This window comes from Pan troglodytes, chromosome 16 (genome assembly GCF_028858775.2).
Source record: "Pan troglodytes isolate AG18354 chromosome 16, NHGRI_mPanTro3-v2.0_pri, whole genome shotgun sequence".
Taxonomy (NCBI): domain Eukaryota; kingdom Metazoa; phylum Chordata; class Mammalia; order Primates; family Hominidae; genus Pan; species Pan troglodytes.
This window is the reverse complement of record NC_072414.2, coordinates 37,610,200-37,682,122: the sequence shown is the minus strand read 5'-3', so window position 1 is coordinate 37,682,122 and position 71,923 is coordinate 37,610,200. Positions and strand designations below refer to the sequence as shown.

Here is a 71,923-nt window from a genome sequence, read left to right as displayed (position 1 = left end):
AGAACAGAAATTTATTTTCTTGCAATTCTGGAGCTTGAAAGTCCAAGATAAGGTGCCAGCATGATTGAATTCTGGTGAGGGCCCTCTTCTTAGTTTGTAGACAGCAACCTTCTTACTGTATTCTTACATGGCAGAGAGAGAGAGCTCTCTGGTTCCTCTCGTTATAAGGACACTATTTCTTTTGGATCAGAGCCCTACCCTCGTGGACTCATTTAACCTTAATTACTCCTGTAAATGCTCTATCTCAAAATACAGCCACATTGGGGTTGAGGGCTTCAACATATGAATTTGAGAGAAATACAAACGTTCAGTCTAGAGCAATTACCATATTGTTTTTACCATTATTGATGTTTAAGCACCGGCAGTATTGTATTTGCACATAAAAATAATTGGAAGGCATTCCTCATTTAGAAGACAATCATTAACTAGTAGGATGTAACATGGATTAGTAGGCTGTAAGGATGGATTTGTGAGCTGGATTACTACCAAATTGGGGGAAGTAGAGCTAATAAAACCAACTTTGCTGAAGTGAAAAGTCACACAACTGAGGTCCTTGAGTCTCTGCCCAAAGAAAGATATAGGATGGGGAAGAGTTTTCTGCCAGATCTTGCTAAATTTCACAGCACAGTCCCCAGTCAACAGTAGGGAGCATGCTCTGGAGGAAGGTGAAGCTCTGACTGACAATAAGCCAGGTGGAGGCGGAGGCCTGGGCTGGTCAGCACCTGCAGTCCTAGCACCCTTTCCCCCTATCCTCCATTGCTCCCTGCTCCATGGGCATTAGGTGACCTCTCACCTCTGTAATGAGGCTCCTCCCCAGGGTTTCCTTGCTCTCCTCTCCACCCCTTTGCGTCTCACCTCCTCTCCCTCCAATCTACTCTCCTCACTTGGTTACTTTGCTTCAGGCCTCTCTGGCATTCACAAGACCATGCATGCCAACAGGGCGCCAGGCCAAAGAAATTGCCAATGCTTTCCAGTTCCTGGAAGGTCTCCTTGAAACCTACCAAAGGAAGATGTATAGCTGTGTTAGCTTGTGAGCTAGATATCCATCAGCCATGGCAAAATCTGTTCATCCCGGGCTCAGAATACCAATGTTTTATGTCAAAAGTACTTAATGGTTTTACTCCATGAATCAATGTAAGTACAGCCCCACTGGGACAGGTGGCTGTGACTCAACTCCACAGTTGGCAGGGGGTTGGGAATCTAACCTCCCAATAGGGCCTCCCCTCCTGTCCAGAATCTTCTTCTTTTCTTCTTCTCATCCTCTCTGTGGGTATCACCACAATTCATCACTGTCACCAAAGCCTGGGAGTCCTCCCAGACTCCAAATCCCTACCCTCTCTAGTCATCCCAAAGCCCCGGGCTTCCCTATCCCTGCCCCTTCTATGATCACCAGTGTATCAAGAGGAAAAGCTGGAAATGTACATCAGTTTCACTTAGTGCCAGCCAATGAGGGGCACTCGTGACAGATGGGAAGGCAGATGAGGAGAAGCCCTTCCTCCTCTGGTGTTGGTGGACATCTGCATCTGCAGACATGAGGCCAGCATAGGTTTCTAAGCGGTCTCCTGCAATCACATATTTTGATGTGGCTGATCCACAGCCAAGATCACTGGGGCCAGTATTCCTGCAGTTTATTCAGCCCCCGATATGAAAACCAACAGTAGTTTTCCATGATTCTTGCTTGTTCCCCTAGAGTTCTGTAAACGTTGCCGTCCCAATATTCCAGGAGTCAGCAAGCTCTTTCTGTAAAGGGCCAGAGAGTAAACATTTTAGGCTTTGCAGATCATATATGGTCTCTGTTACAACTGCTCAACTCTGCCTTTGTAGCGGAAAAGCACCCCAAACATCACATAAACAAGCATGACCATGTTCCAATAAAACTTTATTTATAAAAACAGGCCACTGGTTGCACTCGGCTCAAAGGTCATAGTTTGCCACCCTCTACAATATTTAATTCCTTTCTCCTTAAGCTATTTATAGCTTAACGGGACCCAAATCTAAACAGATTTCTGTTTTCCTAACTGACAGGATATCTTAAATATCTATGGATTTTTTCCTGCCCTTAGTACCACTGCCTTAGTTCAAGCCCTCAGCATTTTAAAGTGAGTTGGCCCTGGCATTGGTCACTCTGTCTGGGGTCTCCTCTCTTGTCTATACCTCACTCATGTGGCTACAATCTCCTATCATTCCTCCATAAACTCTCGCAATAGCTCTGCATCATTTTTAGGTTACCTTGTGTCCCCCGGGGTCCCAACAGGAAGCAGATGACACAGTCAAATTAAGATAATTCAAAATGGGCTGGTTTACAAATGAGGGGCCTAGGTTTAGGGGAACCACAGGCAAAGAGTAGTCGCTCGGGTTGATAGCAGTGGAGCTCTTTCCCCTCCAGGCCCAGCAGGACAAAGGCAGGGAGCAATTTCCAGAACCCAAAAGAGTGATGGAGAGTCAAGCTTCTCTAATGATCTGTGCTGAAGGACCAGGTTTGGGTTTCTACCCTCTTTGTGTTTGATTTTTTTTTTAATCCTATTCTCCTCAGACTAGTGCTTTGGTAACTTACAATAAAAAAACTATTAGGAAACAATGAGATGAGAAAACCCACAGAGAGTACAAGCCCTAATGTTTTTAATTACAAATTAAGTATCCCTTAATCTGAAATGCTTGGGACCAGAAGTGTTTTGGATTTCAGATTTTTTCAGATTTTGGAATATTTGCATCTACTGTGCATAATAAGATATGCTGGGGATGGGACCTAAATCTAACATGAAATTCATTGTATTAGGTGTACCATTACCCATAGCCTGAAGATAATTTTGTACAACATTTTTAATAATTTTGCTTATGAAATAAAGTTTTGATGGCAACCTATCACATGAGGTCAGGTATGGAGTTTTCCATTTGTGGCATCATGTCGGCCCTCAAAAAGTTTCAGATTTTGGAGCATTTAAGATTTCAGATTTTCAGATTAGTGATCCTCAACCCATATTAGATTCAAAAGATAAAATTCTCTATCAAATTGCTATAAGGATTTATAAATGTATATTCTTTTTTTCTTTTTCTCTTTTTTTTTTTTTTTGAAACTCAGTCTTGCTTTGTCTCTCAGGCTGGAGTGTAGCGGTGCGATCTTGGCTCATGGCAACCTCTACCTCCTGGGTTCAAGTGATTCTCCTGCTTCAGCCTCCCGAGTAGCTGGGATTACAGGCACCCACCACCACACCCAGCTAATTTTTTGTATTTTTAGTAGAGACGGGATTTTGTTCTGTTGGCCAGACTGTTCTTGAACTCCTGACCTCAAGTGATCCACCTGCCTCAGCTTCCCAAAGTGCTGGGATTACAGACACGAGCTGCTGTGCCCAGCCATAAACGTATATTCTTAACTTCCATTCTTCCCTCATCATGGGACCAAGACAGCCCTGCAGGGAGGGAGCCAGAGTAATAAATAAAAAGGCCAGTCTTACTCTCCTCCCTCTCTCCCATCTCCTACCAACACCCTCCATTGGCCAAACCCAACCAGAAACCAGATAATCAGGAGAGGACATTGATGCCATACCTGTTAGCCTCCCGGGGCACAGGGCAATGTGCAGAAGGTGAAGGGCAGGGCTGAAGGAACAAAAGCAACAGAAGAAAATGCAGCCCAAGGGCCTTCAAAAGACCGCTTCCCAGCCTGTCTTCATGTGGTCCAGTAGTCCACCCCTACCAAACTAACTCTAGGTCCTCCATCCCCTCACCTCTACCCCTTTACATATACTATTCCCTGTGCCTGGGAAGTTTCCACTCCTCTTTGGCCAAGTCTTGCTCTTGGTTCAGGACCATAGAGATAATAATGGTCTGGCATTGCTCAGAACATCTTTCTTCCAATGTCCTTCTTTGGGTAGCAAACCACTCCCCTAGATATGAAGTGGGCAATGACAAAAATTTAGCTAATTCGTTCAGTTATTCGACAAATATTTACTGAGTACTTACTGTGTGCCATATATACTATTCTAGGTCCTACTAATACAGCACTGAACAAAAGATGACAAATCCCTGTACTCATTCTGATAAGGAAAACACATTTATTTATCAGGTGATAATGATAATCCTCACTAAAATTGATCTATGAACACTTAGAAAGCAAAGTTTGTTGCTTTCCTCCAAAGAGACCAATCAGAGAGGTCGTGAACATAGCCCTCTTCCCTGGCCACACTGAGAAAATGTGTCTATAGTAGAAGAGTGACTCAGAGATGGCCAGGGGTGGTGGCTCACACCTGTAATCCCAACACTTTGGGAGGCCAGAGGTGGGTGGATCACTTGAAGTCAGGAGTTCAAGACCAGCCTGACCAACATGGCGAAACCCCATCTCTACTAAAAATACAAAAATTACCCACGCATGGTGGTGCAGGCCTGTAACGCCAGCTACTCCAGAGGCTGAGGCACGAGAATCACTTGAACCTGGGAGGCGGTTGCAATGAGTCGAGATGGCACCACCACCTTCAGCCTGGGTGACAGAGTGAGACTCTGTCTCAAAAAAAAAAAAAAAAAAAAAAAAAAAAGACTCAGAGGGAAAAAGAATTGGGAGATGAAAAGAGAGAGCGCTGTAACTATATTATTTGACTCCTGGATCTAGCCACGCCTGAAGTCTACCCTTAGCTTTCCCAGTTACATGAGCCAACAAATTCCCTTTTTTGCATAGGCTTATTTGGGTTGGATTTCTGTCACTTACAACCAAATGAGCTCTGACTAGTTTGGGAATTCAGCTCAAACTTCCTCTTTTTTTCCCCAAATGTTGGATATAAGCCTATGGGATATTCTAAAATATGCTATCAGAACATACAGATGGGACATCTATCTTGGCAATTCACATGATGGACACATAAGTAACCAAACAGATCTCATTGAGGGCAAAGGCTTTCCTCTATAAATCCCCATAGCCCTACCTATATTAGATGCACAAGAAGTTAAATGTTCATGGGAGTGACTAATAAGACATTTTTTTATTCATTGATCCTCTATAACAAATAGCATTTCTAATAGTATGTCTCTATGGTATGTATGTTTTCTGAGGGTTTTTTTTGAGACAGTCTCATTCTGTCGCCCAGGCTGGAGTGCAGTAGCACAATCTCAGCTCAGTGCAACCTCCGCCTCCCAGGTTCAAGTGATTCCGCCTCCCAGGTTCAAGTGATTCTCCTACCTCAGCCTTCCAAGCAGCTGGGACTACAGGCGTGCACCAGGACGCCCAGCTATTTTTTTGTATTTTTAGTAGAGACGGAGTTTTGCCATGTTGGCCAGGTTGGTCTCAAACTCCTGACCTCAAGTGATCCGCCCTCCTCAGTGTCCCAAAGTGCTGGGATTACAGGCATGAAGCCACTGCACCCGGCCTCTATGGTATATAGTTATATACCCCGGAAAGAGGAATTGATTTGCGATAAAGAGAGGTTGAATACAAAGGGCCTTCCATAAGCTAAACCTGTCAGAGTCCACGCACCTTGGGTCAGATGGATTTCGCTCCAGGAAAGGAGCCCATCTGTTTCTATGGGATATCTCATTACAAGTCACGAGGAAGCAGCCAGTCAATTTTGATTGACCTGAGGCAATTAATAATAGCTTAGAACTAGAACAGTACTTGGTATTTGATTAGCATTATGTAAGAAGTATTTGACATATTTAATCTCCATAATAACTCAGCAAGGTAGATGCTATTTTAGTCCCCAATTTATAGATAAGAAAACTATCATGCCTGTAATCCCAGCACTTTGGGGGGCCAAGGTGGGGGAATTGCTTGAGCCTAGGAGTTTGAGACCAGCCTGGGCAATATAGATCTTGTCTCTACAAAAAGTAAAATTATCCAGGCATGGTGGTGTGCACTTGTGTTCCCAGCTACATGGGAGGCTGAGCCTGGAGGATCACTTGAGCCCCAGGAGACGGAGGTTGCAGTGAGTCAAAATCACACTACTGCACTTCAGTCTACACAACAGTGAGACCCTGTCTTGAAAAAGGAAGAAAGAAGAAAAACAAAGAAAGGAAGAAGGAGAAGAAAGGGAAGAAGGGAAGGAAGAGAAGAATGGAAGAAGTGAAGAAGGAAAGGAAATGAAAAAGAAAGAGAAAGAAATAAGAAAGAAAGAGGAAAGAAAGAAAGAAAGAAGAAACAAAGAGACAGGAAGGAAGGAAGGGAGGGAGGGAAGGAGAAGGAGAAGAAGAAGAAGAGAAGGAGGAGGAGGAAAGGAAGGAGGGAAGGGAGGGAGGGAGGAAGGGAGGGACGAAAGGAAGGAAAAAGAGAGAGAAAGAAGGGAAGGAGAGAAAGAGAGAGAGCAAGCAAGAAAGAAAAAGAGTGAGAAAGAAAGGAAGCAGATCACTTGAGGTGAGGAGTTCAAGACCAGCCTGGCCAACATGGTGAAACCTCATCTCTACTAAAAATACAAAAATTAGCCAGGCATGGCTATGGGGGCCTGTAGTCCCAGCTACTCCAGAGGCTGAGGCAGAAGGATCGCTTGAACCTGAGAGGCAGAGGTTGCAGGGAGCCGAGGTCTCACCATTGCACTCCAACCTGGGCTACAGAGCAAAAAAAAAAAAAAAAAAAAAGGAAAGAAGGAAGGAAGGCAGGCAGGCAAGAAGGCAGGCAGGCAGGCAGGAAGGCAAGAAGGCAGGCAGGAAGGCAGGCAGGAAAAAAAAATTAGCCAGGTGTAGTGGTCCGTGCCTGTAGTCCCTGCTACTGGCAAGGCTGAGGCAGGAGGATCAATTGAACCTGGAGGGCAGAGGTTGCAGTGACCCGAGATGGCGCCCCTGCACACCAGCCTGGGCAACAGAGTGAGACCCCATTTCCAAAAAAAAAAGAAAGAAAACTGGGACCTAGAGAGTTGAAATGGCTTCCCCTAGACCATATACTCAATGAGAAGCAGATCTAGGATTCAAACCCAGAGGCCGGGTCCACACCTGCACTTTTACCCACTACCTGACATTGGCGAATCTGTAACACTGGGAATTTCCCAGTGCTGAAAGTCTGAAATGAGGCAGAGAGATGTAAGGGTGGCAAGTAACAGAATCTGCATGCCCTTTGACTAGTGCAAGGATGCTGGAAACCCCTGTCATGATCCCATTTCTGCAGGACTGATAGAAATTTCTAGTTTCAGGGGGAATTATATTTGTGAATGCTTTGTTGGACTCCTAGAGTTAACAACAGTAGCTACCGTCTAGCTGTCAAACTGCTCAGAGCTTTCCCTTGATTTACTTAATCCTCATATGAACTCAGTGGAAACGGTATTATTACCCATCCTACAGGTGAGGAAATGCTGACTAATATGCTTGAGCTGGACACTCTCAGGCAGTAGTCGGTGGGAGAGCCAGAATCCAAATCCAGGTCTGGGGCTCCTAGTCCTCTGTTCTGTCGGCTGCTCTTCAAGAAAACCCGACACAGCTGGTACCTAGTATACACCAGAGGACCTGCCCTTCTGCAGCCTCTATTCTACTGTAGGCCTGGGAGTGGCCCCAAATTGTACCTGAGGGATGCAATCACAGGAGTTTTACTTCATGCAAATATGGAAAGTTATGACCTAATTTAGAATTGTTCATAGCATGCTATACTCCAGGGATATTACTTTTAAAAAATCCATATTGAGGGAGAAAACTGCCTGGTATTTCACCATCCGTCTTCTTCTCAATTGCTTCTTGTGACCTTTCTACCTATTGCCGAATGTTAACCTTGACTTCTTCCAGCATATAGACATGCAATTTTCTTAGCTACTTGACAGTTAACCTAACCGGAGAAATATAGTTTTCCTTAATCCACTCAAAAGCCTTCATCTTATCCAAAGCATTTCTTCCCTCCCTGAGATGATCACAGGGGGCCCATCCTGAACAAAAGCTCTGTGGTCTTAGGATGTGAAGGGGGAACTTTGTTTTAATGTCGGAACAGTTAACCACTGCATTTAAAACCAAAACATCCAGAGGAGCTACTTTTATACATTGCATTACAAAAGCCACCTTTCTCAAAAGGAATAATATTCCATGTCTTTTGAGAAAGGTGTCTTTGATAATTTCTCCTGCAAGGTTGTTGTAAGAATGACATGAGAAAAAGACCAGGCGCGGTGGCTCACGCCTGTAATCCCAGCACTTTGGGAGGCCGAGGAGGGTGGATCATTTGAGGTCAGGAGTTTGAGACCATTTGGGCCAGCATGGTGAAACTCCATCTGTACTAAAAATACAAAAAAAAAAAAAATTACCTGGGTGTGGCAGCACAGACCTGTAATCCCAGCTACTCAGGAGGCTGAGCCTGGGAGGTGGAGGTTGCAGTGAGCAGAGATTACGCCACTGCACTCCAGTCTGGGCAACAGAGTGAGACTCTGTCTCAAAAAAAAGAAGAAGAATTGCATGAGAAAAATACCTAATGCTGATTATGTACCAATACCCTACTTAGCACATGACATATATATGTTACATTAATTGGTTAATGAGCAGTTTTCTCAGCAGGCACAAACGCCCTATGCTCCTTGAGAGATTGCCCCGATTACCTCCTCTCCACAACCAACCACTGGGTCTTCAGTGTCTATTAAGCATAAGACGCTAGGCCACAGAACACTACTTACAATGTCATCCTGTTTCAGTTTTCAGAAACTTGATATGTAATCATATTAGGTCAATTGAGAGACATCAACATGTTACTAGTTATTATAACTGGGTGGCAAATGTGGAAGTGAGTTTTAGTCCTCTTCTTTACACCTGTTCTCTAAATTCTTTACAAAATTTAGACAAGGAAAAAAAGCATTTAAAATGTTAATATCAACTAGGCACGGTGGCTCACGCCTGTAGTCCCAGCACTTTGGGAGGCCAAGGCAGGCCAATCACCTGAGGTCAAGAGTTCAAGACCAGCCTGGCCAACATGGAGAAACCCCATCTTTACTAAAAATACAAAAATTAGCCCAGTATGGTGGCATGCACCTGTAGTCTCAGATACTTAGGAGTCTGAGGCAGTAGAATCACTTGAACCTGGGAGGCAGAGGTTGCAGTGAGCCGAAATCGAGCCACTGCACTCCAGCTTGGATGACAGAGCAAGACTCCCTCTCAAAAAAAAAAAAAAAGTTAATACCCAAAAAAAATCATATTGAATCTCAAACTCTGTGATCCCCAAGTCAACTTAAGCCTAGCCTACTTCCCTGTACCCCAGTGGCCCCTAAACTACAACCTCAGCTCTGTTATTACACCCACAGCTCATCCAGGGCTAACACCAAAGCAGGAATTGAGAAGGAAGCAGCTCTGGAGAAAAGGGGTGGAGGGTTTAAAGAGATTCCCCAAGTCGGCAGTCTCAGCACCACGTCACTTATGGACCCTGAAGGCCTAAGTTTGGAGCCCTCTGTAGGATGCGACCTACAACCTCCTCCCCACGCCAAGGTAATACCCTTGGAAAAATCACTACCCTTATCCCTACCCTGGTCTTACCTCCTCTTCCTACTGCCCACTCCTAATTATGGCGGCAGTGCTAAGGGAAGCCCTCTCCCTTGGCACCCCACATTTGTGGATAAGGTTTCAAAGGCTAAGCTTTTCTGGAATTCAGCACATTTTGTCTTTCCCAGCTCAGGGGAAAGAAAACTGTCCAGTCATGGTCACTGCTGTCTCCAGCTTTGGCAATACATCCTACCCAGCATAATGTGAACCTGGAATCAATTCCCTGATGCTTGAAGGTTTTGTTCAGAATGCATCACCATAAACAGACCCAGGAGGCTCAAGGTAACTCCACAAGGGATTTCAAAGTTACTCCACCTGGAGCCTCAGCCATTCCCAGGAATCACAGCCCCATTCTCTGAAAATGCAGAAACTTACCTTGCCAGCACTTTTGTCTACATCCAGGGAGAGAGTCCCAACTGGATTATCCCCAAGCCTTCCTAGACCCTGCAGGGAAGAACCATTAGAGGTGAACAGCCTCCGGCTCTCTCTGACCTCCATGCCTGAGAGAGTGAGCAGCCCACCAGGAGCCAGGCGGCAGCGGTCTCGGGCAGGAACTCCATAAAGGGATGGAGTTTCTTTGCCAGGACTCAGAGAACAAGGCAGACTAATCCTACTCCTGCTTGTCTCATGAGCACCATGGAAAAGCCAATGAGGTGACAAGTCCTGTATTAGCACCATTCGTAGCACTACTCTCCCATTCTGGGACTTGGGGGTGGAGGGTGATCCCCAGAGTGCTCGTAAATCTATTGTCTAAACTGCAACATCTTGGAGAGCTTAAAGGGGACACTATTTAGTTATGCCAGGACAATAGGTGTTAAACAGGACTATCCCAGGCAAACCAGGATGTGTGGACACCCTAGAGAACATCTTCTACCCCTGTTGCCAGGTTAGGAGCCTGCTGCTAGAGCCGTTAGTGCCCTGCCCTCCCCGAGAATGTATGCCACTGAAGACAGTCTACTTCCCTAATCAAGCCAGGACCTCACTCAACAAGCTCCCTTGGCATCCCAAGAAAAGAAGAGGAAACTATCACAGGCGCCACAAAAATGTGGACAGGGCCCTTATTCGTCTGGTTCAACACAGTATACCCTGGGCCAAGAATAGTACTTAGCAGGTAGTATATGCTTAATAAATATTTGTTGAATGAGTGAGTGAACGCCCAAAGTTTCTAACATCATCGAGAGAACTCTAGGAAAACAGACTTGGCAATCTAGTAACACATAAAAGGGTTTGAACTCTAAACTTATAGAAATCTAAGGCATTGTGGTGGGGTACGGTGGTTCACGCCTGTAATCCCAGCACTTTGGGAGGCTGAGGTGGGTGGATCATGAGGTCAGGAGATTAAGACCATCCTGGCTAACACGGTGAAACCCTGTCTCTACTAAAAATACAAAAAATTAGCTGGGCGTGGTGGCGGGCGCCTGTAGTCCCAGCTACTTGGGAGGCTGAGGCAGGAGAACGGTGTGAACCCAGGAGGCAGAGCTTGCAGTAAGCTGAGATTGCGCCACTGCACTCCAGCCTGGGCGACAGAGCGAGACTACATCTAAAAAAAAAAACAAAAATCTAAGGCATTGTATAAACTGCTATGCCTTTCCCTTTGGGGGAGTTTATAAATATGAAATGTTCACAGCTTTAAAATGCCAGATTGAACTGAACCTGTGAACTTCTACAATAAAGTAATGGAAAACAAATTATTTTTAAGCCACTGCTGAACTTCAAATAAACTGAAACTATTTCCTGCAATATCTCTAGTACAAACTCATTCAAAACCTTGTTGGCAAAATTGGGACTGAATCTAGCAAATGCTTGCTATACACATCAGGATTCCTCTAACCCCGGTCTCACTATATGTAGGTTCCCTGAGAAACAGGTGCCTGGAGAGAACTAGGTTTGCAGGAGATTTAGTGGGGGAAATGGCTAGGAAAGATAAAGGAGACGGAACAGGAGAAGGCAAGGCGGGCCTTCACACCACCGTGAAAGATGGACACGTATGAAAACAGAGGGGGAAGGAAGGAGGACTGGATAGAAGAACCTCAGACCCAGCATAGTTCTAAGGAAGTTTCAGCCAGGTTGATGGGGGGTCCTGGAGCTAAAGTTGTCCAGTAGAGAAGTCCCACATTCCAAGGAATGGGCCAGCACTGGCGCCCCACCATGTTCAGTCTCTGGCTGGAAGAAAGTATGGCCTTAGCATAAACAGTGTGGTGGAACAAGAGGGGTGGCAGCTGGGCTCTTACTCCACTGTGCTCCCGCAGCAGGAGTTCTAAGCAGCACATGTTCAGGGCTACTGCCCACTATGTTTGAAACAATATTGTCCCTGGAATGACCCTTTTCAGTGAATCCAAATAGGCTCTGTGAAATTATGCCAGCTGTCAGCTGAATACTCACAGTAGATAACATATAAGCTAGCCCACCACCACCATATTTTTCTCCCAAGTGCTGGAACTTTTCATCCCTATCAGCCAAGATAAAATTTTCTCATAGAACACAATCAGTGACAAACTTTTATTCAGAAAATAAAAGTATTATTTCATTTTATTATTCCCAAAGAATCAAGCCCATCATGAGTAGCCCACATGGTTGCTGTTCAAAGGTACTGAAAAGGGAGGCATTTGGTCACCATTACCCATCAAGAAACTCTTTAGAAGGATAGGTTCCAAGTCCTTCGTGCTGCTCTTGGTCATTCGGTGACTGCAGTTTTGGCCCAGAAGCCATCCAAGATGAGCAAGTGCCGAGCCATCCTTAACTCATACCTAGATGAAACAACTTGCGCAGAAACGCTGGTCCTCCCCAGTAACCCCTGTAAGAAATAACACAAAAAAATGTACCTGCAGCAAGAGAGATGGGGCGACTTCAGTCAGGAGGATGCTGAAAGGGAAGCCAGGCTGCTCACAGAGCATGTTCATCAGCACGTAAAGCAAGATTGTCTAGTGAGTTGGAGAGATCCCATGACTAGGAGGGGACAACCTACTTCCAGTCCTAAGCTTTGACAAAGACTTGCTGTGTGAGCCTGGATGTGCTAACTCAATTTGGCAAATGTGTCTAAAGCCTCTACTACATGCAAACTGCTACTCTTTCTGCTTCCATTAGCTCATAATTAACTGTAGGTCAGGATTTTGCAATCTTGGCCCTATTGATATGTTGGACCAGATAATTCTTTGCTGTTGGGGGTTGACCTGGCATTATAGGACGTTTAGCAGTATCCCTGGCCTCTGCTCACTAAATGCAAGTAGCACCCCTCCAGTTGTAACAACCAAAAAGTGTCTCCAGAAATTATCAAATGTCCCTGGGGCAGCAAGGGGTAGGAAGATCACTCTTGGTTCAGGACCACTGATGTAGACACCCAGATTTCTCTCTCATATGGGTTTAGAAAAGTCAAATGAGGTCATCAGCTTTTAGAATGCAGAAGAGTGGCTGGGTGCAGTGGCTCACACTGGTAATCCCAGCACTTTGGGAGGCTGAGGCAGGTGGATCATTTGAGGCCAGGAGTTTGAGACCAGCCTGGCCAACATGGCAAAACCCTGTCTCTACTAAAAATACAAAAATTAGCTGGGCATGGTGGTGCATTCCTGTAATCCCAGCTACTTGGGAGGCTGAGGCAGGAAAATTGCTTGAACCCGGGAGGTGGAGGTTGCAGCGAGCTGAGATCACACCACTGCACTCCAGCCTGGGTGGCAGGGCAAGACTTTGCCTCCAAAAAAAAAAAAAAGGAGAAAGAGGAATTACTCGTTTTTATTACTCTATTTGCTTATTGAATCCCTACTATGTACCTGCCTCTTTATGTGTTATCTCATTAACCTCCATCTTGTGAGGTAGGCAATGTTACTTTCATTTTGCAGATGAGAAATTTAAACACGAAGAGTGTTTAATTAAATTAAACAGAACTTTCCCTGGGACACACAGCTATGTATGTCATGCTAATAGCATGACACTGCTAATGGCCATAATGACACTGCTAATGACTTCTGCCATGCTAATAGCAGAAGTATGACTCAAATGCAGGTCTGACTCCAAAGTCTGTGCTCTTACTCACTGTTTGGTTTCTCCCATAACAATAAAAACAAAGGTAAGGGGCCAGGAGCGGTGGCTCATGCCTGTAATCCCAACACATTGGGAGGCCGAGGGGGGCGGATCACTTGAGGTTGGGAGTTTGAGACCAGCCTGGCCAACATTTAGTAGAGACCCATCTCTACTAAAAATATAAAAATTAGCCAGGCATGGTGGCAGGCACCTGTAATCCCAGCTACTCAGGAGGCTGGGGCAGGAAAATTGCATGAACCCAGGAAGTGGAGGTTGCAGTGAGCCAAGATCGTGCCACTGCACTCCAACCTGGGCAACAGAGCAAGACTCTGTCTCAAAAAAAAAAAAAAAAAAAAGTAAGGTAGCAGATGATAGAGTACTTGGTATGTGAAAGTGATTTACTATTATTATTTATCCAGCAGCAAAAGAGGGCCTAGAGCATGGAAGACAGAACACTTGGTCACTGCTAATAATGAAGAAAAGAGGCTGCATCCCCTGTGGGTGGAGATGTGCTACAAATCCCTCTCCTCATCCAGGAACCAGGCAGTGCACTTACCTTAGCATCATATTCCAATACAGGAAAGGCATCAGGTCAGCTTTCATGACATACATGGAAAGGCGCTCTTTGCTTTGATCAAAGGGGAAGGTTTCTAGCGGCTCCGCTTTGTAGTCAAACTCAGCAAGAATCACACGGCTGTAGCCGGTCACCAGTGGACATGATGTGTAGCCATCATACTAAAATTGTAAATCAGACTGAGTTGGAAAGTAGATTTTTTTCATGGTACTATATTAACACTATAGAATTTATTATTTGCTGTTAGTGGTTATATATTTTTTTCTTTTCTGTATATTCTAACTTTTTGTACTGTGAAAAATGTAAATTATATTACAAAAAAAATAGTACTAATGGCAAAAACAGAAATGCCCATATTGGAGACACTAATTAAGAAAGTGCAAAACTGGGCCAGGCGCGGTGGCTCACACCTGTAATCCCAGCACTTTGGGAGGCCAAGGCGGGTGGATCACCTGAGGTCAGGAGTTTGAGATCAGCCTGACCAACATGGAGAAACCCTGTCTCTACTAAAAATACAAAAAATTAGCCAGGCGTGGTGGCACATGCCTGTAATTCCATCTATTTGGGAGGCTGAGGCAGGAGAATCACTTGAACCCAGGAGGTGGAGGTTGCAGTGAGCCGAGATCGTGCCATTGCACTCCAGCCTGGGCAACAAGAGCAAAGCTCCACTTCAAAAAAAAAAGAAAAGAAAAGAAAGAAAGTGCAAAATTGTGGGAAAACACTACTTTTACACAGAATGGAAGATGATCATTGAGACAGTGATTCTTACAAGGCATACAAACCTTCTTTATTGGTGTTTGATTCTTCATAATCACAGAAATTGTTCTATCAAGTATTCCTGACTGGGCAGCTATAAGAGAAATGGGAAAGTCAGAAAAATGTAAGCATCTAGGTTTTCCATGAAAACTAATTTGCAAATAACTTTAATGTAAACAAGTTAAGAAGATTCCATTTCCCATCCCTCGAGACTGTGACTAGAACATGACCTTCTTACTAATTGAAATTCTGACTACCGGAGGGGGTTCTTTAATTCATGAAAGGCCTGCGCATGTGTTTCCATGGGTTTGAAACTAAAGAGCCGACTCCCTCCAGTGCAGCTGTAAGGATGGACCTACCCCAAATCCACTGCCTCTCCTCCTGGGGTTGAGGCTGTCAACTTAGTCTGTGTGTCCACTTAGTCAGTGTTCTTGGCCATGCGGGTTATCCCTGTGTCCCTGTTCACAGGCAGTCTGGATTGGTAGCCCCAGGCATTTCCAATAAGACAAAGCAGGCCTTCCTCTCTACCGGACTGTACTGGCTGAGGCAGGACCAGGTGGATATAGATACAGATATAGATATAGATCTGTGGATATAGATATAGATCTATAGATATAGAGATACAGATATATAGATCGACCTGTATTTCCATCTCTCTGTCTCTTTCCTAGATAGACAGACAGACAGAACGACAGACAGATACAGATACATCGGGATTTGTTTCTGTTTTTCTTTGGCAAGAGTGGGGAGACTGCCTTTTTTGTTAGGAAAATGTTCAAATTCCATCGTTTCGTTTCATGCATCTCATCACACATGCTATTTTTTTCCTGCTGTATTTTTAGAGCAGATATCACATCAGTTCACTCATAAATCTTCCTGTCTGTATCTCTGATGGGGAATTTTCTTAACACAAACCCACAGTATTTTCACACCCCCAAAATATTAGTAATAGTTTCTTCATATAATCTAAACCCAGTTTGTGTTCAATGTTGAATAATTAAGACTGCCGAGATGGGCATGGTGGCTCATGCCTGTAATCCCAACACTTTGGGAGGCCGAGGAAAGTGGATCATTTGAGGTCAGGAGTTCAAGACCAGCCTGGCCAATATGATGAAACCCCATCTCTACTAAAAATACAAAAATTAGTCAGGCATGATGGTACACACCTGTAATCCCAGCTACTCAGGAGGCTGAGGCAGGAGAATCGCGGAGGTTGCAGCAAGCCGAGATGGCACCACTGCACTCCACCCTTGGGGATAAAGTGAGACGCCACCTCAGAAAAACAAAAAAAGACTACCCTTTTAAGGAGACAGCAGTTTGTGGCCGAGCATGGTGGCTTACGCCTGTAATCTCAGCACTTTGGGGGACCAAGGTGAGCAGATCACAGGAGTTTGAGACCAGCCTGGCCAACATGGTGAAACCTGTCTCTACTAAAAATACAAAAAATTAGCCAGGCGTGGTGTCGCTCCTGTAATTCCAGCTACTCAGGAGGCTGAGGCACAAGAATAGATTGAATCCGGAGGCAGAGGTTGCAATGAGCTGAGATCGCACCACTGCCCTCCAGCCTGCATGACGGAATGAGACTCTATCTCAAAAATAAAATAAAACGAAGATACGGCAGTTTGTGTCTCTAGAGGTAGAACATGGGATTCACATTTGAGGAAAGATGGGTTACCTTTGTATTATAAAATGCTTATTAAAGTGGTTATTTTGCAATCTCCCAAATCAGGGGTTAGCAAACTTTTTCTGTAAGAAAAATTGCAGGTCTTGTGGGCCAACGGCAAATCAAAGATATTATATAATGAGAAAAAACAAAATTTCCACCATACCAAAACAGGCAGTGGACTGCATTGCCCCATAAGCTATAGTTTGCTGATGCCCAAATCAAAGAAGCAATGATTTTTTTTTTCTAGAATGGGTGGGGGTCAAAAAAATGTAGAGTAAAGAACTCTGCTTAAAAATATTAAATGAGGCTGGGCGTGGTGGCTCACGCCTGTAATCCCAGCACTTTGGGAGGCTGAGGTGGGTGGATCAGAACAGCCTGGCCAACATGGTAAAACCCCATCTCTACTAAAAATAGAAAAATTAGCCAGGCGTGGTGGCAGGTGCCTATAATCCTAGCTACTCAGGAGGCTAAGACAAGAGAATTGCTTGAACCCAGGAGGCAGAGGTTGCAGTGAGCCAAGATCGTGCCACTGCACTCCAGCCTAGGCAACAGAGCAAGACTCCATCTATATATATATATATATTAAATGAGGCCAAGCACAGTGGCTAATGCCTATAATCCCAACATTTTGGAAGGCCAAAGCAGGAGGATCACTTGAGCCCAGGAGTTTGAGACTTGGGCAACATAGGGAGACCCTATCTCTACAGATAACTTAAAAATTAGCTGGGTATGGTGACACATGCCTACAGTTCCAGCTACTTGGGTGGAGGGGTGGGGGTTGAAGTGGAAGGATCACTTGAGCCCAAGAGGTCAAGTCTGCAGCGAGCCATGATCACTCTACTGCACTCCACCCTGGGCAACAGAGCGAGACCTTGTCTCTAAAAAACCCAAAAAAATTAAATGGCTATATTCACTGTGGGCAAAGCAACATCTCTAAAGATCATATTTCCCTTTTGGAAAACTGTGTTCCTGTTTGAGGGCCATAAAGAGTTTGGAATCTGGACTGAGAACACTTGAGGAGGCCACAGCAGCAGGACATCAAGGGCAATGGAAAAGGAGTGGAGACGTCCAGTGGGTGCCACCACAGAGAGGTGAGGCCTGTGGAGCCAGCAAGCAGTCACTCAACATCCAGGCTTAAAGTGTGCATGGGTGCAGGCGTGCGGGACTTGGGTTTTTGCCCTGTATTACAATCCCCTTCTATCATGCCCATGCCTTCAGTTAACTTTTGTTAAATGCCACATCCTGATCTTTGCTGTGCTGGGAGTAATTAAAGGAGCATCCTGGGGCAGAGAGAAGCAGAGAAGGGGACATGAGCTCCGGAAAGCCAGACTCAACATGGCAAGACGGGTCTTGCTCACAATCGCATAAGGGTCTGGACAGAGGATTGGTGGCAAGTAAACCCAAGGACAGATTTGTGGAAAAAGTGTAGCATTGCCTTGGGATACTCAGAGGATTTGGGGAAGGGAATCTAAGAAGAAATGAAGATCTGCTTGGGAACAGCTAGTACTATTGTAATTTGGACATTGAAGAGAAGAGTAAATAGACTTTCACACAGGTGAAATATTAGGTTGGTTCAAGTAATTGCGGTTTTTGCCACTACTCTTAATGGCAAAAATTTAGAGACATTACTCTTAATGGCAAAAACCGCAATTACTTTTGCACCAACCTAAATAGCAGGTAAAGAGCACTCATTATGGTACTGTTTGAATAAAAATGGGTTGGAAACAACCCAGATATAATTAAGAGTGGACTCTTTAAATAAGCTCTAGAGCAACCATAGAATAGGTTGCAGATTGTAAGACACAAATGTAAAAACAATGGGGATGCTCCCTCCGTGGTTGGGGGACTGTGGAAGCCACGCAGATGCACTGCAGGACTGGGAACAAGACTTTCCACTTAGAATATTTTTGTTCAGTCATATTCAGTCTTATCTATCTGGAACATCGAATTAAATATTTGTTTGAAGAAGGCTAAAAGCTGGGTAATCTGGGCCTCACATCACAGGTAGTTTCACCACATAAATGCTGCAGGCTTACATTAAATGAGTGTCATTTCAAAGTATCACCCCACAGACTACCTACAAATTACAAAGACAGAGAGAGTACTTTTACAATGAAAAAAAAAGAGAGAGAAAGAGAGAGAGAACACCCCTTAACCCAGTGAGGAAGTCTAGCTTCACTAAAGACAAGACAAACTAACATGACAGGCTCCTGAGGTGCCACAGAGGGAGGTACGCAGCCTCAGGTATGGAGATTTTTGCCAAAACATATAACCTGAATCTAACCATAAGAAAGCAACTAGACAATTCTAAATTTTGGGGTATTCTACAAGGTAACTGGCCTGGAATCTTCAAAAATATCGATGTCGTGAAAGTAAAGAAAAAAATGTCAGAAGGCCTGCTCTATATTAAAGGGAACCAAAGAGGCATGACGCCCAATGCAGTGTGTGATCCTTGACTGGCTGGTGGATTTAAGGAGGGGCTGGGACAAAAAAGGACATTTTTAGGAAAATATACATAAATACGGGCTGGGTGTGGTGGCTCACGCCTATAATCCTAGCACTTTGGGAGGCCAACGTGGGCAGATCACCTGCAGCCAGGAGTTCGAGACCAGCCTGGCCAACATGGTGAAACCCCATCTCTACTAAAAATTAAAAAATTAGCCAGGTGTGGTGGTGGGTGCCTGTAATACCAGCTACTTGGGAGGCTGAGGAAGGAGAATCGCTTGAACCTGGGAGACAGAGGTTGCAGTGAGCTGAGAGTGCGCCACTGCACTCCAGTCCAGGCAACAAGAGTGAAATTCTGTCCCCCCACCAAAAAACAAACAAACAAACAAACAAAATATATATATATATATGTACACACACACACACATAATATATACATACATAATATACATATATACATAAATACGAAGAAGCAAATGTCACAAAATATTAATAATTGGTTAATACCTGAAGGGTATATGAGTATTATAATTTATTTCAAATTTGTATAGGTTTGAGTTTTTTTTAAATAAAAAGTTGGAAGGAAATTAATATTAATAATGAAAAAGACACTCAGTGAGTTTCCTAGATGGTCTACCTTGAGGTTGAAATAGTCAGCAAAAGTAACACAATCTGTTCCACAGGTGTCTAATTCACACAAAACATGACCATACTGAAGGTCTTGTGTTTTATAGCATCCAGAGAAGCCAGTTCCTGTCAGTAGAGGACAGAATCTAAAAGGCAATTCTCCCCATCACTGCTGGTGCAGAACATCGAGGTGAAGAATTTAGTTTTCCAGGCTGAGGCCTTAATCGTGTACCACTCAGGGCATGCTCCACTGTATTTGTCTTAACAGGACAATTTTCTGGTCTGCAAGCTTTCATTGACTTGCATGTGTTTTCTGGGAAAACAAATGCTCCTTGAGCTTTATGGTGTCTCAGGCAGAAGAAAAATAGCCAACCTCCCTGGTGTCAGAGGCAAAGAATACCAGGGATGCCAGTATGGCAGTATGAGAAGTAACAGAATTCAAGAGACCTAGAAAAGTGATGCACTCTCTCTAAGGCCCCTTCTTCTGACAACAACCCCTCTGACCTAGAAAAGGTAGATAAGATCATGCTACTCTGGGGCAAAGCACTCAAAAGGTACTTTTTGCTGTATATGACACTGGGTTCATTGACAACTTGCTTCTGTCTTAGGAAGGCCTTTTTTTTTTTTTTTTTGAGATGAAGCCTTGCTCTGTCACCCAGGCTGGAAAGGAGTGGTGCGATCTTGGCTCCCTGCAACCTCCACCTCCTGGGTTCAAGCAATTCTTCTGCCTCAGCCTCCTGAGTAGCTGGGATTGCAGGCGCCCGCCACACGCCTGACTAATTTTTGTATTTTTAGCAGAGATGGGGTTTCACCATGTTGGCCAGGCTGGTCTCAAACTCCTGGCCTCAAATGACCTGCCTGCCTGAGTCTCCCAAAGTGCTGAGATTACAGGCAGGAACCACTGTCGCTGGCCGATGCCAAGCTTTTGTTTTTGTTACAATCATGCCTTGAGGTGACATATTTTTGAGAAAGGGAGAAATAGAGCTGGTTAACTTACCTACTGCAGCAGCGGTCTTTGACGTAGGAAGGTTGGTGCAGTCCCCAATCCCAAACACATTTGGGTACCTCTTGTGTTGCAGAGTTTCTTTATCCACATCCACCCAACCAGCAGCATCAGCCACAGGACTGGTCTTGAGGACATCTGGTGGGCTCATTGGTGGTGTGACATGAAGCATTTCATACTACACACAAAGAGAGAATCCACATTTTCATTTATTCAATATTTCTACAGCTCCACAAGCTCTCCCCCCACCTTCCTTACTCCATACACTGTGCTATGGCTGCATGGAGCATTATACAATCAGCACTTGTACCAGTCCATGCCCTCTCCAAGATCTTATGTGTTCTCCTGGGGAATGGTGATAAGCTAAATAACCATTCTCTCAGTTGACGTGATCTCCCCATACAGAGACCAAGAGAGCCCTGTGGCCACACACGTACGGGTACATGAGACATTGGAGTAAAGCTCGCTAATATTCTGAAAAAACCCATTGATGTTTTTATTAGTACTAAAATAAGGGGGTGGTATATTTCAGTTGCAGTCTCCCTGACCCTCAGCTGTCAACTTGTAAAGTTTAGCACCTCAGCGTTATTCTGTAAGGTGATGCTCAGCATCCCTTAAACTTGTAAAGGACATGTTAGGAGCTGGTAAGAAAGCATCATTCCCAAATATGTGTCAACTTCAAAACACATAAAGAAAACTGTCAGAACACCAATTTAAGATGAAAAGGGGTGGTAAAAATATGAGCTAGCACTTTGGAAAAGGAGCAAGGGGTCTGATTCAGTACTGGATTTACTTTTCAGTGCAGAAGGCAGGGGTGAATTTTTTTCCAAAACACCGTATCAAGGTTACTTTGGTAGTGGTGCACTGACCCATCCTAATCACTTTTGAGGGCTCATTTAATTTTTTTGTTTATGTAATATTCTTTCACATTTTGTAGTTGGTTCTTATTATTCTTTTTATTTATTTTTAACAAACTCCTTCCAGCAAATTCATCAATTTGCTAGTGGGTCCAGTTAAGGACACATTGATTGAAATGTTCACGACATGTCATTAGGGTAAAAACTTAAGCATTTGAAGACAATTCCAACCTTTTGAGATAGTCAATAGCCCTTCATTTCCACAAGAAGTCCAATGGCCCCATGCCCTCCGAGAGGCTCAGCAGTCACTGATGGCAATGGGAATTAGGAAGATGACTTGTACTTATTACAACTCTCAGACAAATATAAGCTTAATTAACCTCAGGGAAGGAGCACTGCAAATGGCTGCTGCTCATCTGCAGGATAATCTTGGGTGGAGGGTGGCTCTTGGGGACATGGGTCCCTGAGGTCAGGTCTGTTAATGAACATTGAAACTGAATGCATGTTTGCAGGATAATGGATGAAATGGTCAACAGCTATCATCTACTAAATTATTAATCTCCTGTCTGCATTTCCACAGTCTACTAGAACTACTTTTGAGACAGTGTTTCACTCTGTTGCCAGACTGGAGGACAGTGGCTTGATCATAGCTCACTATAGCCTCGAACCCCTGGGCTCAAGCAATCCTCCTGCCTCAGCCAGGAGGCACGCACCACCACACCCAGCTAGTTTGTTGTTGTTGTTGTTTCTTTTATTAGAGACTCGGTATGCTCTGTTGCCCAGGCTGGTCTCGAACTCCTGGGCTCAAGCAACCCACCTGTCTCAGCCTCCCAAAGTGCTGGGATTACAGGTGCAAGCTACCATACCTGACCTAGAACTACGTTTTTGAACTGAGGTCTAAACCTTACTAGAGTCATCTCGGTGGAGTTAATGTGTTTGAATTTCACAAGTACACATAAATTCCACACCTCTTTTCTAAAAGAAAAGCTGAATACTTTCATATAATCATCATAAAGGTATGGAGTTTTACCTGAGCTAACATCCTACAAAAGGGTCTACTTTATGGATTTATTAGAAATTAATGGCCAGGTGCAGTGGCTCATGCCTGTAATTCCAACACTTTGGGGGGCCAAGGTGGGCAGATCGCTTGAGCTCAGGAGTTCGAGACCAGCCTGGGTAATGCAGTCACACCCCTCTCTACCAAAAACATAAAAAATTATCTAGGCGTAGTAGCACATGCCTGTTGTCCCAGCTCCTCAGGAGATTGAGGTAGGAGGATGGCTTGCTGGAGGCTGGGAGGTGGGGGTTGCAGTGAGCCAAGATGGCACCACTGCACTCCAGCCTGGGTGACAGAGCAAGATCCTGCCTCCAAAAGAAAAAAAGAAATAAAAAGAAATTAACATTGGGCCAGGTGTGGTGGCTCACACCTGTAATCCCAACATTTTGGGAGGCCAAGGCGGGCAGATCACTTGAGCCCAGGAGTTTGAGACCAGCCTGAGCAACATAGCAAAACCCAGTCTTTAAAAAATACAAAAATTACCCGGGCATGGTGGTGCATGCCTATAGACCCAGCTACTCAGGAGGCTGAGGTAGGAGGATTGCCTGAGCCTGGGAAGTAGAGACTGCAGTGAGCCGTGAGCCACAGTTGTACCACTGTACTCCAACCTGGGTAACAGAGTGAGACCCTGTCTACAAAAAAAAAGAAACAAACAAACAAACAAACAAACACTGGCACTTTGTTGTAGCTTGTTCATTATCTATCATTTATTTCTGTAACTGTATAGGATAAATAACTTGGTTCTCCTTTATTAACATACATAGTCCATTCAGTGTGGTGGTTTTCAAACTTTAATGTTTATTAGCAGCATTGGGGAGACTTGTGGAAAATACAGGTTCCCAGACTGCACCATGCCAAGATCCCAATCTAGTAGATCTGGGTAAAGCACGGGAATCTGTACTTTAACAAAATCTGCTAGTGATTCTGATATGTAAAATCTGTGGATCACATGCTTACAATCTCTGGCTTGAAGGAACAGGTTCATTTACAAAGAAAAATAGAATGCTATTATTTGGACAAGTCACTTCATCTCTTCGGTCTTTAGTTTGCTTATCCATAAAGAAATGCACTAGACTAGACAATCTCCAAAGTGTCTTCTAGTTCCTCCACCTCCCAGATTCAAGCAATTCTCTGCCTCAGCCTCCCGAGTAGCTGGGATTACAGGCTCCCGCCACCATGCCCAGCTAATTTTTGTATTTTCAGTAGATACAGGTTTCACCATCTTGGCCAGGCAGGTCTCAAACTCCTGACTTCATGATCCACCCGCCTCGGCCTCCCAAAGTGCTGGGATTATAGACGTGAGCCACCACATCCGGCCCAATTCTTCACACCAGTTGTTCTCAATCTTGGTTGAACATTAGTCATTAGGGGAATTTTTGAAACTCCCCATCCTCAATCTGCACCCCAAACCAATTAATTAAAACCTCTTGTAAAGAGGCCAGGCATCAGCACATTTTAAAAGCTCCCTAATATGTAGCCAGGGTTAAGAGCCACAGCTTTACATCCTTCTGGTGGATTTTTTGAAATTCAGATTTTAAGAGTGGAACTAAATATCTGACCTGAAATCCTATAATTCAAAGGGGACACAAATATCTTCTTTAATTACAAACCTCTTAGAAGAATAATAACCATTCATTTATCCACACCCCTACCTACAACCTCAGCTATCCAGAGGACAGCTGGGAACCGAAGTACTAACAAAGTTAAGTTCATGCACTCAAGTTCATACACTTTGTTCATAAAAGTATGCTTCAGGCTCTTACTCATAGCCCATTTTAGTGAAAGCCCAACTTGGGCTCACTCAAACGGACTCTCTCAAATGGGCTCTTTTGTAAAGTAAAAATGAGTTCACTCATATGAGCTCTCACTCATAGCCCATTTGAGTGAGGCCATTTGAGGAACAGCAATTTAAAAGAGCTAAAGCTGGAGGGACCTCCCAAAGTCACTAACAACTGCCTGACAGCCAGGAAAAAGGAAAACTACAAAAAGGACACACATAAAAACAAAGAGCAGTAATTTGAGACCCTTTTGTAAAGTGATAACTAGCTCCAAACATTCCAGTAGCTTCTGTGTGCATAACTACACAGGAGCTATTCAAAATGATGACCCTGAGCTGCTGCAGATAGATACTAGATGAGCCTGGGACAACCTGTGACACCAGAAAGTAAAGGAAGTGCTCAAACACATGATGGGGCATGTCACAGGGACACAAGAGCCAGCTGGAAGGGAAATCTACTGACCAAATCCAAAACAATTTGAGCACCAAAATAATTAAAAACAATAATGAATGATAACACCATAAGAAAAAATATAGGAACTCATGAGTTCATACCAATAGTTAATTAAGAAGCAAAGACTCTCACTGAAAGAATGCCAAGAGCTTACCGGTAAATGTGCAGGATGTGTCACAGTTAGAAAATCACCATTTTGCAACCACCATAGTAAAGATTTGATTAGGCAAGGATCATCAATGGATGCTAACTCTAGTGGGGAGACTTGAATGAGTAGACTATTTGCATGGTTTTAAAGTGTCTTCCCACAGACTTCTTATTAGTAGCAAGGGAGAAAACAAATTGTAATTATTCCATGGAAAAACTGGACCACATCTTGACTGCTGATCAAAATTAACATCACCAATGAAGGGCAGAGGAACACTGTATGCTTGCAAATGTGATACCTTAGAAGGGCACAATGCTTATGCAATGTTCCAGTCTAACAAACAGAGCCTGAGGCCAGGTGCGATGGCTCATGCCTGTAATCCCAGCACCTCAGGAGGCCGAGCAGGTGGATGGCTTGAGGTCAGGAGTTCGAGACCAGCCTGGCCAACATGGTGAAACCTCGTCACTACTAAAAATAAAAAATAAAAAAATTAGCCGGGCATGGTGGTGCACACCTGTAGTCCCAGCTACTCATGAAGCTGAGGCAAGAGAATCGCTTGAACCTGGGACGCAGAGGCTGCAGTGAGCTGAGATTGCACCACTGCACTCCAGCCTGGGTAACACAGAGAGACTTCGTCTCAAAAATAAATAAATAAATAAATACATATCAACGCTTGAAACTAATCACAAGAAAACATTGACAAACTCAAAATGAGGAACATTCTACTGAAAGAAAAGTGGTGGGGGAGAGGGCTGTATTATTTCAAAATATCAATGTCATAGAAGACAAAGAAAAGCTATAGAAACGTCACAGATTAAAGGAGGCTAAATAGACCTCACAATTGAATGTAATACCTGACTGTAGCCTGAGTCCTGCACTGGAGGAAAACATGCTATAAACACAGTTGGGCCAATCAACGAAACTGGAATACAAATAGTAAGTTAAAAAATTATATCTGTGCTAAATTTCCTGAGTTGATAATGGTACTGTGGTTATGTAAGAGAACACTTCTATTTTAGAAAATTAACACTAAAGTATTTGGGGCTAAAGAGAGCTGATGCATGATATATGTAAATTTCCTTGGAAAAACTAGATATGGATGGATAGATAGACAAAGGCAGATAGACAGAAGACAGAGAGAAAGAAAGAAAAAGAAGAAAGGAAGGAAGAAATCAAATGATAAAGCTAAAGCAAACGGTAAAATTCTACAAGTGAATCTAGGTAAAAGCTACATACAATTTTCTTTGTACTATTTTTATTTTGTAACTTCTCTAAGTTTGAGATTATTTCTTTTCTTTTTTTTTTTTTTTAGACGGAGTCTCACTCTGTCACACAGGCTGGAGTGCAGTGATACAATCTCGGCTCACTGCAGCCTCCGCCTTCTGGGTTCCAGCGATTCTCCTGCCTCAGCCTCCTGGGTAGCTGGGATTACAGGGATGTGCCACCACGCCCAGCTAATTTTTGTATTTTTAGTAGAGATGGCTTCACCATGTTGACCAGGCTGGTCTCGAACCCCTGACCACAGGTGATCCGCCTGCCTCGGCCTCCCAAAGTGCTAGAATTATAAGCAAGAGCCACAGTGCCCGGCCTGAGATTATTTCCAAATAAAAGTTTTTAAAATTATGACCCTGAATCATCAGTAACATTTCAAGTGATATTTAGTGCACTATTTTAAAAAGGAAAGATGTATGCAATAAATTTTAGAAAGAGCTGAGCTAAAAAGCTTAAAATTTGAAGTTTGAAGTTTAGAAGCCTAGTCTTTGGTTCACCTCAAAATTCCTTTTTATGGAACCCTTCATTTCTTGAAAAATTCTGAATGAATAAAATCTGACTCTGTAACATTTTCTCATTGCCAACAGCTTTTGCCAAAATGATGTAAACAAATATTCTTCCATGCATGCTTCTCCAGATGCTTTTACAACTTGTTCTTAACCTCATAACACCTCCAGAAAGTACTATTCCCACTTCACAGAAGAAGAAATTCAGACACCAAGGCCAACCCCATACAACAAAGGCCAAATCTTTCCAAGAAGTATGGTAGCTCTGCCAGATCCTTCAAGGGGAAATATTTTTAAAGATAGCCTCTTCCACAAGTGAAAGACATCCCTGTTGTTATTTTTTCTTTCTTCTTTTGTTTTTTGAAACGGAGTCTCGCTCTGTTGCCCAGGCTGGAGTGCAATAGTGTGATCTCGGCTCACTGCAACCTCCACCTCCTGGCTTCAAGCGATTCTCCTGCCTCATCCTCCCCAGTAGCTGGGACTACAGGTACCTGCCACCACGCCCAGCTAATTTTCGTATTTTTAGTAGAGACAGGGTTTCACCATGTTGGCCAGCCTGGTCTCGAACTCCTGACCTCAAGTGATCCGCCTGCCTTGGCCTTCCAAAGTGCTGGGATTACAGGCGTGAGCCACCATGCCCAGCCAATCCCTGTTTTCTTGAACTACTCACAGGGTTACTTCCTGCTCACAAGCAGGACTGTTTCTCACATGCCACCAATTGAGACAATCACCAGATCTTGCATTCGAGGAACCCTCCCTTACCTCTACACAGTAACCAAAGTTGTGGAATATTTTTGGCTACTTCAAGTGACTCGATGCCAGGAAAAGTTGAGTCAAAGGAATAGGACAAAAATTCACTTGGCACCAGCTAACGACACCTTCTCACCTCCCACTGACACAGCCTCTTACATCTTTCTCTTCCCCACCCATTTTGGCCTACCTTCTTGCCCTAACACTTCCCTAAGATGCTCATTTCACCCAGTCTTCCCCAGCACACAATGATGGCAGATAGGGTGGTGTGAGCCCCCATGTATCTATGGCACGTTTCAGCAGACAACGCTTCAGGCTGACAGCTTAGCCTCACCACTCACTGAAATCACTTGGGTCTCTCCTGGTTTGTCCAGGTTCTCAAATACAGCCTCTTGTTTATCGGCTCGGACTTCAATGAGGTTTTTCTTGTAGTTAACAGTAAGGTTCCGCTCCTGGATGATCTCCTGCAGGGCATCTGCATACTTCTTAACCCCGAAAATGGCTCCAAGAGAAGTGTTGAAAATGATATTGGCCTTGGATCGCTTCCCTGTCTGAGAAAAATAAGAAAACCATTAACACCAAAGCATGACTGCAGCTGCCTTTTTTTTTTTTTTTAAATCCAGACAAGAATTAAAACCCTCAGCAGGGACCTTGCTAGCTTTTGCCACCATTATGTCCTGGCAGGGCAACGGGTAGACCAATCCACTGCCTCCTCCTTATGTTCTGCCCATGACATACAACTAAGTACACACTTGAGTTGGGGGCTGAGGTGGGCACTGTTCAGCTGAAGGCCAGAGCTGAAGGTTAGGTCCAGGTCAAGATAGAATAGAGTAGAATGGAATGTTTATTCATATATTCATGTATTCATTCACTCAATAAATATTTAACAAAGTTCTAGAGTTGGCAAGATACTGTCCTAGGTGCTGAGGGAACAGCAGTGAGCAAAACTGAGTTCCAGCCAGGCGCAGTACCTCACACCTGTAATCCTAGTACTTTGGGAGGCCGAGGCAGGCAGATCACCTGACGTCAGGAGTTCCAGACCAGCCTGGCCAACATGGTTTGAGACAAGCCTGTCTCTACCAAAAATATAAAAATTAGCTGGGCGTGGTGACAGGCGCCTGTAATCCCAGCTACTCAGGAGGCTGAGGCAGGAGAATGGCTTGAACCCAGGAAGCGGAGTTTGCAGTGAGCTGAGATTGCACCATTGCACTCCAGCCTGGGTGACAGAGCAAAATTATGTCTCCAAAAAAAAAAAAAAAAAAAAAAACTAAACTAAAAAACAGTAACAACAAAACCCTGAGTTCCTACCTTCTTGATATTGTTCAGAGAGGCCAATATTCTCCCAAATGCCTAAGATCAGAGAGGCCAATATTCTCCCAAATGCCTAAGATCTTTTGGTACTCGAACCTTCCTCATAGGCCATCCAAGACTTGGGAGAAAAGAGTTACACAAAGGAAGTTTCCAGGACGGAAGAAACAGCTGGTTTCTTCCTCTTTCCTTTGCTCGGCTCCTTTCATGATTTGCTCACCCGGATCTCACCATTTGAAGAGTTCAAATGGGTAAGTGTCTCAAAAGGCTGTGCCAACCCTTTATGACCCAGAATGAACTTTCTTGGAGTCAGAAATGATTACTGGAACTGTCTTTAATTCCCTACCTCACAGGGTTGTCACAGTTTACAGAGCTCAGGGGAAGGTCTTGATCAGTCCCAGCCTCCATGAGCACATTCAACCACTCCCCAGCCCGTTCTTCCCCACCCTTCTTCCCATCTGTCCCCATACACGACTATGGGCTGCCAGAAATCCTGCCACTGTCTCAAGCCAAACCGCACTTTGGTAAACTAAATGTCAAACCCCAGGCAAGAGCAGGGAGGGCAAGAACAGCTTCCCTTACAAGCTTAAGCCAGGTGTACTTGAGCTGCAGACACCTGCTCTTACACAGAGAGCATTTGGAGAATGCTGAGAAAGTCTCCTCCTGCCCAAATATCTCTTTTCTTGAAGGTTTAAAGTTCTATGAGAACATTTTTTTGCTTTTTAAATTGGCATTTTCCCTATCATATTTTTTTAATGTATACCCAAGGGACAGAAAATATTCATGACCTTAAACTTGAGTGGAAGTAGTGGATAGCATTATGGATAAAAATGAACAATCTGCAACTAATTGTCTCACTATATGGAAATATTTAAACAGTCTCTAACATATCTCTCCAGTAGACTTTTTTTTTTTTTTTTTTTTAAGACGGAGTTTCGCTCTTGTTGCCCAGGCTGGAGTGCAATGGCACAATCTTGGCTTACCACAATCTCCGCCCCCCAGGTTCGAGCAATTCTCCTGTCTCAGCCTCCCGAGTAGCTGGAATTACAGGCATGCACCACCACGCCCAGCTAATTTTTTTTGTATTTTTAGTAGAGACGGGATTTCTCCATGTTGGTCAGGCTGGTCTTGAACTCCTAACCTCAGGTGACCCGCCCACCTCGGCCTCCCAAAGTGCTGGGATTACAGGCGAGAGCCACCACACCCGGCATCCAGTAGACTTTTACACACATATTTAAAAAGTATGTAACAAAGACTATATAATATTATATAATACAGCTAAATTTTTCATGTACGCTATGACTGTAACCAGATTTAAGTACACAGAAAAAAAGCTGGAAAGCCATGTCAAATTGAAAACTGCAGCTTTATTAAAGCAATTGGATCATGAGTGATTTTCTCCTCTTTTATATTTTATAAACTTCCAGTTAACTAATTTTGTACACATGTAATAAAAATTCAGAGATAAAAAAGGGATTACAATAGAGATAAAATGGAATTCTTGCAATCAGTGAATTAGCACTGTCCGCCCTGCTCATCTCTGTCCCCGGAAAGGAAGCATACCTTCCTGAAGTAGGCTTCTGATAAGTACATGATCTTCTGAGGGGCTCCAGCACACTTCACTGGAGTATTTGGGAAGGTGAAGATGGCATTGCCCTCTTTGAAGTCCTGCAGAGCTTTCCATGTCTTCTCTACAGTCTCAACTGAATAATTCGACCCTATTTTGGGATGAGCAAAACCTTCAGGTAGACCTTTAATCTGCAACAAAGTACACAAAAATTATTTTAAACAAAAGTGCAAATGTCTTTAGAGTCCTTGTTCTTTGCCATTTCTACAACCTTTCAAATATTTCAGTACTATCATTACCCTCCAATACCCACATGCCTAGAGCAGGCAGGTGAGTGAGGGTTCTAAGACCAGAGCTGTGGCACCTGTAGTCACCTGTCAAACTGCAGAATGGGCTCAGCTCAGAGGAACCCTCCAACTCCCTGGCCTTGAGAATACAATTTGAATACAACTTTTCCCACCATCGGAGTGAGGACAAGACGCCAGCCAGCCTTCCTTTTAGGAGACCCAGTTGCCTCACTGGAAAGAACAACTGGCAGGACCAAGAGCCATTTATATCATCAAGAATAGCAAACTTAAATCACTCTTTATCAGGTTGTACCAGTCCAAACTCTAGATAAAGGCATTAAAGCCAGGTACCTAAAAACATGAACTTTAGGATCCCACATACCAGTTTGAGTCCTGGCTCTTCCACTTACTAGCATTGTGACCCGCGTAAATTACCTAATACTTCTAAGCCAGTAGGTCTCCAAGTGTGGTGCTCAGACCAGCAGCACAAGCATCACCTGGGAACTTGCTAGAAATGCAGATTATCAGGCCCCACCCTAGACCTACTGAATCAGAAACTCTGGGAGCAGGCCCAGCAATCCGTGTTTTAACAAGCCCTCCAGGTGATTCAGATGCACACTCAGGTTTGAGAATCTTAACGTTCACCATCTGTGAAATGGGGATAAGGTATCTGCTTCACAGGGTTGTAGGCAGAAGCAAATGAGGCCATGCATGTAAAGGACACATGCACATGGCAAATGTCCTGTAAATGTTAGCTGATTATTGCCAATAAGATCAACTGGACACCTATTATAAATGTTAGAAGGCTCATAGAGTGCAATGAAGATGTCACAGACTGAGTTAAAGAGACTTAAGCCTCAGTTCTCAGCAAGAGCAGGTTCAACTTCAATCATCAAGAAACAGTCATCAAGATGGGCTGGTCCTTCAGAGCCTCCCCAGCCCATTCTCTGGGCCACCTCCAAAGTCACTCCAGACACTTATCCCTGAGGTCTCAAGGAAACAGAGTCCTCTCATCTCCTCAGTAGCCTGAGTTCATTACTTATCACACTCAATGTTAAAAGCAACTATTTGTTACTGTTCACCCCTGTTACAGTTAGATAGTAGTAACATTGGCAGTCTCAATAATAATATCATTATTATTATAAAATCACCTTGCATTTAAATGTTTTCAAAGTTTCACATCAATGCTAACAATGGATATTCACTATGTACCTCTGAGGGAGGCAGGGGAATATTAACCCCTAGAATGGATGGAGCCCTGCCCAGAATCTTAAAGAACCAGACACCAAGGCCTCTGCCCACCTGCCTGGGGGTCTTCGCACAGGACCGCCATACCTTCTAGTTCCCAAAGCAAATCTCACTATCCAAGAGATAAACAAGCAGAAACAAGCCGTTGATGTCTTATCACCTTCATTAGTTTTCTCTAGTTTTAAGAAGCTGTCGTTGATGGAAAAGTTGCCGTAAAGTGGTAACCAAGTTCCTTTCAGGAAAACCTGTGTCAAAAAGGTTGGTTTTGACCCCTCATCTAGTCAGAGTTGCTTCCCTGGGAATTCTGAAGCAGAGAGAGCTAGAGAGGAGGGGAGAGAGGGAAAGGGAGAGTCAGGGAAAGAGATGAGATGTGACTCCTCCTTTGGCTTCCAGCAACAGGCTGTGCACTGGGGAGCCGTGGACTATCCTATCACACAGAGTAAACCGGCAGGCAGGACGGCCTGCTGCAGAGACCCTGTGAAGCTGGCCTGAGAAAGAGGCTAAGAGAGATGGACAAAGAGAGGCTGCCTGAGTCCAACAGAACCCAAAGTGGAGATCCAGCCCTGCCAGAGGCCCAGCTACATCCTTGCCCTAGTGTTCTAGAAACATCTCAGTATTTTCATCAATGATCTCTAATTTTTATTTACACCAACCTGAGTAGTTTCCTTGAAATTGCAATCAAAGAGTCCCAAGTAGCACAGTGACCATGGTTAAGTTATTACATTCCCTTAGCCTCAGTTTCCTCATCTATTAAGTGAAGATAAAAATGCCTCCCTCACAAGTAGTTGTAAAGAATCAATTTTTGATTCCTGACTGGGCGCAGTGGCTCACGCCTGTAATCCCAGCATTTTGAGAGGCTGAGGCGGGTGGATCACTTGAGGCCAGGAGTTTGAGACCAGCCTGACCAACACAGTGAAACCCCGTCTCTACTAAAAAAAATACAAAAATTAGCCGGGCATGGTGGTGGGCACCTGTAATCCCAGCTACTCTGGAGGATGAGGCAGGAGATTGCTTTAACCTGGGAAATGGAAATTGCAAGTGAGCTGAGATCACACCACTTCACTCCAGCCTGGGTGACAAGACTCCATCTCAAAAGAAAAAAGAAACAATATTTGATTCCTACCATGGTTCCTGGTATGTAATAGAGATTCCATAATAATGGCTACTTTTAAATATCTCTGTGACTTGGTTTGCTACAAGAGGCTGCTATGAACTCTGAGCACTGGCCTCTGCAGTGCTTCTCACATGACACTGGGGCTTTGGGAAGACAGTACCATGGAGACGCATTGCCTTTGCTAGGTCAACACTGTGGGGGCCTTTTTGGAAGGTATGGCCCCCTTGAAAGTAGTTGTAATAAACGCCTTTCTCCATATCGTCTACTTCATAGCTTGTCTGTCATTATAACAGACTCACGACCCACGGCACCATGACTCAAAACCATCTTACAACATTCACAACAACTTGTAGCTTCTCTGAACTTTCCCACAACACAACCCAAGACATTTTCACTACCCTTCCCCTGGACATGACACAATTCAACACACTTCAAAGATTCTTACTGGGCCAACTCTGTTGAGGCCCTTGCCCAGGTCACATTCCTGAAGCTTGTTACCCGGTTAGCACAGATGTTTCCTGTACTCCAACTATTTATCTGTAGTCCCCAACAACCTTCTGGAAATGATAATATTTACCGATTTACTCTGCTATGTTTTAGAAAAATAAAGTTGAATATCACAACTTTCAAATTGCATCTGGCTCACTGAAAAGGGGGATCTGAGGAACTTCTGGGTGGCATTTCCATTGCATCGGTTACTTCACACTAAAAACCCAGCATCGACACAACAAAACCCAAATGTCCCTCCAGCAACAGATGAGCTAACTGCTGGTGTTCCACCCCTTAAAGTCTGCTTTAAAATTTATAATCTAAACCCTACTTCCAAAGCAGAATGTAATCTTCAATACAGCCAACTCAGTCCCACATAGAAAGACATGTTTCTTACAAATGTGGAAAGAAAACTGCTGTTTTGCAAGAATTAATCATTAAGGCATGAGCATGCTGAACTCTAATTAAAGCTTAAAGCTAGAACATATGGTTATTATTGACAGAATCTTAGAGAAGACTTCCTTAAAACTGTAAAAGGACTGCCAAGAAATAAAACCAGAAGAGATTTTCTTAGAACCCCTTTCTTGTCAAAATGAATATAATAAAGCAACTAAATGCAGCATTTGCTCCTGGCATAGATAAGCCAGCATAACACAGAAACAGTTTCACACAGTACCTTCTCATAGTCCAGCTGGATTCCGAGAGCAATAATAAGATATCGGTAGGAGATCTGCAACACAAAAAGACATTATTTTAGACCAGGACTCAAGAAGCAGCAACTCAAGGACTGACTCAGGCCCCAGATGTGGTTCCATGTGGCCTAAGGGAGGCAGGGAAATATTATTAGCCCATAGAACAGATGAGAAAATCGAAGCAGAACAAGGTTGGGAGTCCTGCCCAGGTTCCCATTTTTTAATCTGAATGTCTTGGGGCTGGGGGAGGTGGGCAGACTGGCAGGGAGGGATGCATGTCCACTCCCATCATGCCCTCTGCCGTCTATGCCTCACACCTCACTGCTTCACAAATATTTTGTAAGCTGCCTAGCCCCAGAAAGCTTGAGACAGCTATGTGTTTACACAGTGAGAGGCCACAATTATTTGTACAGTGCTTGTATTAACACTTTTTCGTATTGAGAGGTAAGAGAAGGGCTTCCTAATCTTAAAAGACAATCCACTGTCTAAAATCTATGGGGTAGGCCAGGCACAGTGGCTCACACCTGTCATCCCAGCACCTTGGGAGGCCGAGGCAGGTGGATCACTTGAGCTCAGGAGTAGGAGACCAGCCTGGGCAACATGGCAAAACCCTGTCTCTGCAAAAAATACAAAAATTACCTAGGTGCGGTGGCATGCACCTGTAGTCCCCAGGGGGGCTGAAGTGGGAGAATCGCTTGAGCCTGGGAGGTGGAGGTTGCAGTGAGCAGAGATCACACCACTGCACTCCAGCCTTGGTGATAGAGTGAGACCCTGTCTCAAAAAAATAAATAAATAAATAAATAAATAATATATATATAAAAATATATATTAGTATATTGTATATTAAAAATAAGAAACTAAAATCTATTGGGTAATATGTGAGTCCCAAGCAAGTCTGACCTGTCATGTGGATTGGACCAATATCGTAATTGGGAGATTGCTCTTTTGAGCAATCTCAAGGTCATTGAAAGGCTATGACATAGTGTACCTGATCTTATTTAATGACCTGTATGGGATGAAAAAAGTCCCTTCTTCAAATATGGGTATTGTATCCATAAGTAGCATGATGGAAATGTGGGTTTAGGACAAAGAGGAAGACAAGTTTAGGCCAAAAAGTGTAAACAAAGTGGCCGTAAAGTACAAGAACTTGCCTAGAAAACTGGAGTTGGAGAATGATTGCAGTGAGACTCAGGAGCCCAGAAAGAAGAAACAGGTGGTGATTACTATGATCCTGTACTAAATGGCGGAGCAGAGCAAGCAACCCGAGCGAATCGCAGTTGGAGAGAGAGGACTCCAAGACCTGAGAGTGCTTGGCTCTGGCTGAGGAGCCAAGGGAAGTAACGTGCAGTCAAGAGGCCCTGCCCTGGCATCCGGGAGCTTCAGCCCCAAAGCCACCTCCACAGCAGGCTTTCCCATTATGACACGATCACCCTCACCACTGGCCCCTCCCAGGAGCTCCACAGCATAGTCTGCATGAGGCTTCCTAGCACTTGTTCTCCCCAGCACACTGACCACTCCTAGAGGATAAAAGTTATGTCTTATTCCTTACATTCCTAGAATCTAGCACAGTCACTAAATTAAAGTGAGGAACTCTGTAATGTTTGGTGGGTGAATGGATAGATGAATGATTTCAGTTGCTTGTGAAAAGTACAATTTCTCTAAGTGGAAGATAGTATAAGCATTTTCATCTGTATGTTTTGCCTATCCATAGAAAGATGATGTCTTGGCCAGTGCAGTGGCTCATGCCTGTAATCCCAGCACTTTGGGAGGCCGAGGCGGGTGGATCACAAGGTCAGGAGTTTGAGACCAGCCTGGCCCACATAGTGAAACCCTGTCTCTACTAAAAATACAAAAAATTAGCTGGGTATGGTGGCGGGCGCCTGTAGTCCCAGCTACTCGGGAGGCTGAGGCAGAAGAATTGCTTGAATCCAGGAGGTGGAGGTTGCAGTGAGCCAAGATCACACCACTGCACTCCAGCATGGGTGACAGTGAGAGACTCTATCTCAAAAAAAAAAAAAAAAAAGAAAGAAAGAAAGAAATAAAGAAAGATGATGTATTGAAATTCCATCTTCTGTAGGAAAGGGCACCAGGCCCGTTAAATGGCCGGCCAAACCATGTTGAGCAATCCGGGCATATTAGGTAAGAGCTAGCATGGGGTCTGGTAGTGATGATCTACAGGTGAAACATATGACCACTGGAAACAAGAGGAGCTTTTGGTTTGTGCAGGCCACCACCAAGCATGATGCAAATAATATTGATTACGCTCTATTTTATTAGAGCATAATATTCATTATGTCTAAGGACTAAAAACATGCCAGCTTAAGATTATGGGGAAAAAATCATTAAGAGAGAATAAACCCTCCATAGCAAGAAAGCAAGAAGAAAACCTCAAGCCTTTTGAATGAGTTCAAGTTTTCAGGTCAGATGACCTAAACCCCCAGGAACAGCAAAAGCTTATAGACAAGACTTTTGAGCAGTTACACACAACAGTGTAGACCTTGCCAGAAGGCTGAATATCTGCAAGTATTCTCATATTACACAGGGGTCAGAAGACGTAAATTCTGACACGAACACCTTAGTAAATAGGCTATTAATCCTTTGCAAAACTCTAGACTCAACTACTAAATAGACATTTCATAGTAATTTTTTAAAAGATTAGCTGGGCATGGTAGTGTGTGCCTGTAGTCCCAGCTACTCAGGAGGCTAAGGCAGATCGGCTCAGAACTCTTGAGCCCAAGAGTTCAAGGAGCAGTGAGCTGTGATCTCACCACTGCACTCCAGCCTGGGCAACAGAGCAAGGCTGAAGGGAGAGGAGGGGAGGGGAGAGGAGGGAAGGGGAGGGGAGGGAGGAAGGAGACAGAGGAAGGGAGGAAGGAAGGAAGGGAGGGAGAGAGGAAGGAAGGAAGAAAGGAAGGAAGGAAGGAAGGGAGGGATGGAGGGAGGGATGGAGGGAGGGAGGGAGGGGGAAGGAGAAGGAAGAAAGAGAGGGGAGGAGAGGGGAGAAAGGAGAGGAGAGGGGAGGGGATGGGAGAAAGGAGAGGAGAGGGGAGGGGAGAGGAGGAGAAAGGAGGGGAGGGGAGGGGAGGGGAGAGGAGGGGAGAGGAGAGGAGACATTGAGAAAAATAAGAAAGTTCTGAACTATTAACAGGACAAAAGCCATATATAAAAATTTTAATTAAAATAAATATATATACATATAGGTATTTGCTTATATATATTCATTTCTGCCTTTAGGTAAAATCAATAACAACTATACTTTTTCAGGATGGGGGAAGCCTGACTTGATCGTGGGTCATGTGAAAAGGGCCCAGCAATTTGCACCGACCTCAAGCCCAGCATGAATCAGCACCGTGGTAACTGTCACGAAAAAGGCAAATGCTAACTTATGCAGCATGAGATCATGGGAGAGAATGGCTCCACGCTATTCTGGGCTGTTCTGTAAAGTTGCCTTCTTTCCAGGCACCTCTTTCATGGGGCACTAACAAGCCAGATGGTGTTTAAAGCAGAATAAAGAGGGGGCTGGGGGGACTGGAAACCATGAAATGTGAGGAAGAATTGAGGGACATGAGGATGGAGGGACACATCTACCTAGAGAAAATTTACATAAAACATAAGAGCCATCTTCAAATAGCTGAAGGGTTTCTCCACAGAAAAGAGAGAAGACATTCTTCTCTCATACACAACAGGACAAAACAAGGAATAAAAGTATTAAGAAAGGTATTAAGTGTATTAAAAACAATAACATCCTGGGTGTCGAAGAAAGAATACAAAAAAAGTTACAGGAAGGTGGATTCTGGCTCAGTGAAGACAGAACTTTCATATAACCCACGTGTCTAAAAAAATGAAGAGTTAACTTATCAGAGAACTCCTTGGCCATGGACTATGTAAATACTAACCTATTTTAAATTCAATCCCCCACCTCCACGTGCCCCAATACCAATTAGCTCCAAATCAGCTCTAATTTTTTTTTCATGAATAACCATCATATTCTAACATACTATATAATTTACTTATCATGTCTATGTTGATTGTATGTTCTCCCTGACTAGAATATAATATCCAGTTCAATAAGAATTTGTGTCTGTTTTTGTTCACTCACATATCCTTAATGCCTAAAACTGCACCTGGCTTATAGTAGATGCTTAATAAATATTTATAGAATGAATGAATGGAGGCCAGAAAGCCAAGGATCATAAATGCTATACAGCAGGTACTCTTTTTTTCTTTTTGTGTTTTTTTTATTTTTTTATTTTTTGGAGACAGCTCTGTCACCCAAGATGGAGTGCAGTGGCGCAATCACAGCTCACCACAGCCTTGAACTCCTGGGCTCAAGTGATCCTCCCACCTTAGCCTCCCAAGTAGCTGGAACCACAGCACACACCACCACACCTAGCTAATGTCTTAATTTTTTTTGTAGAGACAGGGTCTTACTATGTTGCCCAGGCTGGCCTTGACCTCATGGGCTCAAGTGATCTTCCTACCTCAGCCTCCCAAGGTGTTGGGATTACAGGTGTGAACCACCATGCTCAGCCAAAGCAGGTACTCTTGATCAGGGTCCAGGGAAAAGCTACAGAAAATCTCTGAACTCCCTAAAAGCAAATGCAAAATCTGATACATAGGTGCATTTTTCTAGAGAGGGCTTTCATCTGGTACCCAGAAAGATCCATGACCCAAAAAAAGCTTAACAATGCCTCAGCAGGCCGGGCACAATGGCTCACCCCTATAATCCCAACAATTTGGGAGGCTGAGGCAGGTGGGTCACTTGAGGTCAAGAGTTCGAGCCAGCCTGGCCAACATGGTAAAACCCTGTCACTACCAAAAAATACAAAAATTATCCAGGCATGGTGATGCGCACCTGTAGTCCCAGCTACTGGGGAGGCTGAGGTGGGAGAATCGCTTGAACCCAGGAGGTGGAGGTTGCAGTGAGCCAAGATTGTGTCACTGCACTCCAGCCTGGGCGACAAAGTGAGACTCTGTCTCAAAAAAAATAATGCCTCAGCAGATGAATCTCTGTTGGAGGAAGGGTTGGACTTGAAAACGTTTTAGGATCCTCACCCAACTCTGATTCTACAATTCCGTGAAAATGCCAGAGTCCCCAGTTGAAGGGGGAAGGGGCAGAGGATTAAGACCAATAACACCCTGTGAGCCCAAAAACCACAGGAGCCTGGAACAGGTCAGAGCACGGTGGCTGCACTGCCTGCCCCTGCCCTGGGCTCAGCAGCAGGTGGGGGAAAAGAAAGCTGCAGATGGCTTCTGAGCAGGCCTTCCACCATCCTGCTCTTATCACCTCAGTCAAACATGGGGCGGCCACTGCTGAAAAGCTTTGACCCCTGAGTGGTGAGGGTGGGAGACTTCTAAAAGGTGCTGAGCAGTTGTGAGCCTCAAGCTCCAGCAACAATTCTCCTTAGCGCTGGCATGAACCTCAGACTCACAGGATTCCCCTACAGTTCTGGCAGAGTGCCCCCCAGGGTGGCTGGATGGATATTTTCCAGCATCCTATTGTTCTGGGAGGCTAGGCGACCGGTAGAAAATCTGATTGCTTCAGAAAAAGAGAAGGAGGAAGGTGCTTGCTATTTTAACATGTAGCAACGTATAAACAAATGGTTTGATAAACATTCAGGTGCAAGATAGTATACTAAGCAATAGGGTGCACAGTGGGTGTTCAACAAATACTTATCTTAGTTGTTTATTAACTCAATATCACTCTGTCCTTCCATCTATCCTCCACTTACCACATACCCTGCCATCTTGTGCAGTATTCAACACACATACGTTCATGCACACACATGCATATATACCGCTCTTTCAACACAAGGCTATCCAGTTTAAGATGGCTGCATATTAATACAAGCTGTCAGATTAACAAAAAATCCAAAGGCCCCAGTGGTTACCTTCTCGTCGTCGTCTGTGTGAATGCAGTTCTTGTCTGGGTTAAACTCAGTCACTCTAGCTTTGATCCATTCTACACCAGATGGAATCACACTTGCCGTGGGACGACCAGATGAGGACAATTGTTTGGCACCAGCACCCACCAGTGTCCAGATTGGCTGGTAGAAATGTCTCTGAGAAACAAAGTATTTGAAGATTTATTGCAATTTGACACTGATCAAAAGGGGTCATAGCTAACAGTATGGGCTAGATTCTTTCAATCACTCCCTCCTGACCTTTAGAGCATCGTATGGAAAAGTCTCCACAAAGTTAGCTCCGTCTATTAGGTGTCTCCTATTACGGTAAGCTCTGAAGGACAGTCACTCCACACAAGAATTCTTCCAAGATCATCAGAAAAGCTATAAACTATCTTTAGTGACCACTGCATTATGTATTGCTGAAGGTTGATTTGGTGTTTAATATGTACATGTTATATGCACGTGCATATCTACACACATATTATGGATACTTCATGTGAACAAATATTTTAAAAATTAAGCCCAGCAGCCTAGATATGGTTCCTCAGGAGCATGTGGAGACAGTGGTAAGTCTGGAAAGTTTACAGCCCCTTCCAGAGGTCCTCTAAACTTCATTAACTTCCAACTGTGTTTCCCGAGCCCAGTGAGGGCTGTGTTTCCCGAACAGCCCTTCTTCTACTTTCTCAGAGACTCAGAGATTTTACACCAAAGACAATAAGTACCAGATCCTACTCCACAATGCAATGCATACCCAAACTTTCACTATCTTCTGGAGTTTTCTTGCTTCAGATGGTCCTTTTTTTTTTTTTTTTTTTTTTAGACAGAGTCTCGCCCAGTCACCCCAATCACCCAGGCTGGAGTGCAGTGGCACGATCTCGGCTCACTGCAACCTCCACCTCCCAGGTTCAGGCGATTCTTCTGCCTCAGCCTCCTGAGTAGCTGGGACTACAGGCATGTGCCACCATGCCTGGCTAATTTTTGCATTTTTAGTAGAGATGGCATTTCACCATGTTGCCTAGGTTGGTCTTGAACTCCTGACCTCAAGTGATCTGCCTTCCTCAGCCTCTCAAAGTGCTGGGATTACAGCCCTGAGCCACTGTGCCCAGCAACAGTCCATTCTTGATCTAAGTTAGTTGTGAAAGTTCTGGACATAGGGGCAAAGGGCAGATTTGTTTAATGGCCTCTAAGAATTCCAATCCACTTAGAGTAGACTGGGGACCAAGAGCTCTCAATATTGCCAAAATGCCTCAAAGTAGCTGGCCAGCACTGCCAAAACCCACAGAGAGGTGAAGAGGACACCAGGAATGACTTTGCAATCTCCCTACAACCAATAATGTGATCCAAGAGGGAGGAAGACAGAGGTCTCCATTTATGAGAGCTCATCAATGGCCAGTCTATCTTGAACAGTAAGAGGAGCAAAAATGCAAGCTCAGATTTTATTTTTAGACTATGAACATCAGCTCCAGCTATCACTAAACCAGACTCAGCAGGGAAAGTACAAGCCTGGGGCTCTGGCAGCTCCTTCCAGAAACTCCTGTCCTGTACTTCCTCACGGGGCAGGACAAACTTGATTCTGGCCGCCTGAATTGTGCCCAGGTCCCAGAAGAGCCAGTCTCCTTACGAAGAGAAGCCCGACTGGGAGACCCGCCCACGCATTAGCTAAAATACAACATATACCAGAAACAGTAGCCACCTGACACAGCTCTCAGACCACTGTCATTTAAAGTGAGGTTCCTGAATTGAACAGACGTCACTTTAAAAAGGAAAATGATAGAGACTGCCCCCTAGTCTCCTCTCAAATCATGGCCCTGGTTAACATCATTCCCTACTGGGGACAAATCTTGAAAAGGAGTATGTCTTCCTTGTCCTGTCCTCCCCCTGAAACAGGCACCTGATCCATTTTGCTTTTTCCTCCCAAGGATACAGCTCCCAACCAGTACATGCCTAGTTCCACAGGAAACATTAGGCAAACCACCAAAAATCTTGAATATTTTTCTGAAGCTTTTGGACAATCTTAACATGTTTTTTGTGAGACAGCGCCTTACTCAGTCTTCCCTCCTAGTGTCAGCTACCTTTTCTCCCTTATAATCTGCCCTTGCATTTCCATTTCTAAGCCCACTGACAGCTTTCCAGAGGCCTTCCTGCTCCCCAACTCATCATCCCTTCTCCAGACAGGAACAGATAGGCAAGTGCAGTGGCCATTGATTTTCCTCTGGGCAGGAGGTTGGCACTGGGAGAGTGTCATGGGTTGAATTGTATCTCTCTCAAAGAAGGATGTTGACGTTCTAACCCCAGTACCTGGGAATGTAACCTTATTTGGAAATAGGGTCTTTGCAAATGTAATCAAATTAAGATGAGGTCATTCTTGAATAGAGTATGCCATAAATCTAATGAATGGTGGCTTTATAAAAGGGTCATGTGAAGACACAGGGACACAGAGACACACAGAGAACATTCTGTGAAGATGGAGGCAGAGAAAGGAGTGGCACAGCTGCAAGCCAGAGAGTGGCAAGGATTTCAGGGTAACCACCAGAAGCTGGGAGAGAGGCATGAGACAAAGCCACCTGCCCATCCCTCTCACCCAGGCTGCAGAGGGCGCATGGCCTTGCCCATAGCTTGGTTTCAGGCTTCTAGCCTCCAGAACTGTGAGGGAATAGATGTCTGTTGTTTTAAGCCACCCAATTTGCAGTAATTTGTTATGGCAGCCCTAAGAAACTAATACAGAGGAGAACACTAAAAACCAAGAGATCTGTCCTCCCTATCTCTTTCCCTCCACTTCCTCCCAGTCCTTCTGGATAGGCTGCTTTCTGTGCCCAGGAGAAGCCCTAACCTGGACATATGAAGACCCATTGCTTGATAGTCATACCCAACCCCAGAACACACACACACACTCACACACACACACACGTACACACACACCCAGGCCCTCAAAAGGGGAGGCTTACCTCACTGGGCTCAACAATGGCCACATTCTCTGCACCCACTTTCCTCTTCATGCGGGCAGCCATGGTGATTCCGCCACTGCCCCCACCCAGCACCAGCACCTCATAATGGTTCCTGGCCGCATGGCTGGCCCCGGTGTGCAGCTGAAGGGGGCCGACCTGCTGAGTGCCCAGCCTGAGCAGGCAGGCAAAGAGCTGGGCACGGGGCCCTGATACCACAGCCACCAGTGGCACCATCTTCAGGCAGGATCAGGCTGGAAGGGAAGAGACAGGGCTGTGAGTGCCAAGGTAGAAACCATCATGGGACTGAAGTGTTTTCTTTCCAGGAGGAAGGGAGGCCGGCGTCTGGCCCGCTCCAGCTGGTCCCCATCATCTCTCAAGACCACTTTCCCCACTGGCTATGGTCCCAAGGTCTCCTGAGAGCACCCAATTGGTAGCTATCAATTGACTACACTTACCATTTCTCCCCTTCCTCCTACGTTCAGGCTATCGAGGACTTTGTTTGAACCAGGTTCCCCACCTCTTTAAGTCCTTCCTAATAACCTGTCTGTACCCATCCTTGTCCATCCGTAAGATCTAGGGCACCATCTGGTTGTATCCAGCTGTTGGCCCATTCTCCATGGAGGCACACTCCCCAGTGCTTTCTGTGGATTTTCAGTCCATTAAAACTGATATACGAGTCCACAATTAGAGACCTACAACATTCCTTGCAGTAAAAGGCACCTGAGACCTTGTTGAAACAGAAACCGTCTAGCAAGAAACCCACCTTCTGCAACTCAGAGTACCCACCAGGGCAATCAAGGCCTCAGCCCCCATCCAGAGGCCTCCTGGCTCTGCTTGCCCAGGGAAACATAATGTAATCAAATCACTGGCTACAGACACACAAGTGAAGGCCCTCCACACCTCTAGCAATTTCAACCAAATGATTTTAGAAAGCCATAAAAGGAGCCCTGCCTGGTATCATAAAGTTATATTTTATGGAAGGAATCTGCACATGCTGCTGACTAGTCTTTTATTACATCCAATTCAGTAAACAATTTCTCCTTAATAGTTCCTCCGAGAGACTCACTTTACCTTTAAGAAAACCTGCTTCTACTCTGAGCAGTTAGTGCTTTGGCAGAGAGGAATTTAAGCCTTCTCAAAGACTGACCTTTGCTTTACCCCACGCACAAAGCTGGCCTGACATCCAGGACTCCATCCACTTGTAAACCTTGAGTGGCCCCGGCTCATGATATCTCCCTCCCTGGGTATGACAGTGCCCCAAATCCTACCGTCAAGTCCAGTTCTTAGGGTTCAACACTGCTCCAAGAACCCTTTATTAAAATGCAAGTGTCCAGCTGGGGACTAACACTTCTAGCTGCTAAGGTTACTAACTTCTTAATAAAATGACTTAATTATATCATTTCCATCCTCCCGACTGGAGAAGAGGAAGCCTGCACAAGGGGATTAGAGAAAGCTGGCAGGACAGAGGAGCTACAAAAAGAAAGAAAGGCCTTGGAGAGGGGGAAAAATAATAGGGAATGGGAAAGAGGAGCTGAGGGGCTGTTAAGATTAACTTAATTCCAGAGTTTTGGTGCCCCAACAACTTCTTCAATATTTCAGATCTGAGAAGCAACCTAGAGCTGTAGGAAGGGGATTTGGAGGCCCACGGTAAGTAGGACAGGCTCATACAGTGTTTCCAGGAGTCTAGAGTCAATAAAACCCTTCTGGAAACTTACCCTTTGACCCTGCATTTCCATTTCTAGGAACCTAATCTAAGGAAATAACCTCTAATACTGAAGAAGAAAAACCACTACAAAGACATGTTTCACAAATGTATTCATAATCTGGTCACCCCTCTGCTAATTGGTTTGTGGATTAGGGCTAATTACGTCCTGGGGACAGAAAAAAAAAATGCAGGCTCCACACGTGCCAGGGAAGGCTCAGGTCACCACTTTAATATGGGGGTAGAGAGCAATGCAAATATCAAAACACTGGGGAAAGGTTAACTAAAATATGGAACACAAGATGATTTCTGTAGTCTTTTAAAATTATGTTCATAAACAATATATAGACCAGGCGTGGTGGTTCACACCGGTAATCCCAGCACTTTGGGAGGCCAAGGCAGGTGGATCACCTGAGGTCAGCAGTTCAAGACCACCCTGGCCAACATGGTGAAACCCTGTCTCTACTAAAAATACAAAAATTTTTAGCCAGGCATGGTGGTGTGTGCCTGTAATCCCAGCTACTAGGGAGGCTGAGCCATGAGAATTGCTTGAACCCAGGAGGCAGAGGTTGCAGTGAGCTGAGATCATGCCACTGCACTCCAACCTGGGTGACAGAGTGAGACTCTGTCTGAAAAAAACAATAAAATAAAATAAATAAAAAATGTTTACATCATGATCAGGATACAAATTAGAAATGCAATATTCTCTCAGCTATGTAAGAGAAAATATATTAGAAAAAACAAAGCCAAAATTTTAACACTGGCAAGTGGTTTTCTCTGGGTTTTAGAATAATGAGTGATTTTGATTTCTTCTGCTTTTATGTATTTTATAAAAGTCTCTACTATACACATACATTAATATTGGCTGGGCATGGTGGCTCACACCTGTAATCCCAGCACTTTAGGAGGCTGAGAGAGGGGGATCACCTAAGCCCAGGAGTTTGAGACTAGCATGGAAAACATGGGGAAACCCCAACTCTATTTAAAAAAAAAAAAAATTAGCCAGGCATGGTGGTGCATCCAGCTACTACCAAGGCTGAAGTGGAAGGATCACTCAAGCCCTGGAGGTGAAGGCCACAGTGATCTGTGATTTCACCACTGTACTCCAGCCTGGGAAGAGAGGGAGACCCTGTCTCAAAATAAATAAATAAAATTAATATTAATAAAATCTTCCTTTAGATGATAATTAACATTTACAAAGTCCTTTACATAAGCATTTAACTTGTGAGTTGGCTACCACCATCATTACCATTTAACAGATGGTAAAACTAAGGCAGATAGCAGTTAAGTGACTCTCAAAGTTATATAGCCCATGGGTGGACTGTGATTTGTACCCAGGTATTTTGGTGTCAGAGCCTCTACTTTAAACCACTACACCATACTATCTCTATGATCTTTAGAACAATATGTCTCAACAGCAACAAAACAATGCTTGTGTGATAATGTTAAACGGGGGGGGGGGAAAAAAAAAGGCCAGGCACGGTGGCTCACGCCTGTAATCCTAGCACTTTGGGAGGCCAAGGCGGGTGGATCACAAGGTCAGGAGATCGAGACCATCCTGGCCAACATGGTGAAACCCCGTCTCTACTAAAATACAAAAAAAAGTTAGCTGGGCATGGTGGTGTACACCTGTAGTCCCAGCTACTGGGGAGGCTGAGGCAGGGGAATCACTTGAACCCGGGAGGCGAAGGTTGCAGTAAGCCAAGATTGCACCACTGCACTCCAGCCTGGGCAACAGAGTGAGACTCTGTCTCAAAAAGAAAAAAAAAAAAAGATATACTTTCTACAACTTCCCAGAAAAGGGAAACCATTTTTCATGGTACTGATACCTAAATATTAGCAATGGTTTTAATGATTATAATTATTTTTCCTCTTCTTTGTATGTACTTTTCACAAATTTTCTTTAATACACTGTACATTTTAAATTTTAAAAATTACTCAAATAGATTTTTTTTAGATTGAAGAGAAGAAGAAAGATATTGATGTTTCATACGGAAGGAAGAAGATATTTTATGGTGTGTACCCAGTCATCACATCCTGCTTTTCTTGCTAAATGTCCACAGAATGATAGAATCACAGCAAAACTTCTCACTTTCCAGAAAAGAAAAATCATGTTTTTCATGGTCCTGACACTATATCTATCTCCATGGAAAAAGCCCCATAGGAAGCGCCCCATGGGGCAGGGGCAGGAGGAGCAATCTAGGAGGAGGCCTGGCTAAGTTTCTGGTTTCCAGCCACCCTGTCTGAGGTTATTTGGCCTCCAAGTGATACAAGAGTTAAGAAAAATTTACTTAGGCAGATAGTGAGGGTACGGAAGTCCTCGGTAAGGTTTTCCTTTTAATGAAAAGCAGCCCCAAATCATTTTCCTGTCTAACAAAGAGCAGCCTGTAAAATCGAGCTGCAGACATAGATGCTGGCAATCATATTCAAGATGGCGGCTCCATTTTCCCTTTGCTTTGTCAGCCATGTGTACAGTAAGGAGCAGACAAGATGGCCCCAACTAAGGGGAAAGTTCATTTGCATAATAAGATGAGGGTGGGGAGGCCAGCCTTCCTGATGCGCTATGTAAACGTCATACCTGATCAAACCAATCTGTGAGCCCTATGTAAATCAGACACCGCCTCCACCAACCTGACTATAAAATCTGACATAACCACCACCGGCCGCGTCTTTCCACTCAGAAGACCCCTCTCTCTCAATAGAGAGAGTTGTTTTTCTTTCTCTTTTCTCCTGTCTATTAAACCTCCACTCCGAAACTCCTTGTGTGTGTCCGTGTCCTAAATTTTCCTGGCGCAACATGATAAACCATGGGTATACACGCCAGTCAATGTAGCCACTTCACTAGCTCCCTTCCAGTCTAATACTTCACGGTTCCTCTCTTGAAAATTTACACAAATATTTCCCTCACTCAGCCAAGAAGGCTACTTCTGCTTTATTTCATTAATTATCCATAGCCTATTCCTGGATTCAGTATTTATAAATAAAAAGTCCTCTGAATCAGATTTATTGACATCATTAATAGTCACGAAGCAGAATGTCCTGGCCTTTGCAGTCAAATTTCACTTTCCAACTATAAGAAACAACTTCAAAAACACAAAGGAATGTGTTATAAGAAATGTCCAAGTTTCAAAATGCCCAAAAATCTCAATTACTTTCTAATTCTAACAATGTAACATCACCTAAACTTCCAAATCAGAAAACCCAGAACCATAATCCAACCCTGCCTATGGAGAAGGTGGAGCATGATGCAATGTCAAAGACCAGAAACAAACCAGGGCAATAATGCAGAATCATAATTTTTTAATGCCACTTTTTTTTTTTTTTTTTTTTTTTGAGTCTCGCTCTGTCACCCAGGCTGGAGTACAGTGGGGAGATCTCGGCTCACTGCAACTTCCACTTCCTCAGTTCAAGCGATTTCCCCATTTCAGCCTCCTGAGTAGCTGGGATTACAGGCACAAACCACCATGCCTGGCTAATTTTGGTATTTTTAGTTGACACAGGGTTTCACCATGTTAGCCAGGCTGGCCTCATGTAATCTGCCCGCCTTGCCGTCCAAAGTGCTGGGATTACAGGCATAAACCACCCCACCCAGCCTAAATGCCACTTTTAAACCATGGTGTAATATAAAACATATTCTGTCTTTGTTCCTGGTTCCCAGCTCCAAGTTCCTAAAACCCTTGGGATTACCTGAGTGATGGAAGTGTCATTTGTTTTTCATAATGAGTCCCTGAGTTTATGCTAGTAAGGTGACTCAAGGTGGGATCCCTAGATGGCTTCAGGAGGGGGCTGGTCACCAGAAAAACCAAACATGTGACTACGATTAGAGGGTTGGAACTCTCAGCCCCACCTCCAACCTTGGGAGGGAGAATGGGGCTGGAAATTGAGCTCTATAACAAGACAAGAGCTTCTGGGTTGGTGAACTCACTGATGTGCTGGATGGTGGTGTGACCGGAGAGGGCCTGTAAGCTCCGCACCACCCTGCTACCTTGCCCCGTATGTCTCTTCCATATGGCCATTCCTGAGCTGTATCCCTTATACTAAACCAGTAAACTGAGGTAGAGTGTTCCCCTGAGTTCTTTGAGTAGTTCTAGCTGATTATAGAACCTGAGGAGGATGGATCATGGGAGCCTTGGAATTTGTAGTCAGCTAGACACAGGTGTGGGTCCCCTTGGGGCCAGCAGCAGATGCCCTGCCTGGCTGGCGTCTGAAGTGAGGGCAGTCTTGTGGGACTGAGCTTTAAACTACGGGGCCTCCACTAACTCCGGGAGCTAATGCCACAATTGAATTGAATTATTGGGCACCTAGTTGGTATTGATTGGTATTGAAAAAGAGAACATATATTTGATGTTAGAAGTGGCATCAGAAAACTTCACTTAGGAACCAACAGTAATTTCTGACATTGACCTAAACCAAGTTTATAGCAACAAGCAGAGAAAGATACAATTGAAGGAAGCAACAGCCACACAATCTTTCTTTTTTCTTTTTTTTTTTTGAGGCGGAATCTTGCTCTGTCGCCCAGGCTGGATCTCGGCTCACTGCAACCTCCACCTCCCAGGTTCAAGCAATTTTCCTGTCTCCGGCCCCCACGAGTAGCTGGGATTACAGGTGCCTGCCACCACACCTACCTAAGTTTGTATTATTAGTAGAAATGGGGTTTCATCATGTTGGCCAGACTGGTCTTGAACTCCTGACCTCAAGTGATCCACCTGCCTCGGCCTCCCACAATGCTGGGATTACAGGTGTGAGCCACCGTGCCCGGCCAGCCACACAATCTTAATGAGAAGGAAAAAAAAAAAAAAAAAAAAAAAAAAAAGGAGGCTCACGCCTGTAATCCCAAAACTTTAGGGAGGCTGAGATGGGCGGGTCACTTACTTAAGATCAGGAGTTTCAGAACAGCCTGGCCAACATGGTGAAACCTGGTCTCTACAAAAACTAGAAAAAAGTAGCTGGACCTGCCGGCGTGGTATCCCGTGCATGTAATCCCAGCTACTGTGAAAGCTGAGGCACAAGAATTGCTTCAACCTGGGAGGTGGTGGTGGCTGTGAGCTGAGATCACACCCCTGCACTCCAGCCTGGGCAACAGAGTGGGACTCTGTCTCAATCAATCAATCAATCAATCAATGGAAGATCAAACTGGACCCTAAAGTCAGCAGAGAAGAAATAGAAAACTGAAAACTTCTGTCAACAAGGAGCATAAATCTGATATGATTTCTTAGTCTCCTCAGAAGATAGCCTGAAACATACAGCTTTTTTAAGAAATAAGAATTAACTACCGGCCGGACGTGGTGGCTCACGCCTGTAATCCCAGCACCTCAGGAGGCCAAGGTGGGCAGATCACTTGAGGTCAGGAATTTGAGACTAGCCTGGCCAACATATCAAAACCCCCTGTCTACTAAAAATACAAAAATTAGCCAGGCGTGGTGGCACACGCTTGGGAGGCTGAGGCACAAGAATTGCTTGAACCCAGGAGGCGGGGGGTTGCAGTGAGCTGAGATCATGCCACTGCACTCCAGCCTGGGCAACAGAGTGAGAGTCTGTTTTTAAAAAAAAGAAAGAAGGAGAAGGAGAAGAAGGAGAAGGAGGAGAAGGAGAAGAAGAAGAAGAATTAACTACCAATGATACAGGAGAATGCAGCCACTTCATCTCTACATTCTTACAAGATGAAATACACTTAAAAATCAAGGCCAGGTACAGTGGCTCATGCCTGTAATCCTAGCACTTTGGGAGGCCCAGGTGGGAGGATTGCTTGAGGCCAGGAGTTTGAGACCAGCCATAGCCAAGATGCCAAAACCCCATCTCTACCAAAAATACAAAAAAAAAGAAATTAGACGGGCGTGGTGGCACATGCCTGTAGTCCCAGCTACCTTGGAGGCTGAGGTAGTGAGAGGTGACAGAGTGCTGGCAGCCCTCGCAGCCCTCACTCGCTCTCAGCGCCTCCTCAGACTTGGCATCCGCTCTGGCCATGCTCAAGGAGCCCTTCAGGCCGCCACTGCGCTGTGGGGGCCCCTCTCTGGGCTGGCAGGGGCCACAGCCAGCTCCCTCTGCTTGCAGGGAGGTGTGGAGGGAGAGGCGCGGGCAGGAACCGGGGCTGCCAGCGACGCTCGCGGGCCAGCACGAGTTCTGGGTGGGCGTGGGCTCAGCAGGCCCCACACTTGGAGTGGCAGGCTGGTGCCACAGGCCCGGGCAGTGAGGGGCTTAGCACGGGCCAGCAGCTGCAGAGGGTGCACCAGGTCCCCCAGCAGTGCCGGCCCGCAGGTGCTGCGCTTGAATTCTTCTCCAGGCCTCAGCTGCCTCCCCACAGGGCAGGGCTTGGGACCTGCAGCCCGCCATGCCTCAGCCCCCCAGCGGTGGGCTCCCGCACGGGTGAGCCTCCCTGACGGGCACCGCCCCCTGCTCTGCGGTGCCCTGTCCCATTGACCGCCCAAGGGCTGAGGAGTGCAGGTGCGCGGTGCGGGACCCGGGGGCAGCTCCGCCTCGGCTCTGGCACGGGATCCACTAGGTGAAGCCAGCTGGGCTCCTGAGTCAGGTGGGGACTTGGAGAACTTTTACGTCTAGTTCAAGGTTAGTAAAGGCACCAATCAGTACCCAGTGTCTAGCTATCTGGTGGGGACTTGGAGAACCTTTATGTCTAGCTAAGGGATTGTAGATACACCAATCAGCACTCTGTGTCTAGCTCAAGATTTGTAAACACACCAATCAGCACCCTGTCAAAACGGACCAATCAGCTCTCTATAAAAACAGACCAATCAGCTCTCTGTAAAATGGACCAATCAGTAGGATATGGGTGGGGCCAGATAAGGGAATAAAAGCAGGCTGCCCGAGCGAGCAGTGGCAGTCCTTTCTGGTCCTCTTTCACGTTGTGGATGCTTTGTTCTTTTGCTCTTTGCCATAAATCTTGCTATTGCTCGCTCTTTGAGTCCACACTGGCGCTACCCTTATGTGCTGTAACACTCACCGTGAAGGTCTGCAGCTTCACTCTTGAGCCAGGGAGACCACGAACCCAGCAGAAAGAAGAAAGAAACTCCAAACACATTCGAACCTTAGAAGGAACAAACTCCGGACACGCCGCCTTTAAGAACTGTAACACTCCCCACGAGGGTCCGCAGGGTGATTCTTGAAGTCAGTCAGACCAAGAACCCACCAATTCCGGACCCAGTAGGAGGACGGTTTCAGCCCAGGAAGTGGAGGTGGCAATGAGCCAAGATCATGCCATTGCACTCCAGCCTGGGCGACAGAGCCAGACCACATTGCAAAGGCTTAAAAAAAAAAAAAAAAAAAAAAAAAAAGAAGTCAGGCACAGTGGCTTGTGCTTGTAATCCCAGCACTTTGGCAGGCTGGGGCAGATGGATCACTTGAGGTCAGGAGTTAAAGACCAGCCTGGCCAACATGGTGAAACCGCATCTCTACTAAAAATACAAAAATTAGCGGGGTGTGGTGGCACATACCTGTAATCCCAGGTACTTGGGAGCCTGAGGCAGGACCCCCACTTGAACCCGGGAGGCAGAGGTTGCAGTGAGCTGAGGTCACGCCAGCCTGGGTGACAGGAGCCTGTGTGTCTCAAAAAAACACACACAAAAACAACAACAACAAAAAGCATTGCCCATGTCCCACCTTCTCATTCCCCCTTACCCCAGCAATTCTAAAAAAATGAGGCCAGGCACAGTGGCTCACGCCTGTAATTCCAGCACTTTGGTAGGCCAAGTCAGGTAGATCACCTCAGGCCAGGAGTTTGAGACTAGCCTGGCCAACATGGTGAAACCCTGTCTCTACCAAAAATACAAAAAAAATTAGCTGGGCATGGAGGCAGGTGCCTGTAATCCCAGCTACTCAGGAGGCTGAGGCAGGAGAATCAATTGCTTGAGCCAGGGAGGTGGAGGTTGCAGTGAGCCAAGATTGCGCCACTGCACTCCAGCCTGGGCAACAGAGCAAGACTCTGTCTCAAAAAAAAGAAAAAGAAAAACATCAATAAATAAGGTAAATTTAACTTTCATTTACCAAATGGCACATGAAATATATTTTATAATCAAATAGTATTATGCTTTTAAGTTAGATTAAAATTCCTCTATTCTAAATTGATTGTGTCCCTCCTTCAAAGGATGGGAATGAATGCTTTGATATGACTGCAGTCTAACTGGAGAAGTAAAGTCCCTGTTGATTGAAAGATAAGACAGCGGACTGGGCATCCCCTACTTCCATCACTGGCCCCTGGTTCCAGACCTGGTCTGGACAAGTCTTTGGGACTTCATACCTTTCCACTACAGCCCTTCCTGGACAAGCAATACAGACTGCCTGTGTCAAAAGCTTCCTAATCTTATGTCACATGACATGGTTTGTGAGCAGCCAGGGCACCTGGCAGAGTTCAAACAGAGCTGCTGGCTAAGCAAGAATTACTCAGAGCATTCTTAATGAAAGATTCACCAAGCCAAGGATTGTCATCAACCCTTGAGCTATTTTTGCTTTTGAGGACACAGTGGGTCTTTGATTTACAATTGTTTCCTCTCAAGCCTAGGCCAGGCTGGGCCCACTCTGCTTTGGGTTTCAATAACCACAGGGTCAACCTTTAACAGATCACCTTGTAGAACACTTCCAAAATCAAAGAGGAAAACGGTCATTAAACAGTGTCCAGCTCTTGTTGCCTACCCTGTTCTTCCCGCCAGACCTGGCCCAAGCTTACTGTGAGCTGTTGGTCTGGATCTCTGTAGCTTCCTGTCTCAGGGCACGAATGAGCACTGTGTACACGGCACAGGTCAGGCTTACACCTGGTGCCCAGGTGGAGGGACTGTTGGAAAACTCCTCCTCCTCCTCACCTAAATCCTCCCACTTGGGCTTTCTGGGCGTATTTAATTAATTAAGTCAGCCCTAATGCTATTATCAGTTATTTACACCTCTTAACCAAATATTTTCTTATTTCAAATCCAGAAGACAGGATTTGGTAGGAAAATAATCTATTCTGGCTGGGTGTGGTGGCTCACGCCTGTAATCCCAGCACTTTGCGAGGCCAAGGTGGGCGGATCACCAGGTCAGGAGATGGAGACCATCCTGGCCAATATGGTGAAACCCCGTCTCTCCTAAAAATACAAAAATTAGCTGGGTATGGTGGCACATGCCTGTTATCCCAGCTACTGGGAAGGCTGAAGCATGAGAATCGCTTGAACCCAGAAGGCGGAGGTTGCAGTGAGCCAAGATCGTGCCACTGCACTCCAGCCTGGTGACGGCGGCGCAAGATTCCGTCTCAAAAAAACAAACAAACAAAAAAAAACTATCATCGAAATAATAACTAACATTTATTGTTTACCAGTTGTACTTGTGCTGTCTCAAAGACTCCTCATAACCTTATAAATAAAATCCCCATTTTACAGATGATAAAATTGAGGGTTTGAGTAGAGATAGAGAACTTGCCTAAGGTCACATGACTAAGCAACAGAACTTAATTCAAACTATCTAATAATTCAGGAAAAATGCCTGTTGGCTGAAATTATTTTATTTCATTTTGTTTTTGAGACAGTCTTGCTCTGTCGCTTGTCGCCCAGGCTGGAGTGCAGCAGCATGATCTCCACTCACTGCAGCCTCCGCCTCCTGGGCTTAAGCGATTCTTGTGCTTCAAGTCTCCCAAGTAGCTGGGATTACAGGCACCCACAACCACGCCCAGCTAATTTTTCTACTTTTAGTAGAGGCGGGATTTTGCCATGTTGGCCAGCTTGGTCTCAAACTCCTGGCCTCGAGAGATCCACCCGCCTTGGCCTCCCAAAGTGCTGCGATTTACCGGCCTGAGCCACCGGGCCTGGCCCAAGCTACTTTAAATTTGAATGAAAATAAAATAATCCCAGCACTTTGGGAGGCCAAGGCGGGCGCACCGCTTGAGCTCAGGAGTTCGAGACCAGCCTGGGCAACAGGGCGAAACCCCATCTCTACTAAAAGTACAAAAATTAGCCAAGCGTGGTGGTGTGCTTCTATAATCCCAGCTACTAGGGAGGCTGAGGCAGGAGAATCACTTGAACCCAGGAAGAGGAGGTTGCAGTGAGTGGAGACTGCCTCACTGCACTCCAGCCTGGGCCACAGACAAAGACCCTGTCTCAAAAAAAAAAAAAAAAAAAAAAAAGTTAAAGTAGCTTGGTTGAATCCCATGGAGTGAGGTGGGAGGTGAGAGTGAATATATGTTTTGTTTTGTTTTGTTTTTTTCTAACAGAGCTTCACTCTGTTGCCCAGGCTGGAGTGCGGTGGCATGATCTCGGCTCACTGCAACCTCCTCCTCCCGGATTCAAGCGATTCTCCTGTCTCAGCCTCCTGAGTAGCTGGGATTACAGGCGCCCACCACAACACCCAGCTAATTTATATATTTTTAATAGAGACGGAGTTTCACCATGTTGGCCAGGCTGGTGTCGAACTCCTGACCTCAGTTGATCCACCAGCCTCGGCCTCCCTGTTACTAAATTTTAGCTTACTAAATAAACTGAAAAGAAAGAAATTAAGTTTTTTTGGCAGAGAAGGGCAAGGTACAATAATAGTACTGATTTAATTTTTTAGGAGTCTTTATCTTTCAGAAATACACACCGAGATTCTTATAGTTGAAATGACTCGGAATTTGCTTGAAAATATTTTAGGAGGTGTAAGTGGGTAGGGGTGTAGATGAAACAAAATGGGCCATGAGTTGGCAATAATTTGAAATCAGTGGATGGATATATATGGGCATTCCTTGTGGCAGTCTATTTTTGTACATGTTTGATGAAAGTTTACACAATAAAAACTTCAAATGAGTGAATGAATGAAAAATTAAAAAAAACTAAGAGTGAACACTGGTTTTGCTCTTTAGTCACTGAAATGTTAAGGTTTGGGCATATTTCAATAATAGCAAGATATTAGCAATACAAGTAATAGCAACACAACTTGTAATCATACATCCTCCCATGTGCATAGAGCTTTACAATTCACAGGGCCCAAACCTGAGCCCACACCGGAAGTATTGATATCACTTTACAAATGGGAAAACTGAATTCCGAGAGGTGAAGTCACTCAAGGGTTTCACACAATGCATCAGCAGCAGGGCCAGAGCTAGCATGAATTCTTTTTCTGACAAGCAACTTTTTCTGAATATCCTTTGCAGCAGCAATGCAGGCATTAGCAGGAGCTAGCAATTCAGAGAAGGAGCAATTCCCAGTCTGCACCTTCCAGCTCCAGGGATGGCCTCTGTGCTGCGATAGGGCAGAACAGAAGAGTCCTGCATCTCTGGGCGGCCCCACATGCTGTCTCCTAGAGGCGCCGGCCTCTAAGCAGGGGCAGATCTGGGTTTTATGGGCATTGAACCCTATACAATTTGGGGCTTCAAATCTGGGGTTTCATAACCCAAAATTACCAATACAAAATTAGATACAATATCCAATATGTATTTTGAATGAGAAAGTAAATCACAACAAATACCTGGATCCTTGGTGAGTCAGGACCCTTTGTTCTGCGATCTCTTTTAGAAAATGTATCAGAAATACAAACATAGCAATGCTTGCTAGTTACAAGCTGGCTGCCTCCTGGAACATGGGAAAACTCCCTGCACCCACAGCCAATAAAGGGTCAAAACAAGATTTAACTGGAGGAGGTGAAAGGAATGAGGGAGGCGACCAAAGCAAACATCATCATTTCCCTATTACATGAAGGACATTCCTGGAGACTGGCTCACAAGATTACAGAAGCTAAGTCCCAATTCTGTAGTCAGCAAGCTGAAGACCCGGGAGAGCCTATGGTACAGTTTCAGTCTCAAGGCCAGCTCAAGACACAGGACAAGCCATGTTTCAGTTGAGTCTCAACACAGAAGAACATCCGATATCCCAGCTCCAAGACACTCAGGCAGGCAGGGCTGATTGTCTCTCATTCACGGGAGTGTTCGCCTTTTTGTTCTACTGAGGCTTTCAGCTGATTGCGTAAGGCCAACCCACATTGGGGAAGACAATCTGTTTTGCTCAATCTACCCATTCAAATGTTACTCTCATCCAGAAACCCCCTCACAGGCACACCCAGAATACCGTTTGACCAAATTTCTAGGCACCCCATAGTCCAGTCAAACTGGAACATAAAATTAACCATCACACCCTCTGACTTAAACTCTAAGAAGGCAGGTCTAAATCTGGAAATACCTTAAAAAGGAAATTGTTACTGTCACCTGATTAGCATGGGTTGCCAAGAAAATGCCAAACATTAGCCCATAAATGAGATCCTTAGCATAATCTCCTCTTAATCCAAAATACATGCAAGTAATGTGTCCAGTAATATTTACAGCACATATCAATGGCACTGCATTAGATACTTCATGAAACCAGGAAGGCAACTGACTGTTTCCCCTTCCTGTCAATATTCTGAATCCTGCTGTATTAATTCTGTTTTTCATTGTCTGTATTTTTTTATGGTTTGACATTTTGGGGCCTTGCTAATCCCAGAGACTGCCCCTCCCAGGACTAGCTAACTCTGAGAGATGGTAAATGGCTTGCCTGGCTTGCCTATGACCACACCTTTGATATGTAAACCAGTCAATCCAGAGCCATATTCTGAACCACCTCCTCTATTTGGCTTTAACCCTGCAAGAGGCAATTTTCCCCTGCCCTTATTATTCCAGGGCCAGGCATCAGACAACTACAACTATAGGCAGCTCATGAATCCTGGAGCACTCTAAAATTATTCAAACTAGCCAATCCCAAACCTGGCCAGCCCTTTCCCCTGCCTCACAATACAGTCTTTTGCCTGTTCTTTCCCCTCACTTTTTCTGCCCCCTGACCTATGCAGGTGCTTTCCCATATGGCCCCATGTGAGGTGTTATGCCTCCTGTTTCTAGGGAACTGTGAGTAAGAGCTTCTTCCTTCATGGCAGTCACCTCCTGATCTGTTGGCCTCACCATTCTTGATTAAAACAAATCCCAGGTACGTTGTAATACATCTAGATTAAAATGCATGTGCCAACTATTCAGTCAGATGGAAGCTTTTACATGTTTAACACATTTTTGCTCGGCTTCTTCTCCTCACATATCCACTAAACTGTCAGGCGGCATTTAAAAAGCCAGGCGCGATGGCTCATGCCTGTAATCCCAGCACTTTAGAAGCCGAGGCAGGTGGATCACTTGAGGTCAGGAGTTTAAGACCAGCCTGGCCAACATGGTGAAACCCTGTCTCTGAAAAATACAAAAATTAGCCAGGCATGATGGCGGGTGCCTGTAATCCCAGCTACTCGGGAGACTGAGGCAGGAGAAACGCTTGAACCTGGGAGGCGGAGGTTGCAGTGAGCCGAGATCGCGCCACTGCACTCCAGCCTGGGCACAACAGAGCAAGACTCCGTCTCAAAAAGGAGAAAAAAAAAAAATACGCCGTCTCTATGCCGTCTCTAAAATGCAATTTAATTACATAGTACCGAAGAATGTTACAGTTTGTGGGTGATTGAGCTAAATTTTTATAAATTTTTGCAACTAAATAACATAGCTACAGTTTGAGTTTTTAAGGCAGTAACCGCTCTAGAAGAAGCAGCACGTGGCCTTCCTTTCTTTTGTCATATACTATCCTCCATTCTATTGAAACTTAAGATATCTTCTCCACCAAGAAAAATCTTCACATCTATTTTATCCATTTAACCTTGATAGAGGGCATCAGCCAGAAGTGCTCAGAAAAGAAGGTGAGAAACAAGTTTTCTGCAGCATATAAGTCTATGTGCAAATCAGGTTTATACCTACACTGAATTTGTCTCAATCACACAGGGGCTAAGTTTGCAGAACTGAAAATCAGGAAAGATAATCTAAGCTGAATTTTTATTAGGAGAATTTTTACCTGCACAAATGATATACGATTAAATTACTTACATTTAGCTATGCTAAATATGTAAGTGTATCTTTATGAAATAGACTTACATGAAATTCGCCTGGTCACAATTCTGCTGCTGTTTAAGAATGTTTCCAGGCCAGGCATGGTGGCTCACGCCTGTAATCCCAACACTTTGGGAGGCTGAGGCAGGCGGATCATGAGGTCAGGAGATTGAGACCATCCTGGCTAACACAGTGAAACCCTATCTGTATTAAAAATACAAAAAATTAGCTGGGCGTGGTGGCACGCACCTGTAGTCCCAGCTACTCGGGAGACTGAAGCAGAAGAATTGCTTGAACCTGGGAGGCAGAGGCTGCAGTGAGCCGAGATCGCACTACTACACTCCAGCCTGGGTGACAGAGCAAGACTCCATCTCAAAAAGAAAAAAGAATGTTTCCACAAGTATTCATTGAGCGCCCACTGTATGTAAGGATGCATGCTGAGAGACAGCAATTTCTCCAGGCCTGATCCCCTCCCACTCTTTTAGCTAGGGCATTGAGGCTTTACATGGGAAAACAAAGTTCTGGAAAGTGATCGCACAAAGGGGCAGCTTTGAGTAAGAGAATCTTCTGGTGTTGGAACAAATTAACCCTCCTGTTGGAGGAGAAACAAAACCAGTTTCACATGGGCTGATTTTGACAAATCAGTTAGGAGACTATTGGAGTGGTCCAGGTGTGAGCGATAAGCTCCTGAATTAGGTGTTAGCATTAGAAATGCAAACAAAGATTCAGATAAGATAGAGGCTGGGAAGAGAGAATAATTTCGGGAGACGTGGGAAAGGCTTCTGGAAGAAAAAAAAAGTCAAAGTTGACATCTAGACAGCTGAAGAAAAAGGAATTATGTGAGCAGAAAAAGGGAAGTTATGGCAGGGACCTGTTCCGGCTACTTTTGGACAGTTGGGTTCAAGATTTTGAAAGTAGAATCACTTGCAATGAGAATCTCCTAACGGTGGATATAAAGGAGGGCAGTCTAGCGCACTGGGAAGGGGGAGAAATGAGATTGGATAGGCATGTGTTACTAAAGTTTAGGTCTGAGAGCTTAATCCCAGACAATGGCAATTTGATCTAGGGGTCACAAAGCAGCAACCTGCAGGCCAAGTGCAGGCCAGAGCTGTGTTTTGCTTGGCTCACAGTGCTTTTCTTGAATTTTGAATTAGTCATCAACATTAAAAAATTTGGAGATCTCGACAAAAAATATTCCAGATTCTTGGCCTCTAACACTAAGCCCACATTCTCACATGGAAACTCTTGGCTGGAGCTGAGCAGTCATTGGTCTTCTCCACCATGCACAAGGTTTCAGTTCACTCCAGCCCCACTCAGCCTATGTTGTTCATTTGTTACCTGCTCAGCCCTGGTGTGCATTTCAGCCTGTGGTTACTGCTAATGGCAGTGAGAGCCCTTGGAAGGTCTTAATAAAACTGGATTTATAAAGAGTCCCCAGGGGAAGCCGAGAGGATGAACTGGAGCAATTCAGTTGAGTTCAGCATTTTTGATTGTTTACTAAATGCCAGGGATTGTGCTAGGCACTGCACAGCCAGTGATGGGTAAGAAGAGTCTGTCTGTTATAACAGGAAAGACCAGGAATACGAAGATCCATTAAGCGGCTGTTTCAGAAATTCAGGCACAGTGAGGGCGGGGTCTGAATGGGAACAGAGATGAAGGGTGTGAATGTGAGACACACATTGACATTTTTGCGACAATCAGCTATAGGGGATAAAGAAGAAGGAAGAATGTGAACGATGACATTATATCCACTTGTTCAGGTGAATATAATGAAGACAGGATGTGAGTAGCAATACTAGAATTACTCAAAGTGGAGTAAAGGTCCAAGGCACTGTGAGGGAGAAGGAAAGCACCCCCCTTGAAAACTGAATGAGTGTTGTTCCGAGAAAGGATAGCAGCTGTGCTCTTCCTCTTGGCACACCTCCGCTTGAGTAATGGCAGTGCTATTCTTGCCTTGTGTGTTCAGGAACTGGATTACTATATTGTTAACAAATAAAGAAAATGGAGCAATCTTCACTTAGCCCTGCAGGGCCATGTTGAAACTCTCCCTCTGGAGCTGTTATAAATCCAAACATTTGTTTAAATATTAAGCTGTGAAGCAAGTACACCAGTAGTGGGCCAGGACTGAGTCACTGGGGAAATAGGAACAATCTACATAGCTCTCTGATGATTCAAGGACTGGGAGCTGCACTGGGGTTCTTTAGTTCCCTCACTCTTCAGGGGCAAAACTGTAGGAATTTTCTTTGCAGAGTTACTGATTAAGAGTTGCTAATGAGGACTTTACAATGAAACAGTGGCTCCCTTTGCTCCTGAGAAATTTCCTACAAATTATCCTGACCTATCCTTATTTTACAATCAGAGAATGCATTATAACAAGAGAACTGACAATTTCACCAAACCAATACAATTGCTAAGCAGAAAACACAAATTATATTTACATAAGGAAAATGCTTGCATTCAGATTCCAGGAAAGAAAAAATATGTCAGTCAATTGGATTATTTCAAATGAAAGTTAAGAGTTTTGACTGAATTATATAGGGGGAAAAAAAGCGAAAGAACACCTTGTTTTTCTGCTTGCTGTAGCCAGTGGGAGCCTGACTTCTCACATTCTAGTACCTAAAGAAGCACAACTTAGCTCCCCTTCAACCCCACCACTCATAGCTGGCCTCTGGTCAGGTAATTTTCAGGTTTCCTTTCTAGTCTGTATATGCCTGTGTGTGCCCATCTGCAGACTGTAGGACATGACTCACTGGAAAAAGAAGCCTGAGGTGGAATCAATGTACTCCCAGTCACACAACAGGGATGAACTTGTTTTCCTGAGTTTGTTAAATGACCACATTAAAATTACTCAACAGCCTCAGGAGCTTTGGGATTTCCACTCAGAGTCTCACATGCAAGGAGTTCACTGTAAACCGGACTGGCCATTTCATTCAAGTATATCATTCCTTGGAATCCAGTGTGTGAGGTCTTACCATAATGAGAAAACACTCTTTAATTTCAAGGTATACATTTGCTATTTGGACATAGTTGGAGAGACTCTAAACTCAATCCTTTAATAGTTGAGACAGAATGAGGTGTAGACAGCTCACGTCTCTTCTGTGTCCAGCTAGATGACAATGACCCGTTCCTGGTGAAGCTTTGTCTGAGGGCATATCAAGAGTCAAGAGACCCAGGACCACAGTCCAGGGAGTGCTAGGTACAGCTCTTCCTGACCCATTTTGGGCCATGCTTTCTTCATCAATGGAATAAAGGATCAGGTTGGGTGGCATCAAAGGTCCCCTGCTTCTCTAAAACTTTGCTATCCTCTAAATGAGAAAAGGAAAATGGAAGTTCACAAGCAGGCTTTCAAATGGGGACGCTTGTTCTAATAACTCCTTAGATTGATCAGAGATGTGAATTTTTGTGGCAAAGAATAACAAGGCTTTAATAAGCAGGTCTGGAACATAATTAGAATGGAAACCATTCCTCTCAATCTCTCCCCGCAAGTCCCCAAATCATTTGTGGAAGTGTTGATATGTGACAGGCATTGTGCTATGCACTTGACATAATTACTCACAAAAACCAGAGAGGTGGGAATTATTATTCCCATTTTATAAGTGAGGAAATGGAGATTGTAAGACCATGAGATAGTCATTTACCATTTTGAGTCCATTTCCCTGAGGGTAAAATAAGTGGAGGTGTCTAGTTGCCATTAAAGACCTTTCTTACTCAATGATTCAAAACAAGCTTGGATTTGATCACCTAGACCTTCAAAGGCTCATGATTTTCCTCCAAACTCAGATGGCCCCTCATCCATCTCAAGCATCATTTATGTGCTCACAGAAACACAAAACCACATTTACTAGACCCAGCACTGTCTTGAAGAGCTCTCACAATCTATACTCCAAACATGGTGGTTGTTAAAACACATCATTTTCCTAAGGAGACATCATGGGCTACCTTAGAACAAATAGCCAAAGATATAAGAAAGTTATCATAGAGTGAAATCACCACAATCCCCACTTCCAGAAGCAGCCCTCCCTCCCAGAAGTCAGGAATTGGTACCAGGATACAGACATAGCCATTTTCTCTCCATTCATGTAGCTAGGGCCAGAGCTGCTGGTTCCCAGCTAGGTGGCATGAAAGTTCCCTGAGGGCTGGGCTAGGGCCAAAACATGGAGATTCATTATGATCACAAGGGAGTCACCCCATGGTATTTAAGGATGATCATAACATCATCACCCATCACCCACCATACATTTACAAAGTACTTACTATGTACATGGCACAACAGCTAACCTAGGTCACTTGCTGAAGAGGCCAAGTTTTTCTTTTCCTAACAGTCAAAATCATGAAGCTGAATATGGCTTTAACAACTTCAGGCAGGATCCTAGGGACCACACAGGGTGTCTGTAGAAGGAAAGTACATGGGATACTCTTCTGCATAGGTTGGGTAAGAGATCCTAAGAGCAAGTGATGGACATGTCAGGATCATGACTTCAAAGAGATGGTGCCTAGTTGTAGCCATTTTTTTTAAACCTATTGTCCATTTGGTAGAACCATTTGTATTAATTTTCTAGGGCTGCCATAACAAAACACTATAGACTAGATGAAGTCTAGAACAGAAATTTATTTTCTCAAAGTTCTGGAGATTGAAAGTCCAAGACCTCAGTGCTGATGAGACTGGTTTCTCCTGGGATCTCTCTCCCTGGTTTGCAGATGGCCACCTTCTCACTGTGCCTTTGCGTGGCCTTTTCTCTGTGCACATGTGCTCCTGACGAGTCATCTTCTTATAAGGATACTATTCATATTGGATTAGGGCTCCACCTTAATGACCTAACTTAATTATCCTTTTTTTTTTTCTTTCTTTCTTTTTTTGAGACAGAGTCTTGCTCTGTTGCACAGGCTAGAATGCAGTGGCATGATGATCTTGGCTCAATGCAACTTCCTCCTCTCCGGTTCAAGCAATTCTCATGCCTCAGCCCCCTGAGTAGTTGGAATTACAGGTGCACACTACCCCACCCAGCTAATATTTTGAATTTTTAGTAGAGACAGGGTTCCTCTATGTTGGCCAGGCTGGTCTCAAACTCCCAGCCTCAAGCGATCTGCTTACCTCGGCCTCCCAAAGTGCTGGGATTACAGGCGTGAGCCACCATGCCTGGCTAATTATTCTTTTATTGAGACAAGGTCTTGCTATGTTGCTCAGGCTAGCCTCGAACTTCTGAGCTCAAGCAGTTCTCCCACCTCAGCCTCCCAAGTAGCTGGGGCTACAGGTGCTCACCACCACTTCTAACTAAGGCACTATCTCCTAATACAGTCACATTCTAAGATACTGGGGGTTAGGGTTTCAATATATGAATTTGGTGAGTCCATAACACCAGTATTTGCCCTTCCCAAAGTTACAGACATAGATAGTCCCAGTGTGTTCTAAATTTCCGAGGGTTTTTTTGTTCTGTTTTGTTTTTTTCCACAAAGTTCTCTACCTCCTGTCCCAATTTAGCACTTTCTCAATGTAAATCACAGGGATGGTTGGCTAGATCTACTTTTCTTTATTATTATTACCACCTACATCTGGGGATTACAAAGATTTTTCAGGCTGGGATTAAGAAGCAACTAGTTGGCTTCCAGCCAGGTCTGGGCAGCTTTCCATAAGCTATCCAAACTGCTCCTATTTACCAAGTCTTCAGAGTCAAAGAGGAGTTATATAGTAGATAGTGGAGCAGGGAAAGGTGAAAGGAGAAGAAAAAAGTACATCTATGCCCAGAAATGCCTTGTCATGGGTCCGTCTCCATTCTTTTTAAGACATTTCCTGTGTTACAACACATCGGATTAACAAAGCTAGACACAGGCAACATGGAGGAGAAACTGTTCTGCAAAGGAATCCGGTTTCCTTTCAACATTCAGTTTCATTTTCACTGGCAGAACACCAGCCACACAGACACGCACACACAGACCCTGGGCCCTGACTGACATTTCAAGCACCCCCGTTCCAAATGTGTTTATATATTTTTCCAGCCAGAAAAAACAAAAGCCCCAAATTTAAACAAAGTCATTTCCCAAACCACCAGCTGTCTCCTTAATGAATTTTGTTTTTTGGACTTAGTCACAAGCAACCCTTTCTAACCCACTTATTCATTCAATAAATAATGAGTACCTCCCCAGGCTTGGGGATATAAGGCCATAAGCTTGGGAGGGATACAGATAAGTTCTGATAAATGGTACCTACTTCAGCCCTCTACACTAAGTGTAGTGCTGGGTGCCTTAAATACTTGGGAAGGTGTTATTATCTCCACTGTACAATGAAGAAGCTGAGGCGAAAAGAAATTCAAAAGCCAAGGTTAAGCTGGGTGTGGTGGCTGCTTTGGGAAGCAGACAAGGGCAGATCACTTGAGGTCAGCAGTTCAAGACCAGCCTAGCCAATATGGTGAAACCCTGTCTCTACCAAAAAATACAAAAATTAGCCAGGTGTGGTGGTGGGTGGCTGGTGTAATCCCAGCTACTAGGGATGCTGAGGCAGGCGAATCACTCGAACCTGCGAGGAGGTTGCAGTGAGCAGAGATCGCCTCACTGTACTCCAGCTTAGGCAACACAGCAAGACCATGTCTCAAAAAAAAAAAAAGCCAAGGTTACAATGGGCCTTGGAAATGTCAATGGAAGTGTCAAGCCCAGAAGCCAAGTCATCGGGTCAGTACCCTTTCTACTATCAGAGGATCTTAACCTGGACCCAAAAACTTAGATGGAAAAGTATTTTACATCTTTATTTTTACGGATATTTAATATTTACATCTTTTATTTCTCTAGTATCTAACTGAAATTTAACATTTACTTCAATTATGTATGTAGCCAACAAACCACAGCAGTATTGGCAATACTAAGACTTTGTCACCAATAGAAATCACAGATATTGGCCGTGTGCAGTGGCTCATGCCTGTAATCCCAGAACTTTGGGAGTCCAAGGTGGGCGTATCACAAGGTCAAGAGATCGAGACCATCCCGGACAATATGGTGAAATCCTGTCTCTACTAAAAATACAAAAATTAGCTGGGTGTGGTGGCACGCACCTGTAGTCCCATCTACTCGGGAGGCTGAGGCAGGAGAATCACTTGAACCCAGCAGGCGGAGGTTGCATTGAACCGAGATCGCGCCACTGCACTCCAGCCTGGTGACAGAGTGAGACTCCGTCTCAAAAAAAAAAAAAAGAAGAAAGAAATTACAGATATTTTCTTATATTACAAGTATTACCTATATCTTGAAATAATTGTTTATGTTCTTTACTACTTCAAAATTATGGTAACTATTTAATCCACTGCTAGATCTTGTTATTTAATAACCTTGTTATTAAATAATGCATTCGTTTTTTAAAGACATATATATTACCATATCATAAATTCTTTTAATGTTTTCACATGTGTTTTGCAATTGGTTTCCTTTATAATACTCTTCCTTTTGTTTTATACCTTTAAAAAAGCATTGTTCTGGTCCAGCGCGGTGGCTCACTCGTGTAATCCCAGCACTTTGGAAGGCCGAAGTGTGCGGATCATTTGAGGCCAGGAGTTCGAGACCAGCTGGGCAACATGGTGAAACCCGCCTCTACTAAAAATACTAAAATTAGCCAGGTGTGCTGCGCCTGTAATCCCAGTTACTCGGCAGGCTGAGGCAGGAGAATCGCTTGAACCCGGGAGGTGGAGGTGGCAGGGAGCCGAGATCGCGCCACTGCACTCCAGCTTGGGCGACAGAGCAAGACTATGTCTCAAAAAAAAGTATTGTTCTGAGAGAGAGTCTTTAGCCTTCCCAGAAATGCCAAAGGGGTGCACAGCACAAAAATGGAACAGAGCCCTGCATTATAGCAATGGGCAGCACAGGCAAAGCCAGGGGCTCTGTTCAGTGTCTTTGAGCAAAAAGCCAGGTTGGAATTTTGATAAATAAAAGAGACAGATGAAGAGGAAAGGAAATGAGCCCAGATTCCACCAGAAGACCCCTTCTCCCTTTCCACCAATTCCTGTTCAGCAGGTGCCCTAAATCCTCTCCCCTTCAGGTTTCAGCTGCAGCCGACCCCTCGAGCGCCCCCTCTGTCCCACGCGCAGTGTCGGTGGATGACTGTGTCAATCCCTGGCCCCCGGACGCCGAGCACCCACTCCCGCTCCAGGACGGTGCCGAGTGACAGTCAACAGGTGGAAGGCGCCAGAAACGTCCACACACCAAGACCACGGATACTTCGGTTTTTAAGCACCCCTCGCGGGTTGGCCTCTCCGCGGCCCTGAGGCTCTGACACTCCGAGAAGGAAGCAAGAGTCCCAAGATCCGGGTTCCAGACAAGGGCAGCAAGAGCTGCAGGTGTCCGGAGTTGAGGAAGCAAAGTTTGGGGCGCGGCGCACCGGGTCTGCGGAGTCCCAGCTGCGGAAACTGAGTTAAGCTAACAAACAGCCTCAGTGGTGGTCGCTGTCCCCGCCCAGTCTCCCTCCGCTGGCCCAGGGCCAAAGATCGGCCGCGGATGCCTCTTACCCAGGCGTGAGCGGAGCCTTCGGTCACTGCGTTGGCGCAGCAAAAACCTTCGCTCCCTTCTGGGTCTCAAGGCCTGGACTGGGGCCCCGCCCGCCTGCGCTCCCGGCCCTCCGGGCGGAGGCTGGAGGCGGGGAAAGCGAGGCTCCCCCCAGGAAAGGTCCCGAAAAGTCCCGCCGTGCCCCGCCCGGCGCCGCAGCCCAGACACCATGGTCAGTGAACACACCAGGGCGTTGAGCGCTCACGGGGCACAGAACCAGGAACAAGCGTCCATCCGGCCTGGGGCGCTGCCGGCTGGGCAGACTCGCCCCTTGCGCGCCCTGAAGGGCGGCCCCGCAGGATAGGGCGCACAGGCGGAGGACACCGAGGCCACCTGACGCTTCCGCCCCTGGGTGCCAACAGCGTTTTGTAATCAGGGCAGGCAAAAGCGGAGGCGGGGCGCTGTGCAGAGAGGCTCTGGCTGTTCCCACTGGGTCCTCCTATGTGCCCTGGGCTTCTCACCAGGTTCACACAGCTGCCCAGAAACACAGGTATTCCCGCGCTCATTTCACAGAGAAGGTGACCGAGGTTCAGCTTTGGTGTGCGCTGGAGCCCTTCCTTCAAAACGCGCAGGCAGGGGTAAGCTGGCTTCCAGCCAGCCACTGGCCTCCACAGTGTCCCATCCCATATTCATGACTGGACATTTTCAGTTGACGGCTCTTTCCAGGTGGATGTAAAGTCTCAGTGAGTGGTTCTCCACCATATCAGATTCAGTAACACTTTTTACAATAAATACAGGGTGTCCCAAAAGTCTCATAACCTGAGAAGTGCAAGTGCTAGAAGCTTTCAAAAAAACAAACAAAAATAAACCCTTGAAAGTTTGAGTTTCTTTTACACTTATTTGGTTTTATGAATTTTGAATATATATATATTTTTTGTTGTTGTTGTTATTGTTTTTTGAAACAGAGTCTCACTGTGTTGCCCAGGCTGGAGTGCAGTGAGTAGAGCAATCTCGGCTCACTGCAACATCTGCCTCATGGGTTCAACCAATTCTGGTGTCTCAGCCTCCTGAGTAGCTGGGACTACAGGTGTGTGCCACCATGCCCGGCTAATTTTTGTATGTTTCAGTAGAGATGAGGTTTCACCATGTTGGCCAAGCTGGTCTCAAACTCCTGGCCTCAAGCGATCTGCCCTCCTGGGCCTCCCAAAGTGCTGGGATTACAGGCGTAAGCCACCATGCCCAGCCTTGAATATTATTTTTTTTAAATGTTTTCAACTGATACTTTCTATCTTTAATCAAAGAGACTGACTATATCTATGGCAAAATCATCATGAACAATACAATACACACGCAGACTGTAGACTTTTATTGGTAACTCAATTCCATCTGCAGCATTGCTTCTGTGACATGATTTTCTTCTTTTTTTTTTTTTTTTTTTGAGGCGAAGTCTCACTCCGTCGCCCAGGTTGGAGTGCAGTGGTGTGATCTCAGCTCACTACAACGTCCACCTTCCGGATTCAAGTGATTCTCCTGCCTCAGCCTCCCGAGTAGCTGGGACTACAGGCATCCACCACCACCCATGGCTAATTTTTGTATTTTTAGTAGAGACAGGGTTTCACCATGTTGGCCAGGCTGGTCTTGAACTCCTGACCAAGTGATCCACCCACCTTGGCCTCCCAAAGTGCTGGGATTACAGGCGTGAGCCATCGCACCCAGCCAACATGATTTTTTGAAATGGCAAATAACTCTGGTAAAGAAGCTCTGAACAAAACAAAGTATACTCTTTTCTTCCTTTATTCCAATAGAAACATTCCTGGAAATTTTAGTATGAAAACCATGCAGAATGCTTAATGTTTATAATTATCTGAACTAGAACCTAAATAACTTCACCAAAAAAATGGTTTTTTGCATACTTGAATGTTGGTGCAAGGCACAGGACACCAGAAATTGTGCAGGACTCTGGACAGTTAATTGGGTTTTTGGTTTTTTGGGTTTTTTTTTTTTTAATTGAGACAGGGTCTCACTCTGCTACCCAGGTTTGAGTGCAATGGTGCGATAACAGCTTCCTGCAGCCTCGACCTCTGGAGCTTAAACAGTCCTCCTACCTCAGCCTCCCAAATAACTGAGACCACAGGCATGTGCCACCATGCCCAACTAATTTTTTTCTAAATTTATTTTTTTTTTTTTTGTAGAGATGGAGATCTCACTACATTGCCTAGGCTGGTCTTGAACTCCTGGGCTCAAGCCATCCTCCCGCCTCAGCCTCTTAAGGTGCTGGGATTAGAGGAGTGGGCCACCATGACTGGCCAGGACAGTTCATTGTTATATGGCCCTGTTCACATAGCAGGGGAGGTTGGCTTCCTTGGTTCCCACTCTCTAAATGCCAATAGACTCTCTCCCAAATTTATGACAAATAAAAAGTCCCCTCCTATATTTCCAAAATGCTTCACCCCACTTCCCAGTCCCATCACCCTCCACATCCAAGCCAAGAAGCCCTGGTTTAAATGGGAAGGATGCAGGCGGGAAAGAGTCACAGGAGATGTGCTGCCTGCTGGGTGGTTTGAGATTGATGGCTGTGGAATCAGATTCAGAGTTAAGAAACATGTCCTGGGCTGGGTGCGGTGGCTCGTGCCTGTAATCCTAGCACTTTGGGAGGCTGTGGCGGGCAGATCACGAGGTCAGGAGTTCGAGACCAGCCTGGCCAGCATGATGAAACCCCGTCTCTACTAAAAATACAAAAAAATTAGCCAGGCATTGTGGCACGTGCCTGTAGTCCCAGCTACTCGGGAGGCTGAGGCAGGAGAATTGCTTGAACCCAGCAGGCAGAGGTTGCAGTGAGCCAAGATCGTGCCACTGCACTCCAGCCTGGGCAACAGAGCGAGACTCCATCAAAAAAGGAAGGAGGGAGGGAGGGGAGGGGAGGGGGAGGGAAATGTCCTGACCATATCCCACATGCTGAGATCCTCCAGTGTATGTATTCTACTATCTCACTCAAGAGCCCTCCTTCCAATGCAAAAGAGAATACTTCAAAGGAGAACAGAAGTTGTAACTTGCCCATCAGACAAGGAAGGGGACTGAGAGTTGACTCACTTACTCATGCAGTCATTCTTTCATCTGGTGGATATTCTCTGAGTCCTTGCCTTCTGTGTCCAGCAAGCCCTGTGCCTGCTGTCTAGGCACACACTGTTGAAAAAAATCAGACTTGATTCCTACCCATGTGAAGTTTGCAGAGGAATGAAAGTGCACTTGGGATATGGGAAACTGAAAGAAGAATCATTAAAGGATGGGAAGAGGAAGTGATAGGAGGAGCTAGCACTAAGAGGAACACACCCCAATTCAAGAACATCCGGGAGAAGGAAAACAAATCCAAATCAGGGCTCTGGGAAGATTTGCAGACACGTGGGCAGGAAGGGCTGGCAACAGGAATGGGTGGAAATAGAGAATGGAACAGTGAAAGGGATCCTTATCACAAGAAAGGGAAGGCTCAGGAGGAAGATCAGAGCAAAGAGGCTGATCCTCCAGTACTGTCTTTCCTGCTTGATCAGCAAGCCCCACCCTCATCCCTTCCCTGCTGCAAATGCTTCCTGGATGAGTAGCTACAGAAACAACTCATACCCTAGCCTCCCCAGCAAACCCTCCCTAGCTGGGACAGTAACCCAGCCAAGGCTTCACAGCTAAGCAATGAGACTTGTGGGAGAGCTGGGAATGAGTTCTTGCTATGCATCAGGGAGCAAGCATCACATGGTGTTTCATCCTGCCAAGCCACAGGGCAGTCTCAGAACCAGATAGGCAGATGAACAGGGTGTATTAGTTTGTTTTCACACTGCTGATAAAGACATACCCAAGACTGGGAAGAAAAAGAAGTTTAATTGGACTTACAGTACCATGTGGCTGGGGAGGCCTCAGAATCATGGAGGGAGGCGAAAGGCGCTTCTTACATGGCGGCAGCAAGAGAAAATGAGGAAGAAGCAAAAGCAGAAACCCCTAATAAACCCATCAGATCTCGTGAGACTAACTCACTATCATGAGAATAGCACTTGAGAGACCAGCACCCATAATTCAATTACCTCACCCTGAGTCCCTCCCACAACACCTAGGAATTCTGGGAGATACAATTCAAGTTGATATTTGGGTGGGGACACAGCCAAACCATATTACAGGGCAATACTTGTGTTTCATGCCTTGTTTTTAAAAGACAGCCCCAACACCTCCCAAACATGCTGTTTTCCTCACAGCTAATCTGCTTATCAAATAATAACTAAAACTACATCAGTCTACAGGGTAGCTGGAGTAACCTCATCTGTGTCATTGAAGGTCAAGTTGTTGTTGTTTTCAGACAAGAAGCACTAATGTATATGGAGGTTCTATCTCAATCAGCATTATCGGTTGCAAGAAAGAAACCAGCTCTGGATGCCTTAAGTAGAAAAGGGACATTAGGCTGGGCACAGTGGCTCACGCCTGTAATCCCAGCACTTTGGGAGGCCAAGGCAGGTGGATCACGAGGTCAGGAGATCACCACCAGCCTGGCCAAGATGGTGAAACCCCTACTCTACTAAAAATACAAAAATTAGCCAGGTGCAGTGGCAGGTGCCTGTAATCCCAGCTGCTCGGGAGGCTGAGGCAGAGAATTGCCTGAACCCAGAGGTTGAGGTTGCAGTGAGCTGAAATCGTGCCACTGCACTCCAGCCTGGGCAACAGAGCGAGATTCTGTCTCAAAAAAAAGAAAAAAAAGAAAAGGGACATTAAAAGGCTCTCAAGGATTCACAGAACCATTAAAATGATGGGTAATGATGGGAGGAGAAGTGCACAGGAATGAGGACAGCTGTGGATAATCAAAAAGCAGAATGTCCACCTTCTTTTAGTAGAAACAGCCTGGCTACCCCCAGGATGCTCCCATGTCATCACAAATTACTGTAGAATGAATGACACAAATATAAAGAGAGTGAGAGTGAAAATTCTCAGTGGGAGTTTCCAATTGACCAACTGTATGTCAAAGGCCAGCATTGTAGCTGTCAGAGCAGGGAGAGAATATACTTGGCCCCCTTACTTCTGCCAGAACTATTATG

At 45.0% G+C, this 71,923-nt stretch overlaps 1 protein-coding gene across 9 annotated transcripts; it reads right to left on the bottom strand.

The window, feature by feature from the left end:
- Window positions 1-11,893: 11,893 nt before the first annotated feature.
- On the bottom strand, window positions 11,894-70,366 carry SQOR (sulfide quinone oxidoreductase). Of its 9 annotated transcripts, none has more exons than XM_063794927.1 (12): window positions 66,881-67,018; window positions 65,837-65,969; window positions 65,441-65,561; window positions 42,871-43,121; window positions 39,911-40,081; window positions 34,004-34,057; window positions 30,186-30,380; window positions 27,656-27,865; window positions 20,488-20,671; window positions 14,779-14,846; window positions 13,979-14,157; window positions 11,894-12,202 (listed from the first exon to the last, which is right to left on the bottom strand). In XM_063794927.1, exons 4-12 carry the CDS (start codon window positions 43,102-43,104, stop codon window positions 12,145-12,147), a joined length of 1,353 nt encoding a protein of 450 aa, XP_063650997.1. In that variant the 5' UTR covers window positions 43,105-43,121; window positions 65,441-65,561; window positions 65,837-65,969; window positions 66,881-67,018; the 3' UTR covers window positions 11,894-12,144. The 9 variants fall into 9 exon arrangements, with proteins under 9 accessions (XP_063650997.1, XP_054522875.1, XP_054522874.1 ...); XM_054666900.2 differs by having other exon boundaries at window positions 65,837-65,972; window positions 66,881-67,003; XM_054666899.2 differs by lacking the exon at window positions 65,441-65,561 and having other exon boundaries at window positions 65,837-65,972.
- Window positions 70,367-71,923: the final 1,557 nt, after the last annotated feature.

Excerpts from the sequence above, each read along its gene's own strand:
- SQOR (XM_063794929.1), bottom strand. The coding sequence starts at position 43,104 with ATGGTGCCACTGGTGGCTGTGGTATCAGGGCCCCGTGCCCAGCTCTTT. Across the intron at positions 27,866-30,185 it reads CAGAAGCCTACTTCAGGAAG|ACAGGGAAGCGATCCAAGGC; the intron begins GTATGCTTCCTT and ends TATTTTTCTCAG. Across the intron at positions 12,203-13,978 it reads TATTGGAATATGATGCTAAG|GGGTTACTGGGGAGGACCAG; the intron begins GTAAGTGCACTG and ends TATTTCTTACAG.